Here is a 72,089-nt window from a genome sequence, read left to right on the forward strand (position 1 = left end):
CCACTTAAATGTCAATTCCAATTATTTAATAACTAAAAATTAGTTATTAAATAATATTGTCATTTAATATATTTATTAATTAGACTTAATAAAGTCTTTTAATTAATAAATAAGACCTAGAATCTCTTTTCTTCACATTTAAGCCCTTGATTAGTGAAAAATTCATAAATTACACATAGTCTAATTTTAGAATTATAATTGATTAACTAAAATCAATTAACCGAGTCTTACAAGCAGTATGGTCTCAACTAGTATGGGGACTATGGGCCTATATAACCGAGCTTCCAATAAGCTGATCTAGAATTTACCAAGTAAATCCACTAACTTATTAATTCCTCATTGCCTCCACTCATAGAACTCGGAATTGTACTCTCAGTGATAGAATGCTCTATATGTTCCACGATATATATACGCTATTAATTATCCATTGTTATAATTCCAATAATCAATGATCATCTATAAATGATCTACATTGCATAGGGATAAAATTACTGTTACACCCTTTCAATGTATTTTATCCTTAAAACACTTGGCCACCTATAAATAATATTATAGTGAACTAATATAGTCACTAAAATGAGCGCTCTATCATTTATCTCTATTTAGCAAGCTCGAAGGAAATCATCGTTTCACTTCTAAATATCTATAGAAGCTATAGATTCCATATCTATGATTAGCGCTCCCACTCAATTGCACTACCATGTTCCCAAAATGTACGTATCACCCTGACCAAAAAGTAGGCTTAACTAACAAATCAAAGAACATGAATAACACTCTTGAGATCGAACCTAATCATGTCAGGATTAAGATCATTTGATCTAGGATCAACTAGGTGATATTGAATTGAATAAATATTACGGTAAATTTATCATGTCTAATCAAAGTTCAATATCGGTCCCTTCCAATGTATACTCCATACATCCGATACTGGTAAACTTTGCCAATGCCCTGAAAAAGACATAACACTTATCCAAGGTGTAAGTATACATATTGCTGATTATTATGCCAGTCTAAATCCAGTGAACTAACAAATCAGGGAAATAAACTTTTGAACATATAATTATGATTATATTTCACTGTGCTGACAACACTATATTTATGAACAAATACATATGTTCTGGACCTAATAGAATTTATAATCATGAAATAAATCATGTGAACTATGCAACATAGAATGTGATTTCTGATCTTTATTAATTAGTAAATATGATTATATTGAAATGGGTTTTATTTAGGGCACAAAACCCAACAAACTCCCACTTGCACTAATATAAAACAAAAAGTGCATTTCAAATAATCTCAACACCTTGATATTTAAATCAAGTGTAGTTTGTAGTATACTCTCTGTAATAGGATCTGATAGGTTGTATTTAATACAACCTTTCCTCCACCATTACATTTTCTTAATCACAAAATTCGAGATATTGTGAAATTCCTCTCTATATGTCTACTCCTTTAGGGAAAGTGGATTCTTTACTTTTTGGCAACTACTTTTGCATTAGTCAGGAAGTAACACTAGTAGTTAATAAATGTTGGAACAATGCCAAAAATGTATAGAACTTTCCTTAGACTGAATAAATGTCTTTCCTGCAACTTTAACATCCAGTCTCTCTTGTAGAGTTAGAGAATTCCAATAGGTTTTTACACTTCTCCAAATCACTACTCTGGTTCTTCACAAAACTAAGGGAAACATTTGGAGATAGAGAAGGTACGCTGTCGAAAAAACTGGTTTCCTTTCATCTAAATTCAATCTAAAAATTTAACTTCATTTTCTTACAAATTACAAACAGAAAAGATATTAAATACTTGTTATGCCATAACAATAAAAAAAATAAAAAAAATCTAGAAACTGGTTTCCACAATAAAAAAAATGATTACGCTTCCCAAAAAAACAAAAAAAAAATATTTATGCTTCCAACACATACCTACTGATCTCGTAAAAACTGGTTTCCGTGAACAAGTTTGACAATAATATCAAACAGGCATAAAAGTATAGAGAATGCGGTGAGTAATGTCTACCCAAACCACTTCCACGGAGCATGCATCTTCCACCTGCTAAACAACATCGAAACAAACTTTGGAGTGCATGGAGACGATCTGACAATAAACTTTGTAAAGGCAGCAAAGACTTACAAGCTAACCTCATCCGAGCCCTACATGGCAGAAATAGATAGAATTGACAAACGAATAAGACCATACTTTGAGAAAATTGGACATGATGTTTGGACCAGGAACCACTGCCCTACAAGAAGGTACACAATAATGACTTCAAACATAGCATAATCAATAAATTCGGCGATCCTAGCTGCAAGATCATTACCTATTACAACAACGATTGAGTGCTTTAGAAGCCTTATCCAAAAATGGGTGTGGAAAAATAGCAATGAAGCACATGGAATATTTACCGAAGTAGCATCAAATGCTGAAAAACTACTGAAAGACAATTTGCTTAAGGCAATGAAATACCAAGTACAAAAACTAAATCATAGAAAATAACAGTTATTAAAAAACTTGTTTCTTTATCATGATGCAAAACCAGTTTCTAACACTTAATTTATATTTCAAAAAAAAAAAAATAGGTCATCGCAATCACAACAATCCAATACCAAGTAAAGGTGCAAGAAAAAGGGGATTTCACAATCAACATACTGGAAAGAACATGCAGCTGCAGAAGGTTCCAACTAGATGAGATACCATGTGTTGGGTTTTATGCCCTAAATAAAACTCCATTTCAATGTAATCTTTATTCTTTAAATATCAATAAAGAAACAGAAGTATTTTTCACTCATTTGTGTGTTATTTGGTTCATGTTATCATTTACTTGTTTATTTGATTTATAAATTCATCCAAACCCTTATCACATTTATGTTCTTGTTTATTGTTCATGTTATCAAGATTATGTGATTAAAGATATATTCCTAGATTTATCAGTACACAGGGTTTAACTAATATGGCAATCTACAACATAGTTTACTTGCACCTTGGATAAGTGCTATGATCTTTCCAGAGCATTAGTTAAAGTAAAGCTTGGGTTGGATGCATGGAGTATGCATCGGAAGGGATCAATATTGAACTTTGATTCAGATATATTAAACTTACCGTAATATCTATTCAATTCAATATCACCTAGTTGATCCTAGATCAAATGATCTTAATCCTGATATGGTTAGGTTCAATCTCAGGAGTATTACACATGTTCTTTGATTTGTTAGTTAAGCCTACTTTTGGGTCAGGGTGTTACGTACATTTTGGAAACATGGTATTGCAATTGAGTGGGAGCGCTAAACATAGATATGGAATCTATAGCTTCTATCTAGCAAATAGAAGTGCAATGATGATTTCCTTCGTGCTTGGCTAAACAGAGATAAATGGTTTAGTACTCATTTCACTTCGCTGAAATATCATTTTACGGGGCTAAGTGTTTTATGGATAAAATACATTGAAGGGTGTAACAGTAATTTAATCCCTATACAATGTAAATCATCTATAGAGGATCATTGATCAAATTGGGATTATAACAATGGATAATTAATAGCGTATCTATATGGTGGAACATATAGAGCGTTCTATATAACTGAGAGTGCAATTTGGAGTTCTATGCGTGGATGCAACGAGGAATTAATAAGTCAGTGAATTTACTTGGTAAGTTCTTGGTCTGCTTATTAGAAGCTCGGATATATAGGCCCATGGTCCCCATACTAGTTGAGATAATACTACTTGTAAGACTCAGTTAATTGATTTTGATTAATCAATTATAATTCTAAAATTAGACTATGTCTAGTTTGTGAATTTTTCACTAAGCAAGGGCAAAATTGTGAAGAAAGAGTTTCTAGGGTACATTTGTTAATTAAGAGACTTTGGCTAGTCTGATTAATAAATATATTAAATGACAATATTATTTAATAATTAAATGATTGAAATGGGCATTTAAATGGTTGAATTGGAAAATTGGCGTTTTTGAGAAAATGAGATGTAGAATGATAAAACAGCAAAATTGCAAAAGTGGGGCCCAATATCCAATGCTATGGCCGGCCACTATTGTAGGCTTTTATCTTTTATTTTTTTCATTATTTTAATGCCAAATAATTCTAACCTAACCCTAGGTGGCATACTATAAATAGGTAGTGATGGCTTCAGGAAAAAGATGATGCATCTTATTCCTTCAGAGAAAAACCTGAGTGCCTTCTACCTTAAACCTAGCCGCCACTCTTCCTCTCTCTTCTTCACTATTGAAACCGAACCCCTTGAGTGATAGAGTGAGTGCCCACACACAGCAAGTGGTACCTCAATCATAGTGTGGAAGATCGTGAAGAATCCAAATTCAACAGAAGGACATTCGGGCTCAGATCTTGGTGATACTCTGCGATAGAAAGGATACAAGAGTTAGAGATCTGAGTGGAATGAGACATCATATTCCGCTGCAACCACTGTAAGGTTTATCATACTTTATGTGTTTATTTATTATCGTTTTAGAAGTTCATATTTAGGTGTTAAACAACATACTTGTTAGTAAATCTAAGATCCTGGTAAAATATTTCCAACACCATGCTCACATGCAATAGCTGTATTTGCAAAAAGAGGATTAAAAGCTTATGACTATGTTGCCGAATACCACAAAACAGTAACAATGAAGGCAACATATGAAAGAATTGTACATCCTCTACCAAATGAAAGAGAATGGACTATACGTGAGAGCATGGAACGAATAGTGTGGCCACCAAAATCAAGAAAACCAGTTGGAAGGCCTAGAAAGAAAAGAATAAGATCAAAAGGAGAACCAAAAGTTGTCTTGAAATGCACAAGGTGCGGAAAAGTTGGTCACAATCGAAGAACTGCAATAATCCACAGCTTTCCACATCTCCAAAATAGAATGACAAAAGCAAGGAGTCAAAGAAGAAGGATTGATCAGCTACAAGATAAATAGATAGTGATTGACAGTTTTATAAAAACTGGTTTCTCAGCATTGAGTAAAGTTGAACAGAATATAATTTTTTCAATAAGATACACACTACAACATTTTGAGTTTTGAATTTTATCTGTTTAAATAATCATTGTTTTAAATATTTTTTCTTAATATCATAGATTATTTCAAAAAGGTACATGAAAAAGAATAAATTTTACATAACAAGAAATCAGTTATTGACAAAACTAGACTTAAAAAAAAACCAATTCCCACTTACCAATAAATAAAAGCACATACAATGACCACTGAAAAAATATCATCACAATCTGCCATTGTTATTACATACAAAAAAAAAACAAAAATCAGTTAACTGTAGATTCAAAGAAACCAAAAAGAAATTAATAGAAAAAAGAAACCAGTTTAAAAAAAAAAAAAAAAAAACTCAGCATCAACTAACAACTTATAATACAAAGTGGCATTCATTCAAACATCCAGTCTTTACAAAAAAAATACAACTACTTTAACTAAGTAACAAGTCTTTAAAAAAAATACTAATAAACTATATAACATCGTCTTTATATATCAAATACAAAAAAAAAAAAAAAAAAAAAAAAAAACCAGTTTCCTGTAAACATAGAAACATAAATAAAAAAAAATGTAATTATTATAAACATCTATCAATTCATCTGAAGTCATTTCTCTTTGCCCTTTCCCTTTGCAATATCCTTCGCTTTGACCTTTGCCTTATCACTTGCATTATCTTTTGATTTTTTCACTTTTTTCAACACTTCATCATCAGTTATATAACCACCAATTTGTTTCCTCCTAGCATGAATAAACAAACTGACAGCAAGATCATCTCTATATACTGCTACCAAATCTGACATCTTAGATGGAATGTCATCAATTTTTCCATGAATGAAAAAGTCAGCAAACTTGATGAAAAACACACCATAGTCAATGCAAGAAAACAAAAAATGAATTCATATCAAAAACTGATTTTTGTGCAAACAAAACAAAAATTGACAAAATATATAAACAAAACAAAACATAAAACTAGTTTCAATTAAAAAATATATGATCAAAAAATGAAAAATTTCCTATTGACCTGACTTGGAAGCTCATCAATGAACTTGAAATTCAAAGGTTCTCTTTTCCCAACAGAATATGGACCTTCAATCAAATTAGGATCCGATCTAGAAGAATAAACATCAAGATACTCCAAATAATACGGCAGCATAGTACAATAAGCTTTGACATGATCAAAGGCGCGTTTCTTGTTGAGAGCACCAGACATGGAGTTATATACGTTCAACATCCTCTCCTTGATATCAAAATGGACCAATATCCAATATTTTTGCTTTTGAATATTGACATATATAAGAACATGGTCAGTAAGCACCCAAGGAGTATTGCAAAATAAATACTCACCAACAATGTATCTAGGAATGACATTATCAAAGTCAATCTTAGAAGGATTAGAACCCGATTTCAAGAACTGATTGTATGAAATCCATATGACTTGATCAAACAAACAATCAGTAGTGGTAATCCTTTGGTTCAAAGTATCGTCTTGCTCAATCTTCTTCCTAAGGTAATAGAATACCACATCTAAATGCTACAAAACAGCAAAAAAAATATGTATGAGAAACCGGTTTTGCAAAAAACCGAGAAGAGAATTATAAGCTACACAAACATCAAACACATAAAAATTAATCAAAAACAACTAGTTTCTTACACTGTCACACAAAAATTCACCACAAGCATGAAGCTTGTAGAACCACATCTTCTCGGAAATTTTAATGAAAGAAAAATCCATAGGTGGCGATAACATATTGTCCGCATCGGAGTACTTCTTCACACTGCCCAACACAAACAACAACAAACACAAAAAAAAAAAAAGAGTCAATCACATATAAAAAAGACATAAAAAGAAATGTAAAAAATATAAATATATATACAAAATATACTAACCCCTTATTCATGATTATGTTCTCATCAATAATATTAGAAAACTTAACGCACTGCTCAGGACCAATATTATAACCAATTTCATCTTTAAATGGATTGATTCCATGCACATAAATTTATCATCTTGCATAATCCTCACTAAGTCTTCCTTTGAAGATGAAGAAGACCCAAAGTCCACAACATATGGCGACAAAACAATAGAGCTTAATTTTGGCTCCTCTTCTGAATCTCCGGAGACAAATATGATTCATCGTACAAAACCAAACTCGGCTTATCACTATCATCATGAAACGAAACATCATCTGTCTTCAAAGCACTATTAACAGTGCTATCAACCACACCCTTAAGAAAATCAGGATCGATAAACATATTTTCAAAATTCAAAGTGTCATTTTCCTCCTAAAAAATTGAAGGAAAAATAGTTAGAAAAAACAATAAAATTTGAACAAGCGAAAAATAAATGTAAAAAGCTTGTACCTCAGCTTGACCAGTATGTACGGACAACTGTAACCCACCACCATCATCCGATATATCCTGATAGTATGCCTGAACAATAAATTAATTGAAAACCAATTTTTAAACATAAATATAGAAACTGGTTTAATACAGAAAATAACACAACAACAGATACCTAAAACCCAAACCAGAAACCAATTTCAAGAAATTGAAAAAAAAATGTATCTCAACCCAACCCAATACAGATTCCAGTTTCAACTAACTGTCAAAAATCATACAATCACACATCCAATACAGAAACTTGTTTCAACAAATTGATAAAAATAAACTATAATAACACCAAAAATAACAAACCTATAATCAAATAACACAAAACAAACAAACTAGTTACCTCTCTTATAGGGGATGAAAAACATTCAGAATCCTTAGAACTGCCATCACTCTTATTCTTCAATTCATTGAGAATTTATCCTAATTTAGAATACTCACCCAAAAACCCAATCCTCAAACTAAAAATACCATCCTTAATATGTTGTTGACACTCTTTGATAGAATCAGTTCAATACAAATCTGGTCCAACTTTTCATGAGAATCCTAAATATTAGACAAAAAAACATGAAAGTAAGTAATGATATACATATAATTACCAAAATACACAAACAAAATAAAATAAGAAACCGGTTTTTAATACCTTGACCTCATCATTAACTTCATCAGAACACACAACATCACCAACCCTCTTGGGAATGTATTGGGGATCAAACTTACATTTAGAAAAAATACTTTGGGACTTTTCACCACTCAAAGCAACAAAATCCTTTATAACAATCTGGAAAGATAAAAAAAAAAAAAACTAAACAATTTAAAATAACCAAAGAAACATAAAACAAACAAAAACCAAAACGATGAAATTTGAATAAAAAAATTACCTTCGGATTATTAAACACATCCTGAATCAACTTACTAAATTCTGATGTAGGGCTATACTCCCAATTCAGAACACGAGGACTCTTGTTGCCGATTCTTTTGCAAAACCGAGGTGACAAAGACAGAATGATCTCGTACAGCCAAATAAGAAACGCAATAGGAAATCCTTTAAGCTTGTAACCCTTCTCAATCATCCTTTTCTTAGGAAGCTGTTCAAAAGTATCGTTTCCATCCTTCAATGCAATCTTCAAGTGATAAAATGTATTTTTCCACAATAACTTTCCCCACCAAACCGATTAAACACTTCAATAAAATCATCCCCATCAACCATAGCAAATATAAATGTCAATCTTTTTGCCTTGAGGATAACCATACAAATACCCAGAAAAGAAGTATACAAGAGCTATCTTCACATAATCTTCATCATCTTTCAATGCACCGCTGAAGAAAACACTTGCAACTTTCCTCACAGTAACCTTCTCAGTAAGCCCATGCATACAAAAAATATCCTCCTTGTAACCAAGTAACTTCTTTGATTTGAACAGATCAACATCATAGGATTTCTTACAATCCAAACCGGTTATTAGGGAAAATTCTTCAATTCTAAAATGCACAACCTTGTTTCCCAATTTGAACCAGAGCTCAACATCATCCCTTTCAGTGTGAATCTGCCGCAAAAGAACGAGATAAATGAGTTGTATTTGATAGTTGAAGTTACTCACATCAAGAAATTAGCCAAAAGGAGACTTTCGAAACAACTCCTTCTTAAAGATTCTCATTGATATCATGGATGACATTGTAAGGATTGTAAAGTTGAGGTTTCCCAGCAAACCTCTTCTTAACATCAATTTTAAAATAATATTCCTGTGAGAGAAAAAAGAATATAAACAATAGAAATTAAAATTACACAACAAAAAAAATAAAATATTGAAAAACTGGTTAACCAAAACAAAAAGAAAAACTAAAAACTTAAAATAAAAACATAGAGATTATAGAAACCAGATTCAAATAAAACTGTAAACAGAAAACCTGAAAATAAGGAAAATAATAGAGCAAGAAACCGATTTCTTTAGAAAATAAAAATTACCAATGGAGCATCAACAGCAGGAGTCTCGCTCTTCTTCTTGCCATGGGATTTGAAAACTGGTTTCTTTTTAACTTTCTTAGCAACATTAGCCAGTTTCTCATCATCAGCAACATTAGATTCACACACTTTATCCTAAAAAACATAAAACACAATACAATTAAAGGAAAATGAAAAAAAAACTATTAAAATAAACAAATAGATAATATATATATACAACTAAAAAATAAACATTTGTTCAACAAATACAATACACAAAACAACCAAAAATTATAAGAAAAAAAGAAGACATACCAAATTAGATTCCTCCACCGTGTCCTTAGTTTTACTTTTTTTGACGTACTAGCGTCATCACTAACAGCCTTCCTTTTCTTGGTTGAAACAACTTCCGCCACAACCTTCTGAGTATGAAAATCATCATCACAGTCTGCTTGAAGGACATTAGTAGCCTTCTTAGTGACTTTGTTACTACGGTGTTTGTGAGAAACAGAATCTGCAACATCACCTTTAACTTCTTGATTATCAACCTGAAAAAATAAACAAAAACAAAAACAAAACAAATTAAAAAAAACACAAACAAACAAAAAAAACCGGTTTTATATAACATACTCAAATCCAAGAACTAACATATAAAAGATAAAAACTAATTTTCGAGGAACAAATACTTGGAAATTTTTAAACACAATAAAATTACCAAACAACAATGAAACATAAAATAAATGCAAAACCGGATTCAGTAAAATTTAATACATACTTTAAGTTTCTGGGGAGATCTTCTTGTTGGAGCTTTCAAGGGAATATCCTCCACAACATTACCATCCTTAAACAAAACAACCAAAAAATCAGTTTCATCAAAAAAAAAAAAATATAATAAACAAAAAGATGAATAAACAACAAAAAAAACATATTCAAAAAAAAAAAAAAACATAGAGCATACTTTGGATTTACGGGGAGATTTCCTCGTTTCAACTTCAACAGGTTTTTCTTCTTCGGCAGAAGGATCTTAATAAAAAAAAAAAAATAAAACCAGTTTCATAAAAAAACAATAAAAAAACAACAAACACAATTATTAAAAACCGGTTTCAATACAAACATAAAACACACTTTAGCTTTACGTGAAGTTTTTTTTGGTCGGCCTTTAGCCTTCGTAGCAGGCTCAACCTTTTCAACAACAGATGGGACTTTCAATTCTGATTCACTCACAAAATAAACATTAGACACAAACAACATATCAATCATGATAATTAACATGAAAACCAGTTTCACACAAAATCAAAACAAAGCAACAAAAAAACATAACGACAATTTCTGCATCAGTAAATAACTAAACATTAAAACTAATAGTCCAGCCAGAAGGAGTCCCACTCAAAGATCCAAGCATTTTGCAACCTCAACCTTAAAACCACCCACACACTCAATATCACAGAATGCACAAATAACACATATCTAGAAAATAAATCAAACTCCAGATTTTGGTTTTTGACATGTTTCGAAATTAGGTATGATCAAAAAGGTTTTTAAAAAGGTATGATAAAGTTGAAAAAATAGATTTTCAAAATGTGCATTATTTTGCAACCTGAACATTAAAACCCCTCACACACCCAATATCTGAGGATCCCAAACAACCCCTGCATCATTTCTAACCCATTTTTAAAACTGTTACCAAGATCTAAAAACTGGTTTTTCAAATGAGATTTATTTTGCAACCTCAAACCTCAAATCCACTCACACACCCAAAAAAGGCCATAATGAATCATCATCACTGATAACACCACCATAAACAACAAAACCTCAACCATGACAACTATTAAAACCAATTTCAAAAACAACAAAAAAAAAAAAATACGAACTATGTGCTAAAGAGGAAAACTTAAAATAAAGAGTACATATGAAACTTTAATAACAATTTTTTTGTAAAAAAAAAAACACAGAATGAAATGTCCAATAATAAACCAACAATGAACTCACGAAAACCCTAAAAATCAAAACTACTAAAATCAACAAATAAAACACACACCAAAAACCAATTTCTATAAATTAAACAAAATTTATAACTGCTCAAACACAACAACAATTTCTTCATGCAAAATAAAAACCCTACAAGCAAACTGCTCCCTGCATGCAACTGATACAATATTTTCATCAATAACTACATAGCTTTTCAGATTACACAAGAAACCCAAAAATTATTACAGCACATTGACTCTAAAACCCGAAATTACTAAAATTATCAAATAAAACATATCCAAAAACCAGATTCTAAAAATGAAAGAAGATTTATAACTAAAACCAACATGAATCATACCCAAAAACAAACAAAATTTAAAAAAATACACAACAACAACACCGATTGACAACAAAAATTAAAAAGATAAAACAAAACAACCAAATACTAAAGCATAAAACAAAACCCAAAACAAAAAATACTCAAATAATCCAATATGAACACACTATTCACTTCAGTTTATGCATTTTTTAAAAAAGAAGAACAACTAAAAACTAAAACATTAAAATGGTAATCAGTAAAGAAAAAAAAAAAAAGAATAAATGAAGCTCCATTAACAACAAAATATACTTCAACAAACCCATTAATCAAAATAAAAAAAACCCTAAAATCTGAATAATGATGAAATGGAAAGAAAGCATGAATACCTTGAAGATTAGCCGAGCAATGCAAACTCCAAGTTGTAAACCCAGCAATGCCGTCCTCGTCCAAAATCGCTAGCCAAAAAAAAAAAAAAAAAAAAGAAGAGGAAAACCAGAGACGAAACGAAGAAGAAAAGAAGACAGAGGGAAATGAAAAATGAGAGGGAGAGAGATAATGATATATGCGGTTTAGAGTTTATAGGGATGAATTGAAAATTGCAAAAGTAAGTTATAATGGGGAAGCAACCATCAAATCGTGATAATTACATGCAAAACCCCTCTAAAATAAACGGTTATGTTAAAAAAAAAACTGAACCAAAAATTTAAACACCTAAAATTACTAAAATAACCTAAAGAAACTACCATACACATAATATGGGCTTTTGACAAATATATTCCAGAGGAAATTACATGGTATACCCATTTTACTTTACTTGTTTTAATTTTTACCTCAATTTTTATATCCTTTAAGATATACCCACTTTTATAGATGATGTCTCCATTAAACCCCTTAAGTTAATGTAAATTATATGCTAGACTTAAGTAGAGAGTGAGGGTACATTGGACAATTCACTCAAAAAAGTGGGTATATTTTAATAAAATATAATACGAGGGTATTTTTGATTAATGAATACAAAAAAGTAGTATTTTTCAACTTATCAGCTGTATGGGCTTTAAAATCCCATAGATTATGTCCAAACTTTAAAAAAGCCATATAAAGTGTCCATAGTCAATTATGCCATATTTATTATAAAAGGTTTAAAAAACCCATACTCCATGTAAATTCTACAAAAATCATTCCATTACATGAGAAAAATTGCATTGTATACCTACTTTACTTTATTTGTTTTAATATTTACCTTTATTTCCATATTCTTTAAGATATACTCACTTTTATAAATGACGTGCCTATTATACTCTTTACATAAAATGTAAATTATGTACTACACTTAAGTAAAAGGTAAGCATATATTAGACAATTCACTCATAAAAGTGGGACAGATTTTAATTAAATAAAATATGAAAGTATTTTTGATTAATTGATAAAAAAAAAATATTCCTCAACTTATCCCAAAAATTTAATTTGAAGGCCCAAATTAATTTGCAATCAGCATTCTCTTCCCTTCCTTACCCCTTTCCTCCCTACCAAACACATAGAGGTAAGGATTAAGTAACTCAATCCAGATTTTAATCTATCCCTTCTCTAATACTTCTTACCAAACAAAGTGTTAATGACACGGTGTTACGATAGTTGAGAATGACAAATCCTAGGGCACAATCGTCAGCTAAGATTGAGTTACACGGGCAGAAAGGGCACGGAGAGAGATCTCGTCTGCGCGCGTCTTTAAATAAACCCTCACTTTCTACTGGTGAAAAAAGCTTCACGAACTCGATTCTCTCTCTCTCTCTCTCTCTCTCTCTCTCTATATATATATATTTATGTGTATTCTCTACTTTTGCTGTATTCCCTAATGGCGAAGCCTCGCAAACCGAAGAATGAAGACGCTAGCAACAAGCCTGAAAACTCTGGGCCTGTTGTTCGTCACCAGAAGCTTTGCCTTTCCATTGACCTCGACAAGCGTCACGTCTATGGGTTCGTCTCATATCTTTTTCGTCTTCTTTCCATGTCTTCCTTTGACCTTTATTCTTCGTGCATTTCTATTGGTTTTCTTCGAAACATGCCAGATTGCGAAAATAAGGGTTTCTTGAACTTCTTGGTTTTCAAAATGGTGGTAATTGAGTTTGACTATGCTTACTTGTTAATTCTTTTCTCGGGCTTAGGTACACTGAACTGGAAATTGTGGTTCCGGAGATTGGGATTGTAGGATTACACGCAGAGAATTTAGGGATTGATAATGTTTATGTGGATGGTGAGCCTGCGGAATTCGAATATTACCCCCATAATTATCAATTTACGGAGAATGAGAGCAGGTGGTGCTACGTTACATCTCCGATCACTGCTGCGGATGCTGCTGGCTCGGCTTACATATCTGCTTTGGAAAGAGAATTGGTACCGAATTTGTTGATTAATTGCTACAAGTCATTCAAGACGGGAGGTGAACAGCAAGAGCAGCCAGTTTTGGAGAACGGGGTGCAACAAGCCTCTGGAGAAATTAAGCAGGTTAGGCTGCTATATATGCATTTTTATAAAGTTGACCCAGTGTGTAAGACATTTGTATTGTTTTCGTTTTATGGTTGATGATATGGTGGCAGGATAATGCCCTTTATATGACTTTGATCATTTAGATTTCAGCTACCAATGTCATGTGCTTGTACTCTTTTATGTGTTTGCAATTTCTTATATGGTGGTTTCCCGGCTGATAGTTTGTATCAATTGATATAAATAACAGTAACATGTTACTTCATAATATGTCTTCTTTCTACGTGGTTTCTCATGGATATTGATATTGGATGCAGAATGTGAGATTGGTCCGCGTTAATTATTGGGTAGAGAAAGCAGAGACAGGGATTCACTTTGATGGCAACGTGTTTCATACAGATAACCAGATAAGACGTGCTCGCTGCTGGTTCCCTTGTATAGACGACACATTGCAGCGCTGCTGGTAAAGTTATCTATTTCTTAGTATCCGGTTCTTGCTTTGAGTATATGCAATTTTTGAAGTATTTATTGTGGTTATCACGTTATTGGAACAGCTATGATCTAGAGTTTACTGTTGCACAAAATCTTGTGGCTGTTAGTTCGGGAAATTTGCTATACCAGGTGAGATATGTGACAACTTACATTAACGTTCTTCAACAATGAATCTTGCCCATGGAAGAGGAACTTGTTATAGTCATTTAAAATATACATACGTTATCTTTTTCAAAAATGCATTATTGTACATGATAAAAAGATTATTGGTCTGCAACTCATTGTCATATTTTTTCAACAATATGACCATTCAATTTGATCAGTTTAATTCTTTGTTGGAGTCTAGCTGGCACTAAATTTGAATGTTTCCACCTGGTTAGATTTGTGTAGGTCTTGATTGGCTGGTTAATGGAATCTCTTATGACTTTTCATCATCAACAAATGTTTGTGTAATTCTTTTGGGGTTATTCTTTTCTATTAGAAGAAATATCAAAGGGGAAGGAAAACTTAGTTCTTTGTGAATAAGAAGAGAGTCAACTGTTAGTTGTTACTTGGTACTAACGGAAAGGATGTATGATAAATGTAGCATTATATTATGATTGTAGGAAAAGAGGTACGAAGACAGTACACATTAAGAAATAAAAAAATGTTTTATATTTATATTTAATGGTAAGTTTGAGATGGAAGAAGCAGCCTTATAATATTAAAATGCTGACATAAAAAATAGATGAAATGAAAGTAATGAATGTTGAGAATGGAAAATGCAAAACTATTGTTAGAGATATTAGCAAGCTAGAGAACATTTGACGTTTTTTGTTGTTGCGTAGAATTTGTTCTAAAAAAATGCGATTGCCATAACATATTACTATACAAGGAACTAATTGTGGATATCTCAAGCTTTATAAACTCATATATTCTAAGGGCATGTTTGGTAAGATGTAAGGACAAGAGGTAGGATGGATAGGTTAGGAAGGATAGAGAGAGTAGGAATGGAAATGAGATGATATACCACTTGGGTATAATTTACTCCCAAAAGCTAGCCTAAGAGAGGAGGGTGCCCAAGTAGTTATATCCTATGAACCAATTCCGTACTTGGTTAATGTAGGATCCCAACAATATACTCTCCTTTGGAGTCGACGTCCACAACAACACACTCTGGTGGCCTACTTTGGGTCTAATTCACAGGTCGTCCCTTTCGCGACGTCAATCCTAGTTCCCACTCGAGGGTTCATGGTTATGATATCATTTGATACAACTACTTGGGTAGAATTTACTCCAAAAGCTAGCCTTAAAGAGGAGTGTGCCCAAGTAGTTGTATTTTTGTTTGCAAGACCAAGTAGCTATATACTACTAAGCAATCCCATTCTTATCAATGTGGGATCCTAACAAGAGAGTGGTACTTCTTTATGTTGTTTGAAAAGTTAGGAAGGAAAGAAGATGATTTTCTATCATTTTGTTAGGTATTTAAAGGAATATTGTAGTAGGAAGATTGTAATTAATAATTATGAATTTACTATATTACCTATTATGTAAATGTTTATATTTTTATTTTTAAATTTTTAGTTATTACACTAGTACATACTAACATATTCTTATTTCAGTTATTTTATTATGAGGTGATAATTGTGTTAGTAATATATATTTTTTTAAAAATGTCATTCTCTTTTTTTAGTTAAAGAAGGAATAAATCAAATTCCAAAATTAGTAGTATAATTTTGAACAATTTATACAAAACTAGGTATAGAATATCCTAACTAGACAAGTTTATCCTACAAGCAAAAAACAAGTTGTTTATCCATCCAAAAAATATTTCTTAATCTTTGATTAAGTGTATATATGTAAATTTGATAAGAAAACTTATTTCTCTTCCTCCAATCCCTCCATCCTTGGAAGGATTAGTATTTGTTTTGAATTTGGATGGATTTACTCCTCCACATCCTCTAATCCACTACTCTCCCTCCACACCTCTATATATAAATCTTCCCCACCAAACATATGGTAAGATATTGGTTGTAAGGAATCTTATTTAATACTTCATTGCATGTAGTCCAATGAGGATGCTGTTTTTAGTTTTAATGTTTTATCACCAATTTTGCTTTATTTTGTGCCTTTTATAAGTTTTTTGGTTCTGCATTACTGTAGTTGCTCGTGGCTTAGTCAAGCATCAACCATAAGAATTCAATGGAAAAGCAAGTACCTAGTCTTATCTGGACATTGTTATTTTATTTGATGTGGCATATTTCCCTTGAGATATCATATCTCTGGCCTCAACTAATTTACTTACATTGTGACCTAGTAAAGCCTTATTTTTAAAGCAATTCCACTATAAGTTTGAAGTTTTGTTTTTCCCTTTATGACACATACCAGGGTATGATTGCTGGTTGTGCATAATTTGCGGGGATAGCTCAGTTGGGAGAGCGTCAGAGTTGATCTGAAAGGCGCGTGTTCGATTCACGCTCACCGCACGCATCCTTTTGATCCATTTCAGTGAGAGTATTGAGTTTGATGGTTATTAACTTTTTTAGTGTTAATTTCTCAACAAAAAACAACAATTGCATTTACCTTTGGCAAAGTAGAAACAACCAATTGAATTTAAAAGGGATAATTTGTGAACCACTTCCCCCTCATAGTTTAAGTGTCTTTTTCTACCGATTGTTCCTTTCTTATAGTGTTGCTTGATGCCTTTGCATGCATAGGTATTGTTTATGCAACCTGCTTAGTAAATAATAACATTGTCCCTACTGGTGTTCATAAAATACTCAATCCAATTTAATAGGAGTGGAAAATCTAAAATCTGTACTTGTGCTGATTAGATGTTGATTGACATGTAAAAGTAACTAATCTGATCCAAGCCAATCTACACATATTTATATATTTAAAAAAAATTATAGATATAATTAATATTTGAATGTAAAAAATACTAATTTAAAATGCAATACAAATCATGAAACAAATATATTTCAAACCTTAATAGATCAAACATATATTCCATTCTTTTTTATAAAGAAAATAGAGTCTAAAACAAAATTAAATATTTCTTTATGTATACAATTTTTTCTTCTTTTAAATTGTTACTTTTTTATTTTATTTATTTTAATTTGTTGTTGTAGACATAAAACAATGATACTTTGTTTTATTTTGTTGTTTATTATGTGAAATAAAAATATTTTTGATAAATATTAAATAAGTCAAAATATTAAAAAGTAACAAATCCAAAATGACCAATCTAATTCGCACTTTTGTGATTGAATTTGAGTTATTAAGCGGATTAGATTGGATTCAAAATATGAAATCCGTACTTAGTTTAAATTGGATGCACTAAGTGTAGATTGGATTGAATTAGCTGAACACCCCTAAGTGTCCCCATCTGGATGACTCTTGGCAGTTAAGACTTGTCATGAATGTTATTGATAGAATGATTGTGGTATATTTCTTTATTATGCATGTAATTAGGGGCGATATATTCCTCCCCCTCCTCAAAATTGAAGCCGCTAACCAAAAAAAAAGTCAAAAATATTACAAAGATATGGTTGTACGGAATTTTAGATACATATATATATATATTAAATATGGACTGTGTTTTCATGTTGTTTTCTAGTTATTTGTATTTTGTTTTTATGTTGTGTTGTTGCTCTTTTTACAAGACACCGTAAAATTGTAATTAAAAAAAGAAAAAACCGTATAATTGAAAACAAAGATTCTGTTAGTAAAAGAAATTATTTGACCATATAAATGTTAAAATTTGCCAAAAATGGTACTTTGGGTAATTTTTCTTTATTTTTTCCAATGTAATAGTTATTAAGGACTCACAATGGGTATTGATTCATCTCCAGTATGATTGTCCTTGTGATGTGGCATTTCATTTACCATTTGGCACCATTTATTAAGGTTGTTCCTCCATTTATTTGGCACCTTTTGTAAATGTCTACTTTGTTCCATTTCATTATAAAGCTTGTGAATTGTGATATTTGAGGGTGCTAAATCTCTATCATGTTTGTTCTTGGTTAGTAATCTGTCCTATTCTTTCAACATGAGGCAGTTATATCTATATTCAATTGAAGAATTCTATTTCAGGTTACACTGTAGGATTAAAGAGCTCATGAATGGTGTAACTTGTTGTGGCACTTTATATATATGTTTTATATGTGTCCTTGTTACTGCTCGCTGCAGGTTTTGAGCAAGGATGATCCTCCTCGCAAAACATATGTCTATAAACTAGATGTTGCAGTTAGTGCTCAGTGGATATCTCTAGTAGTTGGACCTTTTGAAGTTTTTCCTGATCACCAATCTTGTGTAATATCACATATGTGCTTACCTGTTCATTTATCAAAGCTTCGAAGTACTGTGGAATTTTTTCATAGTGCGTTCAGGTTTGTCCTCGTTGCTTGCATGATTGGTTCAACATTCAGTAACTGCTATTGACTTTTTAATCTTATTTTCCCTTCAACAGTTGTTATAAGGACTATTTATCAGTAAACTTCCCATTTGGGTCATACAAACAAGTTTTTATAGAACCAGAGATGGCAGTGTGCTCACTAGGCTTGGGAGCCTCCATGAGCATTTTTAGCTCTCAAATATTATTCGATGAGAAGATCATTGATCAGGTTTGATTACTTTTTCAGACTCCTCTTTTGTGTTCTCAGTGGCTTTGAAGTTCTGCATTCATCTGTGATCTTGAGTATCTAAATCAATACCATACAAAATTGCTTCATCTGCATAATTATTTTTATATGTTGAAACTACTCAAACATGAATGATGCACGTACAACATGGAATTTGGTTGTGGTTGAATTATCAATGGAATATGTCTGGCTTTGCTGGGAAATCAAAACCTCAAAATTAAGATTTCTAGCACAAAGAAAAAAAAAAAAAAGATTTCTAGCTAATGATATACCTGATTGCATGGTATGGCATGATTGGTTTCAATTCTTCTTAAGTGGTTTTACTGCACCTTTGGGGTTGTGCATACACTGTAGTGAAGTATAGAAATATGAGTACAATTTTTTATTTTTTTTCACTTGAATTGAAGATTAAAAGATTGTGGGTGGTATTCTTATGGATATGCTTGGCTTTATACTTATTTTGCCTGTTTTTCATTATCAATGTCTTGTGTTAAGATTACACTCTTGTTTTGTTGATGGCCTCTTTAATCATGTATACTGCTCTCGGTGGACATAAACAGACTTGCAAGATAACACTCTAGCGAAAGATAGATGGTACCCAGCAAACATAAACTAATAAAGAGCAAAACTGATTAGCTTACACTACAGAACATCACAAAGAGAAAAGCTAAAACAATTCGACTAGCCAAGGAGGGTAAGTTTTCATGTAGTTGTTGAACAGCTGCAAATCGAACTCCCTCCAGCTCACTTCACTTCTAAGCCTGAGGTTTTGAGTATGCTTAGCTACATTATGAGTCGTGAAAATCACATTACGAGGCACTTTAACAATATCCCAACAAAGCAAAAGAGAGTAGGGTATTTATGAAATTTACAGTCTGGCTTCCTTTTGACCATTTTTTTAACTTTGATCCATAGGACTGTGTGTGGTCCAACTCTTAAGATAATGTGTGGTTGAAGTGTTGGAGCAGTGTAATGGAACGGAAAAGGAAACTGTTCCCTTCGTTGGTTTGAAGTTGGAAGGTGACAAATACTACAATAGCAGCTAGGTTTTAGGATTAGCTTTATCTTGTTCCACATTGCACTGCTCTTAAATCTAGAAGGGGGTAATTATTCATTTATTTTAAAAGCCGACAACAGTCTATTTTTATTTTTATTTTGAAAAAAAAGAGAGTATTAATTGATTATTTGGATCTTCATTTATTGAGCGGCAAAGAGATGTGGATTGGTGATGTGATGGGATTAATTTATTAGTCATCTCTACGTGGCTTTTTCCTCTAGTGTAATAACTTGGCACGACAGACAGAGAGTAGCAGTGACTTTTGTTTCAACATTTTCCCGAGCTTTCCACTCTGAAACTCTGATAAGTGACAAGATTGAAAGATCGAAACTGGAGAAAGGGTTAATCTAAAATTGGTAAATAAAATTTGAGAAGGGCAGATATGAGAAAATTAAGTAATTAACTATTGAATGGTATGGGAATTCATCCTGGCATGCATGAACTTCTTACATGCAAATCTTCACCAGACAAAGACTGGGCCCTTTTATTCCATCCTGTTACTTTCCACCAACCAAACACTACCTAGGTCTCTTTGAAAGTGACTGGGCGTTCAGCATGAACTGTATATTTATGGGCTTATGACAGCCGAAAAGCTACTTCCTATGACCAACACAGTTTGTTGGTATCTTTTGCACCAATCCTTACATGAATTCCCATGATTTTCTGATTTCACGAATCCTTTTATAGTTTCAAATAATGACAATTTTGGTATAATTAACAAGTTAAATTTTCTGTTCCTTATGCGATATTGTTATTACTGTGCGTGCTCTTGCTGCCTTTAGTTATTTTGACATATGAATTGTTCTGTGACAGACAATAGACACTAGGATTAAACTTGCCTGTGCCCTTGCTCAACAGTGGTTTGGTGTTTATATCACTCCCGAGACACCAAATGATGGTATGCTGGTTTGAACATGGTTGTTACTACTTATGGGTGCTCAAGATGTACTGATTTTTATATGGTTTGATAATTTGTACTTATGATTAGAGTATTATTATATTCAGAATGGCTTCTCGACGGTCTTGCTGGTTTTATGGCGGATTTTTTTATCAAAAGGTGTTTAGGAAATAATGAGGCACGCTACAGGAGATACAAGGTTTGCTTCCACATTTGGATTTCTAAATTTGATAAACCTTAGAATAAAAGATATATATTTGTGATGTGGGGCTAATTATGCTGGTAGTTTTCTTTTCTACCATTGAGGATATGTTTGCCTTTTTGTTGCCTAGAAGATATTTCAGTCTGAATGGTTTTATAGGCAAAACAAAGGAAAAAAAGAACAAATTTCTTTGCAGTGTCTTTGTAACAGCTTAGTGCCCTGCCATTTTAAGTGTTCCAGTAATCTTTCCACACTTAAAACCTCTCTTCATAGTCTCTTAGTTTGTGTTTGATGTTAGAATTCAAGAAAGAAAGAAAAATGCATCATGTCATCTCTTATATTGTCAAATTCAGAAGAAAAGTATTTGTGCAGGCAAATTGTGCCGTATGCAAAGCAGATGATAACGGTGCTACATCTTTGAGCTCCTCTGCTTCTTCTAAGGATTTGTATGGCACTCAATCCATTGGTCTATACAAAAAAATAAGATCATGGAAATCTGTGAGTTAGTTGAAATTTTGTTTCTTTTGTTTGGAATAACATCATTTTTGTTTCATTTATTTGTTATTATTTCTTATTTGCTAATTGTCCTCTTCTTTGCAATTTTGTATTTGAAGGTGGCAATCCTTCAAATGTTGGAAAAGCAAATGGGACCTGAGTCCTTCCGAAAAGTACAGATTCTTGCAGATTTTTTTATCTCAAGTTTTTTTTCCTTGTGTGTGTGTCTATTATTTTATTGATTATGCTACAAACTTTTATTACAAGAATTATACATGTAAATATATCCTTCATTCCGCGAAGCTTTTGTGTGATTTCATGTGGGATTATGTTATAATTAAACTACATTTTTGGATTGAGAAATTGTTTTAGACAAGGAGAATACTTTGTTGCAACGGTTTTTGTTTTATATTTTTAAAGTCTAATACTATTGTAAAATTTTAATTGCAGGTTTTATTTATGCTGTATTTAGCTAAGATCTTATCAATTCTTTTCTTTGATCATTATTATATTTTTAGTAGAAAAAAAAAAGCAATAGCCCAGCCCATAATCAGACAGCCAGCTCATTGGATTATTAAATTATAATTTGCTTATTTAAGTGTGCAAGGACGTTTTGAACACATGCTATGAATTAATTTTGTTGATAAGAAGATTGCCTTATCTTCTTCCATTTCAATTATTATTTTTGTTACAGATTCTGCAGACTATAGTTTCTCGGGCGCAGGATAAGACTCGTTCAATGAGGTCTCTCAGTACAAAGGAGGTAAGGATATTTTCTGGTGGGATCATTTTGAAATACTCTTGTCACTCTGGATATTGCTTTTCGTCTTTACTTAGAGAAAGATGATAGGAATTTGCTGCACAACTAGCTAGAACTGAAAGATACTAGAAAATAGAGTAAACGGAGAAGAGAAAGTAGCTAGAAAATAATAGGCAAATCTGTTATTGGATAATAGGTGAAGAAAATGTTAAAGAGAACAATAGAACCTGAGTTATTCGAGAGACCTCCGCCCTCCCAAGGGCCAAAGCTCAATCCCATACAATTTCCATGATCCCTCCCATTCAATCCCATCTCCTATACACTACCTACACAGCCCCACCACTCATTACAATTACTCATTTACCCTCTTTATTTATGAAAGTTCACAATACCATACTGGTAAGGCCTAACAAAAGGCTCACTATATTGATGGCACTTGCGGTGTTTAACTCTTTCTTTTCATTTTCTTTTAAGTTTCTTTTTCAGCTCTTTTATTTATTTGGGCAAGTTTTTTCTCTTCTTTTGCTGTAGGTGACGGATAATATGTTGTTATGTCTACTTTTATTTTTGAACTTGGAAGTACTCATACTATAAGCTGTTGTATGCAGTTTCGGCATTTCGCTAACAAGGTTGGAAATCTTGAACGTCCATTTCTTAAGGAATTTTTTCCTCGTTGGGTGGAATCATGTGGCTCACCACTGCTAAGGTATAAAATATTAGAGCTTCATGTAGCTTTCTTTTCAACCATGTTTACTTATGTCAATTGTTATTCCGTTTTTCTTTGTTAAGGATGGGGTTCTCCTATAACAAGCGAAAGAACATGATTGAATTAGCCGTATTACGTGGATGTACTGCTGTTCCAGATTCAAGTGCATCTGTTGTTAATGGTAGGCCTGAATCTGAAAACCGAGATAGTGAGGTTGGATGGCCTGGGATGATGAGTATTAGGGCTCACGAACTTGATGGGACATTTGACCACCCAGTTCTGCCAATGGCTGGAGAAACATGGCAGTTAGTGGAAATACAGTGCCATTCAAAGCTTGCCACTAGACGCTTTCAGAAACCTAAAAAGGGTACAAAACTTGATGGATCTGATGACAATGGAGATGGTACTCTTCCTCTAGATATGCGCTCCAGGTAGGTTCATTTCTTTAAGCTCTGTTAAAGTTTATTTGGATAGGAGGATCTAATTATTATTTTCTTGTGTCTTTGCATGCGTGTGTCAAACTTTTCTTTTCACAGTATGGACTCGCCCTTGTTATGGATGCGAGCAGATCCAGAAATGGAGTACCTTGCTGAAATTCATTTTAATCAACCTATACAGATGTGGGTAAGAATGGCAGTTATTATTCCATTAGTCTTCTGAACAATTATCATTGACGGGGCACTGCATGCCCTCAAGTGATTGGGTATATGTGTGTGGGAGGGGGGGACTAAATCCCCATTGTATCTGAAAATAATGAAGGGGAAATTTATTATTTTTGGTGTCCCTTAGTGTGTAAATTGGTGTCATGTTTATGGATAACTTGCTAGAATTATTTTCAGCATGGTTGAAATAGATTTGCAGATTGTATGTAGTGTATAATTTAAATATATAATCGTACATAAAGTCTCACAATATGTTCATGTCCACATGTGTCATTGTCAGGGTGACATTGTCTTATTTCTATTGTCTTTTCTTACAACATAGGCTATAAATTATAAAACCATTATTTTCAAAGGTGTGTGAGGTACATGCCTGTTATACCAGCAATGTGTCTAATATCCTAGGCACAAAAACTAATAACCAAAAACTGATCCGGACTTAGTCTAATATGAATGTTAGTTATCGTAGTCATTAAGCTCTATTAATTGTAGTGGCTGATCCGGACTTAGTCTAATACGAATTTTATTTCTATTGTATTTTCTTACAACATAGGCTAAAAATTATGAAACCATTATTTTCAAAGGTGTGTGAGGTACATGCCTGTTATACCAGCAATGTGTCTAACATATCCTAGGCACAAAAACTAATAACGAAAAACTGATCCGGACTTAGTCTAATACGATTGTTAGTTATCGTAGTCATTAAGCTCTATTAATTCTAGTGGCTGTACTTTTATGTTAGTCATTTTTGTCAGCCTGACTATTCATTGTAAATAGAACCTAGCCTAGATGGAAATGTTCATCAATTTTTTTTTGTAAAAGTTGAGTTATTCTCTTGTTGAGATAGTCAAGTGTCTCGAAAACTTGGAAACACTTTGTAATTTTTGCTCTCTTAATCAGTAAAAGATCCATTCAGATTTTCATAATACTTGAGTGTATCAAATTGGTACATGAGCACTGAGTTTCCTATATGGCCGACTGCATGAAAATGGTCACAAGGCAGGATATGGTGGAGGAAATGGTAGAGGGAAAAGCTCATCTTAACTTTTGAAAAGCGCATAAAACCTTGAAAAGTTCTTGTTGTAGATATTGTTTAATGGGTTCTTGAGTTTTGAGTTTTGTGATTTACAGCATAGCTCTCATTGAATGTAGGATCTGCTTTACTATCTCTCATTTTGTTTCTCTTGTTGAGATTTAAGTAGTAGTGTCAGTTGAGGGAACCAAATGGTTATTCTTGTGATCTATAAAGAATACCAGTTCATGAAGTTGTCTGCCCACTCCGTTTCTACATTGCAACCTGTCACCCAAGCCTAGCAATTCAAAGTCTTGACCACTTTCATTATGACCCATAAGTTGTCTTTGAATTTGAATAAGTCATGTAAGAAAACATTTAATTATAAAATGCGTAATATGTAAACCTTGGGATTAAACATTTATTGGTTTACATGTTTTAATTTAATAACTTTATAAGTAATCCTTTTGATTTAAACATTTAACTATTTGATAGCATGTTTTAATAATGCTATGCTAGAAAATTGTTTGTGTCTGCTTATTTGTTTCACAAGTGTTGATAACAACTTCCATGCCATTTTTTTCCTCTGGTTAGAACCACGTTGCCTTTAGTTTGAGCTTGCCTTTGTTCATGCCAGTCACACTTACACCTTGCTATTTGCCATGAGTTTTTTTATTACTTTATTACTTAAATTAAATTATTTGATTGTTCCACAGATTAATCAGTTAGAGAAGGACAGAGATGTTATTGCTCAGGCGCAAGCAATAGCAATGCTAGAGACATCACCACAGCTATCATTTAACATTGTTACTGCTCTCAATAATTTTCTCACTGACTCGAAGGTTTTGCCACTAGCAGAGTTGAATTTTTATATGAAGAATGTGTTTGGAGTCTGGTAATTTTAGATTTCATTTTTTTTTCTTTTATTTTTTTTATTTTTTTGAAGGCCTTTTGGAGAGTTCGAATTGAGGCAGCATTTGCATTAGCTAATACAGCATCTGAGGTACTATTTATATTATTACTTGCCATAAACTTTCCACTTCATTTAGATAAAAAAAAAAATATTTCCACTTCATTGTGAAATTTCTCCTTCAAAGATATGTGAGTATTCTGAAAGTTGATTTCTGTATCAAATCTTGGTAAAATTACGTGTAAGAGGTAGTAAAAACTTCAAACTAGATTGGAATCACTGTTAGTCTTCATTCTGTACTTTCTATTTAGATGATAACCTTTCAATGCTTGTTCCTTCTGGAGTTTTACTTTTTTATTTTTGTTTTTTGGTTCCTTCTGGAGAATGACATCATATAGAAGTGTTGATGGTTTTTTTTTTTTTTTTTCATTATTTTTTTTGTTTCATAACTCACGGCCCTTAAAAATATATTTTGGCCACAGAAGCTGCTTCTAGTGCTAATAAGTTGTAGAACCTTTAATTTTTTAAGAAAGCTTGATGCCTGAGCCAGTTGATGTGGTGTTGTATTATATAATAAATGGGGAACATAATAAAAGAATTTCTCCCCTGTTAACTTACTGGGAGATATGCCTCCTTTTATAAATTTCAAGTGCTAGTTGTTGGACTTGTACTGTTTCTTTAGTGCTCTGATATAACTTGAAAATTATATGGCGGTTTTGTTTCAGGAAACTGATTGGGCAGGTTTACTTCACTTGGTGAAATTCTACAAGGGTCGGCGGTTTGATGCAGATATTGGACTTCCCAAGTGAGATGCTTTAACAGAAACATTTTGACATTTTATATGCTTACAAAATTTATACATGTTACAACCCCATTTTTGTAATTATTTTGTGATTCTTTATATTGTTGCAGGCCAAATGACTTCCATGACTTTGCTGAATACTTTGTTCTTGAGGTAATGCAATGAGGTAGGATATGTAATACGTTATCAATGCTGTAATCGGTTTGGTTCATAATTTTTCATTTATAAGTTCAAAGAAGTGGTTTGTTATTAGCTTGTCCATAATTTGAAGAATTTGTTGTACATCTTATAGATGTATTAATATCCCTGTCTTATTTGATGGGTCTGAAGTTTCTCTCTATATTCTTCTGCAGCTTTCTGGGACTCTGAAATTGATTTCTCTAATTTCGTTTTACTCATGAAAATTTAATATTTCTTAATATCTAATTAGATTTTTGGAGTACTTTAATATATCATCATAAGGATTGAAGTTGTCTCACTCTAGCCAAATATCAAATTAGCCTTTCTATCTTGTAGGCCATTCCACATGCAGTAGCTATGGTTAGAACAGCAGATAGGAAAAGCCCAAGAGAGGCAGTTGAATTTGTTTTACAGCTGTTGAAGGTAATTATTATTCTAACGTTATAAGCAGCAAGAGCAGGAAGACTGCTTCTCCTTCATCATGAGAGTGTATATAAATCTTTTTTTAACTCTACCATTAAAATTTTTTACTTGAGATCTGTGATACATAAAAAAAATGGGGGATAGACTTTATTTTCTCCTTGTTTGTGCATTCTTAGCCTTATAAAAAGTCTGATTTCATGTTTCCTGTTGCCTTGCCTGCATACCAAACAGTATAATGACAATAATGGAAATCCTTACTCTGATGTTTATTGGCTCGCTGCATTGATTCAGTCAGTTGGCGAACTTGAATTTGGACAACAGGTTTGATATAATTTCTATTTTGACTCTTGCTTCATCCATTCAATTTTTTGAGCACTAAACCAGTTTATTCTTCCCGATTTGTGGTAGTGGTTTCCTAGAATGTTGGCCTGTGAGTTTTTCAATTCCAGTTTTCCTCTGAATTTTCCACTCTTGTTCTTCCAAGTAAAGAATAAAAGATGCTTTTCTGTTGCTGCTATTGTTGTAAAAAAATAAAAATAAAATCGTTACCTCACCATTATACCCTGAGCTTGATTTGTTACAAATTTTATGTACGGCAGAGTATTCTTCTTCTATCGTCCCTTCTCAAGCGCATTGACCAGCTTCTGCAATTTGACAGGTGCGTGACTTGCTTCATATGGATGACCAGTTATTATTTTAGATAATTGTAAATCTAACTTTTATCGTGTATTTGGAAATGCCATATATTACCAGGCTGATGCCAAGTTATAACGGGATATTGACAGTTAGCTGCATTAGGACTTTAACTCAGATTGCGCTGAAGCTTTCTGGTTTCGTCCCTCTCGTGAGTTTTTCTTAACCTACTGTAGACTGCATTTCAATTATTTGGGGTATTAATTATATGGTGTTTTTGGGCAGGACCGCATTGTTGATCTCTTGAAACCGTATAGGGATTTAAAGGCAATCTGGCCAGTTCGCATTGAAGCTAGTAGGGCTTTACTTGATCTAGAGTTTCACTGTGGAGGCATTGATGCAGCTTTGTCTTTGTTCATCAAATATATAGAGGAAGAGCCGTCTTTGAGAGGTTGGCATCACTAACATTAGTGAAATAGTCACGATTCTATAGGATCTACCTAGTCTTATACGAATATTTTCTTTTTTCCGTTTTTGTTCTTTAATTTCTATGCGGCATGCACACTTAATATGCATTCACAATTTCAGGGCAGGAGAAATTGGGCGTGCATGCTATGAGATTGTGTCAGATAAGAGTTGGATCTAATTCTAATGATGACATAAGAAGCCATACTCTTGTGAATATGCTCCATCTACTTGAGGGACGGATTTCATTCAACAATATCTTTCTTCGTCACCACCTGTTCTGTATCTTACAAATCCTTGGGGGAAGGTGCTATCCTTTTCCTTTTCTACCCTTATTGATATGGATAATTTCTCCTGCATTGTCGCAGTGTAGCATTCTTATGTTGAGAAGTAATAACCTTTCTCTGTGTGTGTGTATTTACCAAGTATATATAATTTAAATCTTAACCTGTGCCCATTTTTACTTGATAATTATTAGGCCACCGACACTTTATGGGGTTCCAAGGGATCATAGGCCATTTCATATGGGTGATGTAGAAGCCTGGCACGAGCAGAAAAACATGTTCAGCTCTTTTCTTCCAGAAATCAAACTACCATCTGAACCTCAGAACCTTCCACACAACACTTTTGTCTTGTCAGAAGCTTCTGATGCAATGTTTTCTGTCCCAGAAGCTTCTAAGAATGGTTTGGCTGTTCTACAAGATCCTGGCGATGGCTTAGCTGTTTCAGAAGCTCACAAGGATGTTTCATCTGTTTCAGAAGCTTTCAAGGAAGATTTTTCTGGTCGGGATGCTTTCAAGGATGGTGTTCTCTATGTTTCAGAAGCCTTCAAAGAGGATTTTTCTGTACAGGAGTCTTCCAAGGATGGTTTGTCTGTTGTGGAAGCTCCCAATGATGGTTTGTCCGTTGTGGAAGCTCCCAAGGATGGTTTGTCCGTTGTGGAAGCTCCCAAGGATGGTTTGTCCGTTGTGGAAGCTCCCAAGGATGGTTTGTTTGTCGTGGAAGCTCCGAAGGATGATTTTTCTGTCGTGGAAGCTTCAAGGGATTTGGTGGCTGTTCCTGAAACCTCCAATGATGGTTTGGCTGCTCCAGAATCTTCCAAAGGTGGCTTGTCTGCTCCAGAGCCTTTGAAAGATGGATTGGCTGCTCCAGAGCCTTTGAAAGATGGATTGGCTGCTCCAGAGCCTTTGAAAGATGGATCTGCGGCTCCAGAACCTTCCAGGGATGTTTCTGAAGCTTCCAAGGATGGTTTGGCAATTCCCGAGCTTTCTAAGGAAGCTGATACAATTTCTACGAGTCATGGACGGAAGAGGCCAGTTGTTAAAATCAGAATGAAAAGATCTACTGCTACAAGTAGAGCAACAGAGTTTGATAATCTTAATCTTGAAAGATCCCAGGGCGGACATTACGAAATTGATCGCGGGGCCAGCAGTTCAATGTCTGTTGATGCGCCCCACAGAACTTTTGCAGAAGCTGTGAGTATTAGTACTCAAAATCTTGAAGAAGTCAACTCATGCTATGATCGTGGGTCCAGGATGACTGCTAGTATAGGCAGTGCGAAACTTGTGAGTGATGCTGATGATGTGGGCAAGGAACTCCAATGCACAGCTGATTCAAGCAAGGTTTCCGGGCTAGGTCAACCAGATGACCCATCATCATCTAGCTTCATCCAGGACAATAATGTAGATGCCGGTGCACAAAAGTTTGCAAGTCTTCAAGCTCTGTCAGATTCAAGGCATGGTCATGGAAAAGAAAAGGAGAAAAAGAAGAAGAAAGACAAAGACAAGAAACGGAAGCGGGAAGACCATAAAGGGCACAAGGACGATCCTGAGTATTTGGAAAAGAAGCGGCTGAAAAAGGAGAAGAAGAAGAAGGAAAAGGAGATGGCCAAGTCCTCTTCTTTGCACGACCAGGCCAAGGTATCCTCTGTAGTAGAACAGATAAATAAGAAAGAGGAACTTAAGATCAAATCATCAACTGTTGAAGCAAAACCAATTGTATCTAGTGGATCCAAATTAGTTATCCCAGCAGCAGTAAGGGTTGAGAATAAGCCTGACGCCTCAACACAAGGCACTACTTCTGTTGCTCCCAAAATTCGAATAAAAATAAAAAGCAGAACGATCAACAAATCATAGCTTATGTATGTTTCCCTGTAATATCAAAAAGTGGCTGGATTCTGAATTTCCCTAGATGTTTTTGATTCATCTCCGGCAACGTTTAAGTACATAGTACTAGTAAAGCAAGTTTAGTAGCTGACCCTGGAATGTATTTTTGTAAACTGTATTGGTTACGACAATCTGAGTATTTGAGATTCATACGGCCTTGTTCTATGATCTTTGACTTGTATGAATGTATTTTCAGTTTGAAATTTAATTCACTAAATACAGTATTTACCTTATTACTAAAACTTTATTATAGGGTGACAACAGATTTTCTGATTTTGATATAGGTGTATGATATAAAAATTTGAGAAACATTTCCATCTTTTTGCACAATTCAAGTATGTTTGATAATTTTTTAAGACATGCTGCAGACATGTGGTTGACGAAGTTTTCCATGGTAATAAAGTGAACTGTTATCTTATTAATAGCATAGAACTTTTATTTATTTATTTATTTTTTTTCATGTTACTAAATCCAATGATGTAATAATCTTCTCTATTCCAAATGAAAAGAGATTACCTACGGTTAAAGGTTAGCTATTTAAGATGGCTAAATTGATCCTTGGAAGGTTTTAATGACAGTGAATACCAGATTTCACTGTCATTTGTCATTTTATCAGGTAAGTGTACTATTGTATCTTGTCACATGATGTGATCCTAAATGGTTCAAAAATTTGAACCCGAACAAGAATAATGAGTCCTGAAACTAATTTTAGAAGTTTTTGGCTCCTAAATTTTCTTAATTATTGTTTCACTTGCACTTAACTCTTTAAGTTCAAATTTTTGTAGTAAAATCTTTCAACTACTGATCTATCATCAAATTTAAGGTGTTATCCAGTTTATAGCCACTATGGACTGTTTACGTGTACTCTTGTACATGTGATGCGTTTATATTGGTACACTTAATATTTTTATTTTAAAATTTATTTTAAATTAAATAAAATTATAAAAATAAAAAATATTATAAATATTTTTTATAATTTTGAAATTAAAATATTAGGCGTATTAATATAAACGTGCCATGTGTTCAAGAGTGTACACATAAGCAGTCTATGTTGGCAGTTAACTGTGAAAAATAAATGACACTTGAAATTTGCTAGCAGTTCAGTAGTTTAGAGGATTTTACTGCTAAAATTTGAGCTTGAAGGGTTAAGTGCAAGTGGAATAATAGTTGAGAGGGTTTAATCGCAATTTTTTTGAGAATAAGGATGCCTTAGATCGTTCCAAAATCAGATTCTATAAAACAAGGACCATCACCCACTATCTATTAATAAATAAAAAACAAAGGTATAAGAAAGATATAAAATATTGCACTCAAAAAATAAAAGAAGGATTGAGAGTGATAAGTCAAGGATTTGAACGCCACAAGAAAGATCTTGATAAGCTGTAATAAGTTCTTTAAAGAACCAAAGAGAAAACATTCTCTAAATGTATTAGGATTTGATTTGTTTGTGATTCAAAAATTGTGTTTTTTAAAAATGTTTTTTGGAAACAAAAATTTATTGTGAGTGAAAAATTGTTTCTAAATATGTGATTGGTTGTAGTGTGATTTAATGTTTTTGAGTTTTAAAAAATTGAATATGTGATTGGTTGAGAATCTCAAAATAAAAAAGTAAGAAAATAATTGGAAAGTTTTTGGATTCCATGATTTGAAAACATAAAAAATATCAAAATGATATTTTCATTTTTTAGCCTAAAACTCAAAATAATATTCAAATTTTATTTTTGAAAACACTCAACCAATTAAGAATTTTTAGGTAGACTCCCACCATTTTAATTTTCAAAAACATAAAATAGTTTTCAATTTCCAATCTGATTTGAAAACTTGTATCTTTCCCAATTTATACTTTGAACAACCCTCCAAATATAAGAAAAAACTATATTTAAAGTATTAAATTGATACATACATTACTAAGGATCTAAACCCTTCAATTCTATACTATTAGACTTCTAAAAAGTAGCTAAATGACTATATACAAAAAAATCTAAATGAAACCAATCAAAATATAACTAAATGACATTTATAAAAGGGAATTTTGTGGCATAAATACTCTTTTTATTTGTTTTGTTGCTAATAAGTACCTAATTTCTGAAAATAGCGGTAAAAATCATCAAATTATATTTTTCCGTTACTCCCGTTAGTACCCACTTAACAGCCTCTTTAATAGCTCAAAAAGAATGCCACATGTTGATTCATAATTGGTCTAATTCATACTTTTTATTAAATAAATTTAAAATAAAAACTAATTAAATAAAATTTTAAATAATATATATTAATTATTCTTCTTCTCAGAACGACTCATGACTCCATGAACCAACCCCATGAAATATTTCATGTATTTGAAGTAAAACGAATCTTGGCAGCCATATCTATGCCACTCAGCTACACACACCCATAAATTTTTGGTTTTCTTTTATAAAAATTCATTAACTTTTCAATTTTCACAAAGAAGATTAATAAATCATCTTATAAATTTAATGCCCAACTAATGTTTATACAATACCCAGTAACAAATCTCCATTTACAACCCAAGTCGTCAACTCCACTAAGCTTCTATCTTCGTTGAAGGGTAATCTTACCAGCTTTTGATCTCTGCGACGATAAAGATTGGTTGCTAAGCGAGATTTCACGGCGAGGAGGATGGGCGCGGAGTTGGACAAGCCTAGGTTAGGAGGTGCAGAGATCGGGAGCGAGTTTAGGCAGATCGAAAATCAGAGGTGCAAATGGAGCAAGAACAGAGAACTCCAGTTCATCAAAAAAAAAAAAAACCAAGCGGAGAAGTCCATTGCAGGGAAAGAAGAAAAAGAAGAAAATGATTTTTAATTTATTAGTTTTTTATTTTAAATTTATTTAAATAATTTTAATTAAAATTATGAATTAAACCAATTATGAATCAACAAGTGGTATTCTTTTTGAGCCATTAAAGGAGCCGTTAAGTGAGTACTAACGGCACTAATGGAAATACATAATTTGAGTATTTTTGCCTTTATTTTTAAAATTTGAGTACTTATTAGCAACAAAACAAAGAAAGTGAGTATTTATGCCGCAAATTTCCCTTTATAAAAACATAAAATATATGCCTATAACTCCTCCAAACTGAAATGCCATGTTTTGGGAAGTGACCAACCATTTTAAATTGGCTCAATAACATGGACTAGACATTGATCTCCATTTTGGGTAATTTTTGACTTTATCTTCCTATAATAAGTCAATATTTCTTGGATTAGCTCATTAAATGTTTCTTTGAACCATCTATATCTTGTTCTCGTAATTGGCCCAATTAAAACCTGTAATGACTCTTTTAGTATTGCTCTTTTATTCTCATCATTCCCTTCCTCTTGAAAATAATTTGTCCTCAGATCTTCATCTATATCAAAAAAGAGACAAATCAGAAACGTTAAAACTTGCACTCACATTATACTTACCTTGAAGGGCTAATTTATAAGCATTGTCATTGATCTTTTCCAACACTTGAAATGACCAATCACCCCTTCAAAGAAGTTTAGATTGTCTTTGAACAAGAAATCATTCCTTCCTCATATGCACCCAATCGTCAAGTTCAAATAAAACTTTATTTCGCCATTTGCTGGCTTGGGCTGCATATTGTTCAATCCTTTTCTCAATGTTTCATAAAACTTTCTCATGAATATGTATAACAAAACCAGCTTTCCCTTTTCCATCTAAGTTAACACGCTCAGTCAAAGACAACGGAATTAAATCCAAAGGAGTTAATGAATTAAAACCATATACAATTTCAAAAGGTGAAAACTTAGTTGCATAATGCACACTCCTATGATATGCAAACTTTACATGTGGCAAGTAATCTTCTCATATTTTCATTGTTAGGGTTTATGCCCTATATCAAGCATTCAATGGATAATATACTATACAATATATGAAATACAATTATAAGACAAATAAATATGTTAATTATAAAAGTATAATTAATAAATATTTGAAAATTCTATACGCACATATAAAGATGGTATGATTTTGTAAGGTAGTACAAGAGAATTAAGATCATACAATATGAATAAAATAAGTCAATAGAGTATTAAAGTATGAAATCTTTAATATGAAATTACCAAGTACGGTTTGCTATGCACCATACTCTAGTGCGTGTGATTTTGATTCAAATCACATATATGGATAGACATGTGGTAAATGTAATGTGTATAATTTGATTATACATGGGTGGACCGATATATAAGAACATATTTCATCAATAAACCATTTATCATGAAAGAGCTATTCATATCACAATGATGATCATTAGTAGATCAATCTCAATCTTGAATATACATGTAATGCTCTATCCCACAGGGACGTCACATGTGTGATTTTATAAACTAGTTTAATACTAATAGATTAATTAATTATTAAAAACCGTGATGATGTTAAAAACTTGACTAAAATAAAATACTAAAAATAAACATCATATCGACATTAAAAACGTGTTCCGGAGATCCCTGTTATAAAAAGTTTACAAAAGACTATATACGACAATAATTCAAAATACAAAATTAAAATACACAGCAGATACAGCGCAAAACAACTCATGGCAACTCGGCACACAGGCCAGTGGGGTCAATATGTACATTGTTGGAGAAGATTGTCATCTCATGGCTGCTCTAACTTTTCCTTGCCCTTACCTACACCACAGAGCACTCGCGAGTCACATAGACTCATCAAGAAAAGTAATAAGGAAGAATACATTAAATAATTAATTATACATTTTATTATTATAAAATGATTAAACAATAACATTCAATAGTAGATAATATAACCAGCCATAGAAATAGACATGCTCATATATTGCATTGCCTAATAAGGCAAGCCTGTGTCATAATTTAATATCATATATAATATCATTGCACCACCTAATCAGGTGAGCCCATGTTACAACCTGACACTAATATATCGCATCGCCTAATCAGATAAGCCTGTACCATAGCTGGCATTCTCATGTCATTGCTGCCCGTACCTAATAATGTACGTCACTAGTATATCGCATTACCTAATTAGGTGAGCCCGTATATCTCATCCATGGTGTCATCACATTGTCATTGTCTAATCAGACAATCGAAAATTATAGAACCTGTCGCTGCGACTCTAATATGAACCCTAAAAGTCAACATTCAAATTCTTTTGTAATATGGCATGCATCAAAGAAAATAATGTTTTATAAACAACTTCACTTTGATCATTATTTTGTGGGTGAAAAGTAGTAGAAAACAAAAGCTTAGTATCTAGCTCTCCCCACAAAGTCTTCTAAAATAGCTCAAAAAATGCTTTTGGACATGCCATGCAATTTTACAATTTTCTTGAAAAACAAATCAGCAATATGTGATGCATCATAAGTTTTTTGGCATGGAATGAAATGTGCCATTTTTGAAAACCTATCTACAACCACAGATATAGAATCCCTACTCTTTATAGACTTAGGTAAACCCAAAACAAAGTCCATAGATATGTCAATTCAAGGTTCACTAGGAATAGGCAAAGGAGTATACATGAGACTTGACCTGAGACTTATCTTTTCTACATGTAATACATTTCTCACAAACTTTTTCAACATCTCTAGAATTCATGCAAGATTTCTAATTAGATACACCAAAATGCCCCATCAAATCACTCCATAAGATTCTTTAACAAGCAAGTCATGCAATGAACTTTTAGGCACACATAACTTATTTTCTCTAAACAAAAAACCATCATGCCTACAGAATTTTCTAAAAGCTTCTTTTTTACACGCATTGAATACATTAGAAAAGTCATAATCATCCACATACAAATCTTTAATGTATTCAAAACTAAGAAATTTTGCATCTATGGTAGAGAGTAAGACATACCTTTGAGATAAAGCATCACCCATAATGTTTTCCTTACATTGCTTGTACATGATGACATAAGAAAACGTTTAATGAACTCAATCCACTTGTCATGTCTTCTATTTAGCTTTTGTTGACTTTTTAAATGTTTTAAAGATTCATGATCAGTGTGAATCACAAACTCTTTTAGTTATTGCCATATTTCTAAAGCCCGAACCAACACATACATCTCTTTGTCATAGGTTGGATAGTTTAAGACTACTCCACTTAATTTTGCACCAAAGTATGCAATACGATGAATCTCTTGCAATAGAAAAGTTCCAATACCTATCCCTGAGGCATCACACTCAACCTCAAAAGTTTTAGTGAAGTTAGGTAAACCATGCAAAGGCGCATTAGTCAATTTTTTTTAATTAAATTAAATGCCTTCTCTTGGTCATCATCCCACTTAAAACCAACATCCTTCTTAATAACTTCAGTCAAAGGTATGGCTAAGCTACTTGTTTACCAAATTTTTTGAAAAACTAATTATTTAATATTAGAGCTAAAGAAAATACAATGAAAAGATCAATAAATCAAAAAGATACTCAGAGTTTTTACATGGTTGGGATGTTAATAAGCCTTAGTATATGAGTCAGTATAATTATAAGATAAGCTAGAAAAGCCTAAGGAATTACAATGAGTATGAGTACTCTATTTTCTTCTGGAGCAAGTAAGTCAAGATATCTCAACCCTTTGCATGAAGGGTTCGGTATGTATTTATAGAGTAACAAAAGTCATACTTAGTTACCCTTTTCCTCTAATGGGGAATTTGCAATTAATACATAGATTTGGGCTTATCTAATGAAGCCTATGTTGGAACTTATATGAAATTTTTTTAAAAAAAGGATAAAATAATGGCTTAAAATCTCCTTAAGTGGCCGACTTCCTATGTGGACCTCAATAGTTTCAATTTTACCTTTTTATTTAACAACTTATCTTATCTTTCACAAATACCATATTTTAATTTCAATCCTATAAATGTAAAATATATTGATTTATTAATTTATAATTAATTATCAAATAAAATTTCCATTTCACTTATTTAATTAGACCTTACAAAGTCTCTTAATTGACAAATAAACCTTAAAACCTCTTGTCTCTCAATTAAGCCTTTGCTTAGTGAAAATTCATAAATAAGACATAGTATAATTGATTAATTAAAACTAATTAATTGAGTCTACAAGCCAATATTATCTCAACTAATGCAGAGACCATAGGCCTATATAATCAAGTTTCCAGTAAGTAGTTCAAGAATTTACTAAGTAAACTCTCTATCTTATTAATTCTTCTTGACTCCACTATAGATTTGGAATTGCACTCTTGATTATATAGAACACTCTATATGTTCCAAATATAGATACACTATTAGTTATTTATTGTTTTAATCCAAATAATCAATGATCCTCTAGAGATGATATACATTGAGTAGGGATAAATTTACCATTCTACCCTTCAATGTATTTTATCCTTAAAACACTTAGCTCCTTGTAAATAATATTTTAGTAAAATAATATAATTATTAAAATGAGTACTCTACCATTTAATCTCATTTAGCCAAGCTCGAAGGAAATCATCGTTTCACATCTATGCATTTACAGAAGTTATAGATTCTGTTTCTATGATTAGCGCTCCTACTCAATTGTACTACAATGTTCCCAAGATGTAAGTATTGGGAAGATCGAATTGGTGAACTTTAATGAATAACTCAAAGAACACAAATAATACAATTGAACCAGAACCTAACCATCTCACAATTGAGATCAAATATCTAAGATCAACTAAGTGATAGTTACTTAGAAAGATATTACAGTAAGTTTAAGATACCTTTTCTATGTGAATATCAGTCCAGTCCGATGTATAACAATACATCCAATACATGTTTACTTTACCAATGCCCTAGAAAAGATATACCACTATCCAAGTGTAAGTAAACTATATTGTTGTTATCATATTAGTGGAAATTTCGTGTATTGATAAATCGTGAGACTAATATTTAATCGCATAATCTTGATTACTTTCTGTTGGGATTTTATGCCCTAATATGGTTCTCTCAAACTGTCCATCTGTCTATGCATGATTGGTAGTACTCAAGTAAAGTTCAGATCCTAAGGCTTGTTGCAAAGCCTTCCAAAACCTTGATGTAAATTGAGGATCTTTATCAGACACAATGCTTGAAGGCACTCCATGTAGTCAAACTATATTGTCTACAAAAATTTGAGCTAGCCAGGTAAGCTTGTAATCCTTTCTAATTGGAATGAAATGAGCAGGCTTAGTCAAACGATCAACAATCACCCAAACTGTGTCATGCTTCAAAGTTGTCAATGGAAACCCAGTAAAAAAGTCCATTGTAATCTTGTCCCACTTCCATTTTGGTATAGGCAAAGATTGAAGTAAACCTGAAGGTCTTTGATGCTTAGCCTTAACTTGCTACAAACTATACACTTAGCTCCAAAGCTAGCAACATCTCTTTTCATACCTTCCCACCAATATTGTCTTTTCAAATCTTGGTACATCTTTGTACTTCCAGGATGTACAAAAAACTTGGATTTATGGGCCTCAATCGAAATGGACTCCTTAAGATCAGGGATATCTGCAACAACTAGTCTTCCCATATGGTATAGGTACCCTTCACCATTAACTGTCCACCTATCTAGTTTCTCACCATCTTGGAATTGATTCCAAATAAGTTTTAGTTTTTCATCTTGCCACCGATGTTGCTTAACTTGTTGAAGTAGTACTGGTGTAGCCACTATGCTAGATACAAGCTACTTTTTCCCCTTCATAGAATTGCAACTTATAATCACCCATTGTGATTGTCCTTTTCCAGTCCTCAAGAGCCAAACATGCCAAAGTACCATAAGGCTTTCTACTTAGTGCATCAGGTACTACATTAGCTTTCTCGGGGTGGTATTGTAAAGTGAAATCATAGTCCTCCATATACTCAACCCATCTTCTTTGCCTCAAGTTCAAGTCCCTTTGGGTAAAAAGATACTTCAAGCTCTTATGATCTGGGTATAACTCAAACTTAATGCCATACAAATATCATCTCCAAATTTTCAAGATAAAGACTACAACGACAAGTTCTAGGTCATGTGTAGGGTAATTCTTCTCATGTGGTTTCAATTATCGAGAAGCATAGGCAACCACCTTGCCATTTTGCATGAGTGCACCTCCTAAGCCAGTACCTGAAGCATCAGTGAATACCACATAATGGTTCCTCACTATTAGGAATAGTGAGAACAGACACGAAGTTAATCTTTCCTTTAATTCTCTGAAAGCTTCTTCACAACTATCACTCCACACAAACTTTACTTCCTTTCTTATTAACTTTGTCAAAGGCATAGCAATCCAAGAAATTTTTTTCAGAAGGCGATCATAGTAGCCTGCTAACCCAAGAAAACTTCAAACTTCAGTAATATTCTTTGGTCTTTCCCACTGTAGAATAGAATCTATCTTCAGAAGATCAATAGTGATACCATCTTAAGAAATTACATGGTATAAGAATTTGACTTCAGCCATCCAAAAGTCACACTTCTCTTTCTTAGCATATAATCGATGATCTCTCAATGTTTGTAATAGTATTGTCAACCGTTCAACATGATCCTCACGTTTCTTAAAAACACCAAGATATCATTAATGAATACCACCACAAATGTAACACCCTAATATGCCACGTGTGTGATTTTATAAACTAGTTTATTACTAATAAAATAATTAATTATTAAGAAACATGATAATATTATAAAATTGACAAAAATAAAATACTAAAAACGAACATTATAACGACATAAAAAGCGTGTTCTAGGGATCCTTGTTATAAAAAGGTTTACTAAAGAAATATATACGACAATCATTTAAACACAAAATCAAAATGGACAGCAGATACAACCAGCCCAAAACAACTCCTGTCAACTCAGCACGCATGCCGATGAGGTCAATATATACATTTCAAGAGAAGGTAGTCACCTCATGGCAGCTCTAACTTTTCCTTGCCCTTACCTGCACCACATAGCACCTGTGAGTCACAAGGACTCAGGAAGAAAAGCAATAATAATAATAATCATATAGTTTATTATTCGAATATTATCATTTATACACAATCAGAATCAAACCGTTACGCATTGTTGATAAGATAAAATCCAAATCACTACTGGCATCTGCCATGAATAAGCATCAATATACATATATCTGGTAATACAAAATTATTATACCAAAAATATGAATCATATTCATTTAAAAATACAAATTATATATATATGTTTATGTTATCTCATAAAGTAACCATTTTCATTACATCACATTGCCTAATCAGGCAAGTCGATGCTTTAATCTGATAATCTTGTATTACATTGCCTAATCAAGCAAGCCCGTGCCATAGCGTGGCACTCATGTATCTCATAACTGCACCATGTAATCAGGTGAGCCCATGCCGAAAACATGCACCTATATATCATATAATTGCATCACCTAATTAGGTGAGCCCGTGCCATAACCTAGTACTAATATGTCGCATCACCTAATTAGACGAGCCCGTACCTACGTCCGGTACATAATTACATCACCTGATCAGGTGAGCCCGTGCCTCACCAAGCACCAATATATTGCATCATCTAATTAGACGAGCCCGTACCTACCCTCGGTACATAATTGCATCACTTAATTAGGTGAGCCCGTGCCACAACTTGGCACCAATATATCGCATCGTCTAATCAGATGAGCCCATATCTACGCCTGGTACTTATCATATGTCACTGACGCCAGTACCTACGCCCAATACTTCACCAGGATGAAACCCAACAATGGTTTCGATCTTGGCAAGCACATGGTTGGTCAGACCCTGGCAGGCACATGGCCGGCCAGACCCTGGCAGGAGCATGGCCAGCCAGACCTCAACCTGTAGACATTGTATGGTCGGCCAGTCTGCATCCTGCAGGTGCATAGCCAACCATCTTTTCCATGGTAGGAGATTGATGTGCAGCCCTCATTCATGGACAACAAGTCAAGCAACGGACAACACCTTAACAACCCACAAAAATAGAGGGAGAATATCTATTTTCAAAGGGTAATTTAGTCATTTGTATTTATTAATCAAACATGTAAATAACAACTTTATTTTACCTTTTTCTAAGGATATTAGGCATGTAAACTCTACTATATAAAGAGTATTAGCCTATCTCTACAACCCTAAGTCATAAGCTCTCAACTCTAAGTTTGAAACCCCAATCTTCTCTTTTCCCTTTCTGCTACATGCCCAAAGGGCTCTCTCCCTCTCTCTCACATGCCTCCAAGAAGGCTCTATCTCTCTCTCTCATGACACTTGCTTACTGATCATATATTGTAATCTTAAGAGAGCCACTTTAGATCCCATCACTATAGTGATCTAAGTAGTATTATCTCTCGATATCAATACAACTAAAGAGGAGTAGATCATTACCCACTAACTAAGGGGGCCAAATTTCTATAAAATCATGTGGCTATTTACTTTTCTTATCTAAATGTGTAACATGTGGAAAGTATCAGCATTACATTTGACTCCGCTGTCGGTTGGTAAATTTCTAAGGTCAACACACTCGATGGCGTACATCCCATAATCACTACTGCAAACAATAAAATAATACATTTTAGTTACTAGTAAAACTAATGAATTACTAATAATTGAAATAAAGAAAGAAGGAGGTAGGTACTTACTTCTTTTTACCCTAGGAGATGACCTCACATGGCATGCATTTCCAAAGCATCATTCGTAATTGGCTACTATCCTCTAATGTAATGTTAGGGATGCAATTGTTGAGTTCGAAATAACTAGTTGACGAAAATAAGTGTGATAACAGGTCCAACCAGGGTTTGATAATGACTTCCAAATCTTTCTTGCTGGTATAAGAAAGATCATTATCGTACATCTGAAGTCACCACTCTTCAAAATGTCCACCTCTACAGCCACTCAATATTTTTGAGCCTTAAGGTTTAGTGTAATGTAAAGAAAGTCGTGGTCCTTCCAACATGGTAGGAACTAGGGGTGTTCATTAGATCACATCCAATATTTTTAGACCTATCTAGATCTAATACAATTATATATTAGATGTTAGATTTTACCATCTGATCCGATTCAATTAATTTCAGTCATCCAATCAATCCAATATCCACTTGATGTTGGATAAGATCAGTTTTATCCATTAGATGTATTTCAAATATATTTATTAGTTTAATCTAATTTTATCCCATATTTTAGAACTAGTATTTTTTTGGATAGGATTGGATCTATCTAATATTTTAGGTCCAGTATGTATTGAATTTGATTGGATCCATCCAATCGAAGAAAAAATATTAAAATTTCAATGTTAATTTTCATATATACATGCATATTTTATGTATAACATTATAAAATCTAATTACTCATCCAAATTAAATAAAAATACTAATTAGTTCGATAGGATGTTAGATGTCTTAGATTTTTAGACACCCCATCCAACATCTGATGTGATCCAATTGTATATTTAAAATTACATCTAATTTGATCTGAGCAGAATTGGATATCCAATGTTTGACAGTCAGTTGTAATTGAATCAGTCAGTTGTCATTGGATTAGATTGATTTATGCACACCCCTAGTAAGAACCGATCATCCCTACCCTTATACCAACAAAAATTTATGGAGCTAAAGTGTGTAGAATGACACCTATTTAAGGGTACAAGTTGTGAAAAGATGTTATCTCCTCTTCATCAAGTACAAATAGGCATCTATATGCTGTATAAAATTAAAAAACTAACAATTTTAATATTTATAATACATTTTCAAAGTAATGGTAAAGAAAAAGTAACATTGAAATACTCACACTATCGTCATATATCGGTAACCAAATTGCTACACATCGATAAATGTTTATGTTTTGGTCTAAAAGCATTGATATCATTTTATATCGCCAAAAATTTTTCTAAACATCGCTAAGTAATATTACTAATAATCTATTCCCTTTTCTCTAGGCGTTTATGCTAGTAATATCACAAAACATTAATAACTATAGAAAAACCCAAAAAATGAATAACTAGCCACAAAAATTGAACCCAAACATAAAAAATATCCAACATTTACTTTCTCTTAATCGAAAAAATGAAAAAAAAACAATCCTTACTTGGGTCGACTTCGGTGGTGGTTTGGTGCCTTGCTGGTCATTGTGTGATTCGTGGTTGCTCGGTGGTACTTTGGTGGTCACTGGGTGGTTTTCATCTGTGAATCGCCCAACCAGAGAGAGTGATAGAGAATGGGAAGGAGGGGTGAGCTCATGAGAATAGGAAAGAAATAATGAGTCTGGATTTCAGTTGTGGTGGGGTCTCTTGTGTGAGGGAACAAAATAACAAACAAATGCAACAAAACAATTGATTCTCTTTGATTGAATATAGAGTAGATACAACCTTTTATACACGAAAACAATAAACAAAGATAAACGACAAAACTACCCTTGAACCCAACTAACATAACAGAAAAACAGAAACTGCTGATTATGAAATACAGTTATGAAGTACGATTCTTAACACTCCCCCTCAAACTCAGTGTGGAGAGAGACTCAACTCTGAGTTTGGCTCGAAGCAACTCGAAGCTGGTGTTGGACAGGGCTTTGGTAAGAATATCTACTGTCTGATTATAGGCAGGAGTGTGTTTAACAATGAGAGTTTTTGCAAGGACTTTTTCTCTCACAAAATATAGGTCCAGTTCTATATGTTTGGTCCTTGCATGAAGTATAGGATTAGCTGCCATTATAACTGTGTTGAGGTTATCACACCAGACAGTTGGTGATCGAGGGATAGAGACTTTGAGTTTAGAAAGTAGTGATTGGATCCAAGTAATTTCTGCAGTAACACTAGCTAAACTTCTGTACTCGGCTTTAGTGCTTGATTGATACATAGTTTGTTGCTTTTTAGATGTCCAGCTCACCAGATTTGGGTCAACATAAACACAAAATCATGTAGTAGATCTTTTTTCATCAATGTCTGTAACACCCCGATTTTCCGAAACGTCACACTAGCTAGTCCGTTTAAAATCATTTAAGATAAAGACAATAAAAAACTTCTTTAATGAAAATAACTAAGCATGAGATCTCATTATTTTTAAAACAAAACATTTATTTATTCATAACCTTAAAATATAAAGCTTTACAAAAACTTATTGAATCATAATCTTTAATGAAATATTTTTAAACCAAAACATCGTGACAATCCCCTAACATGTAATCCACGCCTCGAGCTCGCCATCCTCACTGTTTAGTTTTGTCTTTATCTGCACACAGAGTACCCGTGAGCTAACGCCCAGTAAGAAGAGCTATGTAGGACATAACCCCCCCCCCCCAACTAGATAACATAGTCATAAGTATAACAATATCACAACATCAAATCAATTCATGCCATACTTGCATACATATAACATGTCATATCACATATTTTTCTCACATATAATGTAACATCATATCACAGTGTAATCTTAATGCATGCTATACTCACACACATAACACATAGTATCTTATCGCACATTGTCCTCACATGCGATAATCTACTCCCACTCATGTTGATCAGACATGAAGTGTAACTTGCCCTGCCTTGTGCTGTTCTCACACTCGGCATCCAATAGGGCAATCCCTTATCACAAGTTGTACTCACCCATGATAGGATAACCTGCAAGTAAACCCATACAAGCAGCCAAAAATATATCCTGCAGTGCTATGCTCACACCAACAGCAGAAAACCTATCCTATAAGTGCTATTCTCACACAAACAGTCAAAAGCCTTTTCACTATCACACACTAATAACATTAGCATAAAACAACAATCTACCATAGAATAAAACATGTAAATACAAACCCATAATACAGTTGTATGTTTCAACATACACCCTGTGCATAGATGTCCACTCTTCTTACCTCAGTTGCTGCGAATACCTTTTTGCTACTTCAAGCACCTCAATGAATTTCCTTATTGAGAACAAGATCCTAAACATTCATTAACACAACAATACACTCAAAATACATTCAAGTATGAATCTTTGTATTCATACAAAAACTTACGTAAAAATACGTAACACATAAATCAATTTCAATACATAAAGAATTTAAATTTATGGAGATAAACTCATACAAAACTATCTAATTTCCTTATCTCAAATCCCATTGCTTAAGACTTGTTATCTCATCACTACTACGTATAATAAGACATGGGTCAAGGCCCTAATATTAAAAATTCGTATTCTTACAGTACAGCAGAAATATCACTATTTTTGACCAACAACTATACTAATTCAGTAAAAGTTGTCTTCATAAAAATTATAGAAAATTTCATTATCTTTCCAATGATATAAAGATCATTAAAAATGGATTAAAACTGAGGGAGTTATGATCATTTTACTGAAACTATTTCTGAGAAGGAATATGGAGTAACGAATTACACGACTTAGCACAAATACAACTTTTGACATTGAATAGTTCAGAACTAGAAGATAACATCTTCATCAAAGTTTTAGTAAATTAAATTCCCTTTCCAATGATACCAAAATATCTGAAATTGGAATTATATTCAAAGAGATATTATAATTTTACCGAAACAGTTTTGCAAGAACAAGATTGAAGAAACGAATCACATGATATTGAAGAAAACTAACTTTTTGACATAGTATAACTTCGAATTAACAAAACGTTTCTTCATATAACTTATGGGAAATCTAATAATCTTTAAAACCATATATAGATCATTAAAAATGGATGAGAATTGAGAGAGTTATTGTATTTTAAGTGAAAGTACTTTTTCTGGAAATATAAAGAAAACGAATTACAACAATAGCAGAAAGATAATAACTTTCGACATAGAAGAACACCGAATTGGTCAATAGTTTCTCGATAAAAATTTTAGATCATCGAATAAGCTTTCCAACGATACAAAAATCTCTAAAAATGGATCAATATCAAGAGAGATATCATCACTTTACTGAAACTTATTTTTTTTCTAAAAACGAAAAATATAATAGGTCCGAACCCTAGATAACATTTAACATTATTGAGCAAGAAAATATTTCATACATCTTCACAACTTTCTATTTGATGTCTCAAGCCTGCAAGCCTTGATTATAAATCCAAAACTTTAAGAATGAAGATAGAAAATTAGAAGAAGTGTGGAAGGTTTGAGAGGAGCAACCATGAAGAAGAATGAGGCTTTGACTAATTGGTTTGGAGAGGAAAAATAAAACGTTTAGGGTTTGATAAAAAGATTATGAGATATCGTATTCTGATAGGTTTAGGTTAACTAAAAATAATAATATATAATAAAATGCTAAAATATTATTAAATCAACAAATATCTAATTTTTAAAATTTAAAAGTAAGCCCTTTATCTCGTAACTTTAGGCTCAGTTTTCACCTAGAAAACTTCCGAATTATGATATAACTATTTCCATAAAATTTATAGATCTTTGAATTATCTTTCCAACGCCACTGGAATCACCTCAATCGGAGCTCTAAAACTCTAGATATGATCTTTTTACTAAAACAGTTTTTAATCCTGCGAATTTATCCAAACCTACGAATTTTTTTAACATTGATTCCATTATAATGTTATTTAATGCATTCATACAATAAATTAAACCCACTAAATAATTTATAAAACTCTAATAGAATTTCATATTGGGCTTTAATCGGGTAATTATCCTAATTCGTAAAAATACCATAATTTTACCTTGACACTTACTATAATTTCAACTATGTTTAGAAATCTGTCAATACTATTCTAAGCAATTATCTCTATTCAGCATTAGTAGAAATAAATAAAATACTTATTCTCAAGCAAATTTTATAACAAATAAAATTTAAAATATATGTATATTTTTACCAGGTATTACAATGTCTGAGGCCCAATCTGCATCATAGAACCCAACAATGTTGAGAGAGGTAGATTGTTGAAGTGTGAGACCATAATCAAGTGTGCCATTCAAGTATCTCAGACTGCATTTAACAGTTTTCCAGTGTGACTCTAGAGGAGAATGCATGAATTGAGATACTTTGTTCACAGAATAGGAGATCTTTGGTCTTGTTATGGTCGCATATTGAAGAGCGCCAACAAGGCTTCTGTAATGGTAGGGATCTTTGACAGGATCACTTCCAATGGTAGAGAGCTTTTCCCCCCAGACATTGGAGTGGGAAAGCTATTGGCAAACTAGAACTTGGCCCTGCATAGAACATCAATGAGATACTTGGTTTGGGAGAGGTGTAAACCAAAAGCTGTGTGAGTCACTTGGATGCCAAGAAAATAGTTGATGTCACCCAAGTCTTTAAGAGAAAAAAAATAGAATCCAGTTGAGAGATGAGGCTGGATATTTCAATTGAGTCACTTCTTATAATAAGAATATCGTCCACATAGACCAAAATGATTGTAGTGTGATGGGGAAGGAATCTAACAAAGAGAGAGGTGTCTGTTCTAGAATTCTGAAAACCAAAGTGATGCAGCGTCTGCTTGAGTTGATCAAACGAAGCTCGAGGGGCTTGCTTGAGGCCATAGAGAGCTTTATGAAGCTTGAAAACCAGGGATTTATCTACATCTTTAAAGCCAGGGGGCTGCTGCATGTAGACTTCTTCATGTAGGGTGCCATTTAAAAAGGTATTGTTGATGTCAAGTTGTTTTATTGGCCACTGGTGTGAGAGAGAAATAGTAAGAATAATTCTTATTTTTGGAGACTTGACAACAGGGTTGAATGTTTCCTGAAAGTTCAGGCCATATTGCTGATGAAAACCCTTAGCCACGAACCTTGCCTTTAGCTTAGAAACTGGTCCATCTGTATTTTCTTTAATGTTGAGGACCCATCTACAATCAATGACTTTCCTACCAGGGGGCAGCCTAACAAGAGTCCATGTTCTGTTCTTTTTCAGTGCTACAACTTTAGTATCCATAGCAGCATGCCATTTGGGATTAACAAGAGTGAGAGGTACTTTGGAACTGATGTAAACTTTTGGTTTGTATATGCCAGCTTTGGCTCTTGTAGTCATAGGGTGAACATTGGTAGAGGAGGTAGGGGCTGTGGGAATAGTGGAAGCAGTGGGAGTGGATGATTCAGGGCATTGAAGATGAAGTAGATGGATCAATGTGAAATGGAGGTAAAGAGGATAGGTTAGGTGCTGAAGGGTGAAAAAAAATAGGTGATGTAGATGTGACATGGACAGGAATAGTGGTGTTGGAGTGAGAAATAGGAATAGTAGGGAGTTGAGATTGGGTGGTTTTTGTTGGAAATTTATTTTACCAGGATCTTAGATCTACTCACAAGTATGTTGTTTAACACCCTAAATATGAACTTTCTAAAACGATAATTAAACACATATAAAGTTCAGAAAAACTTACATTGGTTGCAGCGGAATAATGTCTCCTTCCACTCAGATCTCTAACCCTTGTATCCTTTCTGTCACAGAGTATTATCAAGATCTGAGCCCGAATGTCCTTCTCTTTGAATGTGATCCTTCACAGTCTTCCAATCTATGATTGAGGTACCACTTGCTGTGTGTGGGCACTACTCAATCACTAGGGGGTTCCAAATTGTGAAGAGGAAAAGAGAGAGAGTTAGGGTCGGCTATAGAGAGAAAGTGGAAGGCTCAGTTTTTCTGAAAAGACAATCTTTGATTTTCTAACAAAAGGCTTGAAAAACTTATTATTTGACTGAGCCATCACTTTCTATTTATAGGCAACTACTAGGTTTAGGTTAGCAATTATTTGACATTAAAATAATAAAAATATTAATTGGAAAAAGCTTCTCAAGTGGCCGGCCACAGGTGTTATTGGGCCTTACTTGGATTTTGCAGTTTTCATAATTTTTATTTGTATTTTCTCAAAAACGCCAATTCTCCAATTCTAACCATTTAAATGCCAAAACTAATTATTTAATAACTACAATAGATTATTAAATAATATTGTCATTTAATATAATTATTAATTAGACATATAGAGTCTCTTAATTAATAAATATAGAATCTCTTTTCTTTACAATTTCACCCCTGCTTAGTGAAAATTTATTAATTATACATAGTCTAACTTTAGAATTATAATTGATTAATTGCAAATCAATTATTGAGTCTTACAAGCAGTATGGTCTCAACTAGAATGGAAACCATGGATCTATATGGTGAGCTTCCAATAAGTGAACCGAATTTACTAAGTAAATCCCTACTTATTAATTCCTTGTTGAATCCACTCTTAGAACTTAGAATTGCACTCTCAGACTTATATAGAGCATTCTATATGTTTCACGATATAGATATGCTATCTGATTTAACCATTGTTATAATCTTAATGTGATCAAAGATCCTCTATATAGATGATTTACATCGAGATGGGATAAGTTTACCGTTTTCACCCCTCAATGTATTTGGCCCCTTAAAACACTTAGCTACCTGTAAATGATGTTTTAGTGATATAAGAAATAGTCACTGAAACAAGAGCTCATCCATTTACTTCTATTTAACTAAGCTCGAAGGGAATTATGACTTGACTTCTATACACCAGTAGAAGCTATAGATTCCATATTTATGTTCAGCGCTCCCACTCAATCATACTATCATGTTCCCAAAATATACGTATCACCCTGACCCAAAAGTAGGCTTAACTAATAAATCAAAGAACATGAATAGCACTCCTGAGTCGAGCCTAAGCATATCAGGATTTAGATTCTTTTAATCTAAGATCAACTACTGATATTGACTTGGAAAGATACAACGGTAAGTTTATAATATCTTAACTAAGTTCAATATCGGTCCAGTCCAATGTATACTCCATACATTCAAAACCAGCATACTTTACCAATGTCCTGGAAAGAACATAACACTTACTCCAAGTGTAAGTACACATCATGGCTGATTATCACATCAGTTTAAATCTAAAACACTGATGAAACAGGGACTTAGTCTTTTGAATCATATAATCACAATCACATTCCACTGTGTTGACAATATTATAATTGTGAATAAATATATGTTCTGGACTTAACAAATTTTGTGCATATATATAATAAACATATTAAACCATAAGCATGTAAAATTCATGCAAACATAAATCACTTCAAATTTCTTAGATTGATAACTAATCAGATTGTAATGGGTTTTATTTAGGGCACAAAAACCAACAAACTCCCACTTGCACTAACATAATACAAACTGTGCATTTCAATCAATCTGTTGTCTTGATCTTCAGATCAAGTGTAGTATATTTGAATCCACCCAAACTTCTGGAAACAAGTTCATAAAAAAAACATTATGAAACATCCTTTACTATAAACTTTACTCATCAAGGGATACTGAAATCCTTACTGCTTATTAAGTGCATCTGAATAAACAGAAGACATATCTCTCATATTTTAAAAATTTGGAATTGAGATAATACAGTGTAGAATTTTCTTCAGTAAAATAACTTTATGGTAATTTCGAATTTACAAAGTTATGAATCTTCTCTGGTAGAGCTTGAATTATTATAGAATAATTCCTCCACCTCCAGAGTAACGACCATCTCGAAATATTAAATAAGTTGGGGTAGATATAAGGATAACTGGTATACAGTTCCTTAATATCTAACATATAGATCACTTTCATAAATCTTTCTTGAGTATCTTTAAACGTTCCTTATTTGATTACATCTCAGATAGCTCTCACTCAATAGTAGATGTCTGGTTAAATAATACTTTTAACCTCTTATTGATTGGAGGGTTATCTAGTTGAGACTTATTGTATTAGTCTGAAACTATAAGTTTCTTTTAAGACTAAATCATCAACATAGCAGACTAGTATTTGAAGTGTAAAATACTTGCCAGAGATTAAGTAATCAAATTAAGATACCATAAAATGTTATGAGGATTAGAAATCTTGGCTCAAGTCATTCGAATAGACTATGCAAGAATTCTTTTATCTTATTCTCATAATTGTGATAAGTTATTTCTATCCACATGAATGGTTAGATTTACTTTTCAGTAGTGTTCTTAAGTTCCTATCAGAAGTGTCAACCAAATGAAGATAGGTAAGGAATTTTAAAATTCTAACACTCAATTAAAGTAATGTGATACATTATCAAAGAACTTTTATAGGTATCATTATTTGTACAACAGTAAAACTAAACTGGAACATATAATTGTTGGGTTTTGTGCCCTAAATAAAACCCATTTCAATATAATCAGATTTACTTATTAATAAAGATCAGAAATAACATTTAATGTTGCATGGTTCACCTGATTTATTTCATGATTATATATACATAATGTATGAATTCTATTTAAGTCTAGAACCTATGAATTTGTTAATGATTATAGTGTTGTCAGCACAGTGGAATATAATCTTAATTATATGTTCGAAAGTTTATTCCCTGATTTGTCAGTTCACTGGATTTAGACTGGCATGATATAGTCAGGGATAGGTATTCTTACACCTTGGATAAGTGTTATGTCCTTTCCAGGGCATTGGCAAAGTTTACCAGTATCGGATGTATGGAGTATACATCGGAAGGGACCGATATTGAACTTTGATTAGATATATTAAAATTTACCGTAATATCTATTCAATTCAATATCACCCGTTGATCCTAGATCAAATGATCTTAATCCTGATATGATTAGGTTCGATCTCAGGAGTATTATACATGTTCTTTAATTTGTTAGTTAAGCCTACTTTTGGGTCAGGGTGAGACGTACATTTTGGGAACATGATAGTATAATTGAGTGGGAGTGCTAACATAAATATGGAGTCTATAACTTCTATAAGAATTTAGAAGTGAAACGATGATATCCTTCGAGCTTGGCTAAACAGAGATAAATGGTGGAGATCTCATTTCACTTCGCTGAAATATCATTTATACGGAGCTAAGTGTTTTAAGGATAAAATACATTGAAGGTGTAACGGTAACTTAGTACCTATTCAATGTAGATCATCTATTAGAGGGTCATTGATCAAATTAGGATTATAACAATGGATAACTAATGACATATCTATATCGTGGAACATATAGAGCGTTCTATATGACTGAGAGTGCAATTTCAAGTTCTAAGTGTGGATTCAATAAGGAATTAATAAGTTAGGGAATTTACTTGGTAAATACGGTTCGGCTTATTGGAAGCTCGGTTATATAGGCCCATGGTCCCCATACTAGTTGAGACCATACTGCTTGTAAGACTCAGTTAATTGATTTTGATTAATCAATTATAATTCTAAAGTTAGACTATGTCTAGTTTATGAATTTTCACTATGTTATGGCTTGATTGTGAGGAAATAGTGTTTTGGGGTTTATTTGTTAATTAAGAGACTTTATGGAGTCTAATTAATAAATATTATAAATGACAATTTTATTTGATAGTTATTTTAATTATTAAATAAATAGTTTGGCATTTATAAGGTTGAATTGGAAAATATGGTATTATTGAAAAGAAGAATAAGTGGTTGAAATAAAGTGGCAAAATTGTAACTAGAGATTGATCCACTTATTGTATACGGCCAAGAGGTATTTTTGCCCAATATTTTATTCTTTTTTAATCCATTTAATTCAACCCTAGCCCTATTGAAGAATAGTATAAAAGGAAGGTTATGGTCTCATTATCCAACTAATGCCTCCAAAGCTAATAACCTAGCTTTTGATGAGACCTCTTCCTTCTTCTTTCTTCTTTAATTTCGAAAACACTATAGCCTATCTTCACAAATATTTTTTCAGCCATTAGTGATAGAGTAGTGCCCACACACATCAAGTGGTATCTCAAATAGTGTGTAAGACTGTAGGAGATTCCAAACAACAAGAAGGAGAATCAGTATCAAAGGAAGGAGAGAAAGAGATCCAGGTTCAGATCTTGATTATGTTCTGCTACAGAATGGAATTAAGGGCTAGAGATCTGAACGGAAGGAGTCATTATATTCCGCTGCAGCCAATGTAAGGTTTACTAAACTTTATATGTGTTTATTTCATTGTTTTAGAATACTTATTAGGATGTTAATAAAACATACATGGTAGTAAATCTAGATCCTGGTAAAATATTTTCAACAATAATCAAGATCAAGGATTTATAATGATAATAGCTAATGCATTATATTAAATATGTGTTACATAGGGTACTGTGGATTAAAGTCCACCCCTAAGTATATAGAATTATGATCCACCCCTAAGGTTATAGAGATCATGATTCTCTAAGTGTTATAGAGATTATGTGGAGTTGAATATAATCCAGAGTTCATTAGATATAAAAGATCGTTGAACTGCATAGTTTTCTTAACTTTTCTCCACCCCTATCAGATCCAAATATCCTTTTATTAAAAAAATTATTAATAATTGTATTAGAATTAACAATTATTTATAAACATTGAAATAATTTCTAGTATTTATGTAATATAACTCTATGAAGAGTTTTAAATATTATAGAATTTGTACCAATAATAAAAACACTTACACAAACGAACATATAAATATAATTGGTAATTGTGGTGTAAGATAAAGTAAGTGAAGCTCAATCTCATAAATTGCAATTTATTTGTAATAGAAAATAAAATATTATTAATAATCAAAAAAATGTATTGCAACATTATGAGAAAAACAGGGAATTAAATTCCCAAGCTAAAATTCAAAATCCAAATTGTTTTTAAACTAAAACAATTAATTCAAAAATAAATAAATGAGCTTCATTTTTATCTTGGACGATCTTCACCCTCTGTCCAGCTTTGCGATCCAACTCACTAAGATAGCATCTGAGTTCAAGCAGCTTGGGCTATAATAAGAAGAAAAACAAATAAACAAAGTTAGTCCATAATCAAAAATCCAATTGGATAATAATTCACTAAAACTCATCAAGTTTATAGAAAGAAATACCTTTTTTCTTTGCAAGAAGTTTAGGACATTGGGGTTTCCAATGGCCTTTCTCATTGCAGTAGAAACACTTTCCTTTTAGTGCATCACCAGTAGCAGCAGCCTTTTTGTTTTGAACTATTTTTACAGCTTTGGCTTGCTTCTTGGTATTTTTCCACTTCTTCTTTGTCTTGGGTCTTGAAGTAGAGGCTACATGTGCCTCAGGTTTAATCGTCCCATTACCATTTTCAGAATTGTGAGGTTTACTCCCATTCTTCTTGGGTCTTCCAATCAAATATTCATATGTCTGAAGGTCATTGACTAACTCATGAAAGTCTATTTCCTTTTTATTCATGACATAATTTGATGTATAGGGCAAAAAAGCTGGAGTCAGACTATTGAAGATAAGGCTTACTTGAGTAGTGTGATCCATTTCAGCACCATGATTCTGGGCTTCCTGGAAATAACTTGACATTAGGAGAACATGATCACGCACATTCTGATGGGGTTCCATTCGTGCATTGATGAACTTCTTAGTCGCGTCAAAGCGAGACTGAATAGATGCCATACCAAATAGCTCAGTTAACTACGTCATAATTTCTGCAGCTGTGTCGGTTTTTGCAAACCTTGTTTTAAGGGTGTCAACCATGCTGGAAAGCATGAAGTATCGAGCTTTATTGTTAGCATTCTGCCAACGCTCAAACTTCTCTTTAACAGCTTTGGTTGCATTATCACCCAGCTGTTCAGGAGACGGCTCAGTTAACACAAACAAGGCACTTTCTCCTATGCGAGCAATATTAATGTTCTCATTCCATTTTGGAAAGTTAGATCCACTTAGCTTATTTTCAGTCAAGAGCGATAAAATGGGATTTGATATGGCTATACAGGATACTACAAAATAATAAATAGAAATCAATAATGGTTTATCACAAAATCCAATTCAGAAATTATAAGCACATAGCAAGTAGGAATGATAAGAGAAAATACTAAAAAAATACAATCCTAAATAATTTCCAAGGTTTTCAACAAACTGATATCAGTGTCCCGTTTAGGCGAGAGTCAAAGCTACCATCCATTGAATAGAGTTGTCAGCTCATCTAAAAATAATGAATATTCAAGCAACCTTTTATTCGATGAAGATTGGAATCCAGCGTTGTCCCGTTTAGGCGAGAGTCAAGGCTATTCTATCTTATGAGCTTCTACCATTGTTTCATATTTTGTAAGTCAAATACAGTCGCCACCATTAGGGTGATCAATACCATATAAAACACTTACAAAGCTACTTATCTTTCAAGATTAAACGGTGCTAACTTGCTAATGAATGTTCCTCCATTAGGGAGGATTACTCACTAAAACAAAAGCTTTGTAAAACCAACAATGGAGATCGAATATCTTAACAATAATAAAGCTCATTATTTAAAATGTATTTTCTTTATTATTTATAATATATATTCATTAAATATCAAATTTAGAATAAAACTCTAAATAGAATTTAATTTAATATTTATAAAATTATACTTAGATGGTTATGAAAATAAATTGAATTATTTCCATCTTAGTATTAATTTTCCAATAAATATTAAGAAAATTATTTAATTTAAGTTGTATTAATTAAATTAATTTGCAACTCAAATTTAAATTTTCATAAGAATATATTTATTGTATTTTGAAAAAGAAAGTATAATACTATACTATTTTCGAAATACTTAAATAATAATTACATGAAAAATACTTCAAGCAAAAATATTATCTATCTAGATTTTCTTTTTGACTAAATAATTCAATTTCTAATAATATATTTTAGTTCATATATTTTAAATTAATCATTTAATGAAAAAATCATTGATTTAAGTTGGTTCAAAAATTAATTAAAATAAATAATTAATTTACATCTTTAATCTATTTTTCATGATAAATTCGTAATCATCTTGCATAATTAAATGCAATTTCGAAATTGATTAATAAATAAATAAAATATATTTTGAAAATTATTCAAATTTAAGTTGTAAAAATAAATTTCAACTTAAAATAATTTTCTATTTAATTAACTGTCATGAAAAAAAAATATTTAAGTATCATGATGAAAATCAACTTAGATATTTAATTTTGAATTTAATTAAATGTATTCAATTCAAGAAATAAATAATTAAGTGTAGAGAAGGCTTAATTATTAATCTCTAGTTAATACTAAAAAAAATTATTCTTAACTTGAATTCTACCAAAATTAATTATTTAAATAATTAATTTCACAATGTATAATATTTTCCTATTTAATATTAGAAATAATAAGTAGTCTAGAAATAAATATCTAGAAAATATCTCATTTCAACTAAGTATCTTTTCAAAAAAAATTTGAAAAATATCTAATTTAAGTTGTTATAGAAAGAATCTAACACTTAAATATTTTCAAATTCGAATTCAATTAAATATCAAAAATTAAGTTGTAATCACTTAATTTGAAAAATATTCCATTTTAAGTTTAAAACTAACTTAAAAAATATCTCAAGAATCTTCAATAACTAATTCCTAGAATTCCTCAACTTAATTTTAAATTCAAAAAAATATTCAAATTTAAGTTAGATAAGAAAAATCAGTTAAAATAACTAATTTATAACTTAAATAGGAATATTTAATAAATAAGCTTCAGAAAGAATCTAGTTAGTTAAAATTCTTTATTTAATTAAATACAAGAAAAATACAAATAGTTTGTCTAGAAATAATATCCAAAAACTAAGAGTATTTTTCTTAAAATTACCTTTAAAATATTAAAATGAAAATAAATTTCATATATTTTAAAAGTTAATTGTTGCTAATCAATTTTAATAGGTTAAAGTAATTTAATTAACCTAGCAGCAAATGGGCCTTTACAATTGGGTTAGTTCATGTGAGGGGGAGCTGGGTTCAGTATGTCGTACCCACTTCTATTGGCCCCCAACTCTCACACAAGGCTCAAAAGAGAGGAATTTAACCTTAAAATAAATAACTGTTATTAATTGAATAGGCCCAAAAACTAAATGGACATAAATAAAATCTATCAGGGTGTGACATTTTATTTAGCAACAACCTATATGCATCTATAATAAGATAAACATATAGGCTCACACAGGCACACAGATTTGGATGGACCCTATCATGTTACTAGGTCATACACAGATGAAAGAAGAATGTAAAATTTACCTGTTACAAATTATTTACTTGAAGTATTGACAATTGAACCATGGGTTAAAATCAGATCATTGGATTTGTCAACAAGTTAACCATGGAAATTTAGATCAAGCAATAATAGGCTTTATAAGACTTACACATAAGCTAAAACACATACTCCTGCAACAAGATGAACTGGATAGTTGGATGTAGGATTTATTTAATTTTAAATGATTAAATTTCGAAAATAATAAATAATTAAAAAAATATTTTTGGTTATTAAATTAAAATAAAATAATATTTAAAATTAAACCTACAATTTTGAAAAATTAAGTTTCAACTAACCTAAATATCGTTTCAAAAATTTGCTGACCACTTTTTAAAAATTTATGTTATTTTATAAATTAAATATTCAATAAAAAATAAAAAAAAAATAAATTAATATCTTTTTCTGATTTTATAATTTAATTTAAAAAAAAAATAACAAAATTTAAAAGTTAGCAAAATATCTTATTTCTAGTCAAAATATCACGATTATAGTAATCTTATTTTAAATTTAATTAAGGTCAAATTATTTAAAAAAATATTTAATTTTAAAAATTTAATATCTGACCTTAAATTTAAAAAATAAGATAAAATAATAAAATTTAAAAGTAAGATAAAAAATTAAGCAAAAAGATAGATTTTTACCATTTTTCAGATTCAAATTACACTAATATCTAAAATTAATTTTGAAAATTCAAATTAATTTATTTCTGATAAATAGATTTGAAAATTGAAAAGTAAAAATCAAAATACAAAACTACACAAAAAATTGGAAGTTAATTACATGAAATAGCATGAAAAATCAAAGAAAACGAAAAAAAATCTGCAAGTGGTATGGACAGTATGCATTGCATACTGTCCACGCACGTGTGCTTGGGTGCTTGATGTTGGGTTTTATGCCCTAAATAAAACTCATTTCAATATAATCAGATTTACTTATTAATGTAGATCAGAAATAACATTTAATGTTGCATGGTTCACATGATTTATTTCATGATTATATGTACATAATGTATAAATTCATCTGAAACCCTTTTCACATACTTGATCCTGTTTATTATGCTGTCAACACATTGGAAAGTAAACATGACTATGTGAATAAAGTTTCCTAGATTTATAGACATAGGGTTAACTGATATGATAATCTACAACAGAGTTTACTTGCATTTGGAGAAGTGCTATGTTCTTTCCAGAGCATTGGTTAAAGTAAAGCTCAGGTTGGATGCATGGAGTATGCATCGGAAGGGACCGATATTGAACTTTGACTTAGATTTATAAAACTTACCGTAATATCTATTCAAGTCAATATCGCCTAGTTGATCCTAGATCAAATGATCTTAATCCTGATATGATTAGGCTCAATCTCGAGAGGCTATTCGTGTTCTTTGATTTGTTAGTTAAGCCTACTTTTAGGTCAGGGTGATACGTACATTTTGGGAACACGGTAGTGCAATTGAGTGGGAGCGCTATCATAAACATGGAATCTATAACTTCTATCTGGAAAATAGTAAGTAAAGGATGATCTCCTTCGAGCTTGACCAAACGAAAATAAATGGTGGAGTACTCATTTCACATAAGCTAAAATATCATTTAAGTGTTTTAAGGATTAAATACATTGTAGGGTGTAACGGTAATCTAATCCCTTTATAGTGTAGATCATTCATATAGAGGATCATTAATCAAATTAGGATTATAACAATGGATAACTAATGATGTGTCTATATGGTGGAACATATAGAGCATTCTATATAACTGAGAGTGCAATTCTAAGTTCTATGCGTGGATTCAACGAAGAATTAATAAGTTAGTGAATTTTAGTGCTAAATTCTTGATCTACTTATTGGAAGCTCGGTTATATAGACCCATGGTCCCCGCACTAGCTGAGATAATATTGCTTGTAAGACTCATATAATTGGTTTTGATTAATCAATTATAATTCTCAAATTAGACTATGTCTATTTGTGAATTTTTCACTAAGTAAGGGCGAAATTGTAAAGAAAGAGTTTTAGGGGCATATTTATTAATTATGATACTTTGTATGGTTCAATTACTAAATATGATAAATGACAATATTATTTAATAATTATTTATAGTTATTAAATAGTTAGAATTGGCATTTAAATGTTTTAATTTGAAAATTGGCATTTTTGAGAAAATCAGATGCAGAATTGAGAAAACTGAAAAATCCAAGTAAGGCCCATTACTGTACATGGCCGGCCACTTGGTTTGAATTTTTAAACTGATATTTTCATTATTTTAATGCCAAATAATTCAAACCTAACCCTAGTGGAATGCTATAAATAGATAGTGAAGGCTTCAGAAAAATTACACTTTTCTTCTGACACTTCTGATTCAGAAAAACCTGAGCCTTCTCTCTCCCTATCTTTGGCCGAACCCACTCTCTCTCTCTTCCTCATTGAGTTTTTAAAATTCTTAGTGTAAGAGTAGTGCCCACACACAGCAAGTGATACCTCAATCATAGTGAGGAAGATCGTGAAGAAAGACTTTCAGCGAGAATGAGTTTCAGCATCAAAGATTCAGAGAAAGAGATCCAGGTTCAGATATTGATAATGCTCTGCTACAGAAAGGAATCAAGGGCTAGATATTTGAACGGAAGGAGTCATTATATTCCGCTGCACCCAATGTAAGGTTTCCTAAACTTTATATGTGTTCATTTCATCGTTTTACAAAGTTCATATTTAGGCTGTTAATCAACATACTTGTGAGTAGATCTAAGATCCTGGTAAAATAAATATCCAACAACTGGTATCAGATTCATGGTAATTGATTTACTTGCAAGAAATTTGGACTTTAAAACGATTGTTTGTTTGTTTTTGGATGGTATCATGTTGTATTGAGTGTTATTTGATGATTGATTGGTGTTTGTGAATTTTCGTTAAAATTAATTGAATATCTGTTTTTGGAATTATTTTTATTGGATAGTATGGAAAAAATTAAGCAAGTTACTTTTTTACAGAACTCAATTTCGATTTAATTTGAATTAGTTATGATTTTTTGAAGATTCGAAAAAATCGGAGTTATGCTGAAATTCTCATGCGCGCGCGAGAACTGTCCGTACAGCTCACAATTTTTTTCGTTTTTCTTCGTTTTTTCATGCTTTTTCATGGAATTAACTTCCGATTTTTTGTGTAGTTCTGTATTTATACTATTACTATTCCTAATTCAATTTTAATTATCATTATGAATTAATTTAATATTTTTTAAATTTAATTCAAGATATTAGTGTAATTTGAATTTAAAAATAGTTAGTATCTATCTTTTTTGCTTAATTGTCTATCTTATTTTTAAATTTGATTATATCTTATCTTATTTTTAAATTTAAGATCAGATTTTAAATTTTTAAATTAATTTTTTTTTAAATAATTTGACCTTATTTAAATTTAAATTAAGATAACTATAATCATGTAATTTTAAAAAGATGTAACATATTTTGCTAACTTTTAAATTTTGGTATTTTATTTATTTAAATTACATTTAAAATCTGAAAAAGATATTCATTTATCTTTTTTAATTTTTTATTTAATTTTTATTTATAAAATAACATTTAAATTTTAAAAGTAGTTAGCAAATTTTGAAATGATATTTAGGTTGGTTGAAACCTAATTTTTCAAAATTGTAGGTTGAATTTTAAATTTAATTTTTTTTTTAAATTTTCGAATTTTTCAAATTTTTATTTAAATTTTCGAAAATATTTTTTTATTTAATTATTTATTTCGAAATTAATTATTTAATTTAAAATTAAATAAATCCTACATCCAACTATCCAGCTAACCTTGTTGCAAGAGTATGTGTTTTAGCTTGTGTGAAATTTTTCAAAACCTATTATTACTTGATTGCAAATAGCCATGGTTACTTTTTGCCAGATCTAATGATCTGATGACCTTAGTCAAGTAAATAATTTGTAACAGGTATATTTACAATCTTCTTTCATCTGTGTATGACCTAGCAACATGATAGGACTCATCCAAAGTGTGCATGTGTGAGCCTATGTGTTTAATTTCATTATAGATGCATATAGGTTGTTGTTGCTAAATAAATTATCATAGTTCTTGATAGATTTTATTTAGGCCCATTTAGTTTTTGGGCCTATTCAATTAATAACAGTTGTTCATTTTAAGGTTAAATTCCTCTCTTTTGGGCCTTGTGTGAGAGTTGGGAGCCATAGTAGTGGGTACGACATACTGAACCCAGCACCCCCTCACATAAACCACCCCAATTGTGAAGGTCCATTTGCCTGATTTGAATGACTGTACTAGGTTAATGAAACTAGTTTAACCTAATAAAATTGATTAGCAACATAATTAATTTCATTTATTTTGAAATTAATTTAAGAAAATTATAGTTTAAAGAATTCTTTATTCTAAGCTAAACTATATGTATTTTCTTGTATTTAATTAAATATAAAATTATAACCATCTAGATTCTTTCTGAAGCTTAATTTAAATTTTTCATTAAATATTCCTATTTAAGTTGATATTTAGTTATCTACAACTAACCAACTTAAATCTGAATATCTTTTGGATTTAAAATTTCAAAATTAAGTTGAAGAATTTTAGGCATTGGTTATTAAGATTCTTTAGATATTTTTTAAGTTAATATCTTTTCGAATATTAACTTAAAATGGAATATTTTAGATATTTTTTTAAGTTAATATCTTTTCGAATATTAACTTAAAATGGAATATTTTTTAAATTAAGTTGTTACAACTTAATTTTTGATATTTAATTAAATTTAAATTTGAAAATATTTAAGTTATAGATTTTTTCTAAGGCAACTTAAATTAGATATTTTTTTTCAAATTTTGTGGAAAAGATACTTAGTCAAATAAGATATTTTCTAGATAGTTATTTCTAGACTACTTATTATTTCTAATATTAGATAGGAAAATATTATACATTGTGAAATTAATTATTTATATAATTAATTTTGATACAATTTATTTTAAGTATATTTTTCCTAGTATTAAACTAGAGATTAATAATTAAGCCTTTTCTACACTTAATTATTTATTTCTTGAATTTAATACATTTAATTAATTTGAAAATTAAATATCTAAGTTGATTTTCATCATCATACTTAAATATTTATTTTTCATGACACTTAATTAAATAGAAAGTTATTTTTAGTTGAAATTTATTTTTTCAACTAAATTTTAATAATTTTCAAAGTATATATTTTTTCTTTATTTTATTAATCAAATTTCGAAATTGCATTTCTTAAATGCTGGAATTTCGAATTTTATCTTGAAAAATAGATTAAGTTGTAAATTAATTATTTATTTTAATTAATTCTTGGATCAACTTAAATCAATGATTTTTTTCATTTATTGATTAATTTAAAATAAATTGAATTAAAGTATATTATTAGAAATTGAATTAATTAGTCAAAGGAAAATCTAGATAGATGATATTTTTGCCTGAAGTATTTTTCTAGTGTATTTAATTAAATAGAAAATTAATATTTAAGGTTATTTTCATCATCATACTTAAATATTCGAAATTTTCTTATATATTTAATTAAATAGGAAAATTATATTTTTTGTTGTAAATTAATTTTATTAATTAATTTTGGGCCAACAATAAATTAGAATAATTTTTCCACGATTAAGTTTTTATTTTAACATGCATTTTCGAAAATTGTATCCTAGAATACTTTAATTTTTCGAAATGCAATATATATTTATAGAAAATTAAATTTGAGTATTTAGGATTGTAACAACTTAAATTGAATATTTTTCTAAATATTTATTGGAAATTATTACTAAGATGGAAATAATTCATGTTATTTTCATATCCATCTAAGTAAAATTTATAAATATTAAATTAAATTTTATATTTAGAATTTTTCATTCTAAATTGGAAATTTTAATTAAATAAATATATATTTAAAATAAACAGAATAAATAAAGAGAATCAAAGAAAATACAACTCTTTTTTAAATAATGAGCTTTTAATTAAAAGACATTCGATCTCCATTATGGGTTTTACACCGTGTTTGTTTTAGTGAGTAATCCTCCCTAATGGAGGAACGTTCATTAGCAATTTCGCACCGTTTAATCTCGAATGATAAGTAGTTTGTAAGTGTTTTGTATGGTATAGATCACCCTAATGGTGGCGACCATACTTGACTTGCAAATTATGAAACAATGGTAGAAGCTCATAAGATAGAATTGCCTTGACTCTTGCCTAAACGGGACAACGCAGAATTCCAATCTTGATCGAATAAAAGGTTGCTAGAATGGTTATCATTTTAGATGAGCTGACAACTCTATTCAATGGATGATGCTTTGACTCTCGCCTAAACGGGACACTGTATCAGTTTGTTGAAAAACCTTGGAAATTATTTAGGATTGTAAGTTTTAGTATTTTCACTTGTCATTCCTACTTGCTATATGTTTATAATTTCTGAATTGTGTATGAATTTATATTGAACCATGTTATTTTCTGTTATTAAGTTGTAGTTTAATTTCGAATCTTCATTGTTGGTCTAACTTGGCTTGTTTATCTAATGAGATAAATCCCTAGTGGATTTTCACCATTAGACATACATAATAGTGTTGGATCTTGAAAGATAAATATTGTATATGCGACATCTAGCTGTTCATCAATTGTTGACACCTTAGACTAGTATTTTTACGATATGAAACAAGAAGATTGTATAAATACGATTACTTTGACTTTCGCTAATCGAAGCATCGTTGGATTCTTATTTTATACGAAATTGTCCTAATTCCTCTTAGCTTATTCATTTCGAATTAGCTCAATAACATATCATTGGATGAATGGTCTATAAATCATTTCATGTCATTATATTTTCTCTTAAGAAATTAAATGACGCATATGATTATAATCCCGAAATTCTATTCCCAAATGATATAAATCCTCAATCAAAGAAATCTTCTACTTGTATGGGCAAATCTGACTTAGAGTTTGTATTAATAGTGCTGGTCCAAGATAGAATTACTCATTATATTTGGTATAAATTTAAGTCTTTGACTTTAATTTTAGATTCCAAACAGAAATTTTCTTATATTTCTAATTCCAGAATACAATACAGTTACACTTTCTCAAGTGTTTAACATCCATCTTCTATTAATGGATTAAAACTGTATGGAATATGAGTTAGGTATTCTGTGACCAGGATCCACTTGCAGTATTCTAAGAACTCTTTGATGTAACTAAACCTATGTCATCAAAAGACTCTACCACATTTTTTTTAATCTATGGCCATTCCATGTTGATCATTAAAAGATCTTGTGAGTTGCTTTTGTTTTGTTAACAGAGTGTACATTTGATGGAATTTGAGCATTACTATAATAATCTCATCAACCATTCACTCTATGGATTGATAAAATAATGATCCTAAAACTAGTAAGGATGTATGGTTATTCTTGGGCGAGTTCATTTATTTTGTTGAATGAATAATAGTTTAGTTCTTCTGTTTCGTGTTGAACAGTTTGTTTTGCGACCTCATAGTAAGCACGGATTGGATAAATCTTGCGTACCAAGTTTGTTGGTACCCACAGAAATCATCGACGAATTACATTCTGAGATTCCAGATATTGTGTACCAAGTAGTCATTGCCTAATTCCTTCCATGGTAATACAATTTCAGAATGATGTAATGGTTGTGTACTTAATGTAAATCATTACTAGATTCATGGATGACCTAATCAAAATCTTAAGAAAAGCTAGAACTGTTAACCATGGTTTGTTAGCTATTCTAAGTGATTAGGGGTGGACCATCCCATAGTCAATAGATAAGAAAGTGTTTGTTCAAACAAATACTAATTTTCTAAGATAATGACTAAGTCTGAAAATAAAGTAGCAAATAAAGGAGATATTTAATTCTTGATTCCAAAAGTGTTCTATCATCTTATTTGACATATAATGATCCCACTGCCTCTGTTGTCTTGTCACAACCAAAGAGGTTAATATTATTTAGTTTTCTTAGACATAACTCACGATACCTTGTCGTAGTGGGAGAGTTTCTAGGAACTCACCTACTTATGACTTGGGAGACACTAGTGATTAAAATCCATTGTGAGTTTAAACAAGTAATGGATTGTCAAGATAAGAAACTAAGAAGAAAGCCAATAGAACTATGGTTTAATCCATTCACATGGAATAACCTAAAGTTTTCTATTACAAGGACATAAAAGGAAATTTTTGTTTATAAGTCCATTCAATGGACTTAACAAAACTTCCTGTTCCTAGTATTATAGGTTTGAGTTTATCTAAACCTATGGCTTGTGGTATACCTGGTAATTACTTACTCTAATGCAAGCAACTTACTTTAGTAAGATGCTGAAACATTTTTTTTCTAATGGCAATCTATAGAAGCTTCACAACTTCTTAGGTATGGATTTTATTTATCTAAGGAAAAGTCTTAACTATTCCAGAAAAGATAAAGCCATGAAAGAATTTCTTATATCAATAGTGAGAGGTCTTAGATATGCCTTTGTATGCCTTAGACCAGACACCTACTGTTGAGTGGGAGTAATGAGTAGGTATCAGATTAATCCAGGAGAAGAACATTGGAAGACAATCAAGTAAATCCTAAGATTAAGAAGAGGAACTATATGTTAGTCTATAACGGTGTGTTTAAAACTCTTAGACTACACCACATCAGATTTCGAAATTTACCTTTGTGCTAGTAAATCTTTCTGATAAGATGGTGATTACTCTGGGGGTGGAATAGTGATTTTGGAGAAGTGTAAAAACCTATCTGAAGTCTCTAGGTCTACCAGGAAGGGACTGAATGTTAAAGTTGCAGGAAAGGTACTTATTCAGTCTAAGGAAAGTTCTATACATTTTTGGCATCATTCCAAATTGCCTTAACTACTAGTGTTAATTTCCTCATTAACCCAAAAGTAGTTGCCAAAGATATAGAATCCAGTATCCTAAGAGAGTAGACATATAGAGAGGAATTTCAAATGATCAATGATTTTGTGATTAAGGAAGAGTAATGGTGGAGAAAAGGTTGTGGTTAATTCAACCTTTCAGATCCTATTACGAGGAGTTTACTACTACTACACTTGATTTGTATATCAAGGTGTTGAGATTATTTGAAACACACTTTTTGTTTTATATTAGTGCAAGTGGGAGTTTGTTGGGTTTTATGCCCTAAATAAAACTCATTTCAATATAATCAGATTTACTTATTAATATAGATCAGAAATAACATTTAGTGTTGCATGGTTCACATGATTTATTTCATGATTATATGTACATAATGTATAAATTCATCTGAAACCCTTTTCACATACTTGATCCTGTTTATTGTGCTGTCAACACATTGGAAAGTAAACATGACTATGTGAATAAAGTTTCCTAGATTTATCAGACACAGGGTTTTACTGATATGATAATCTACAACAAGAGTTTACTTGCATTTGGAGAAGTGCTATGTTCTTTCCAGAGCATTGGTTAAAGTAAAGCTCAGGTTGGATGCATGGAGTATGCATCGGAAGGGACCGATATTGAACTTTGAATTATTAAACTTACCGTAATATCTATTCAAGTCAATATCGCCTAGTTGATCCTAGATCAAATGATCTTAATCCTGGTATGATTAGGCTCAATCTCGAGAGGCTATTCGTGTTCTTTGATTTGTTAGTTAAGCCTACTTTTAGGTCAGGGTGATACATACATTTTGGGAACACGGTAGTGCAATTGAGTGGGAGCGCTATCATAAACATGGAATCTATAGCTTCTATCTGGCGAATAGTAAGTAAAGGATGATCTCCTTCGAGCTTGACCAAACGAAAAATAAATGGTGGAGTACTCATTTCACATAAGCTGAAATATCATTTATATGGGGTTAAGTGTTTTAAGGATTAAATACATTGTAGGGTGTAACGGTAATCTAATCCCTTTACAGTGTAGATCATTTATATAGAGGATCATTAATCAAATTAGGATTATAACAATGGATAACTAATGATGTGTCTATATGGTGGAACATATAGAGCATTCTATATAACTGAGAGTGCAATTCTAAGTTCTATGCGTGGATTCAACAAAGAATTAATAAGTTAGTGAATTTTAGTGCTAAATTCTTGATCTACTTATTGGAAGCTCGGTTATATAGACCCATGGTCCACGCACTAGTTGAGATAATATTGCTTGTAAGACTCATATAATTGGTTTTGATTAATCAATTATAATTCTCAAATTAGACTATGTCTATTTGTGAATTTTTCACTAAGTAAGGGCGAAATTGTAAAGAAAGAGTTTTAGGGGCATATTTGTTAATTATGATACTTTGTATGGTTCAATTAATAAATATGATAAATGACAATATTATTTAATAATTATTTATAGTTATTAAATAGTTAGAATTGGCATTTAAATGGTTGAATTTGAAAATTGGCGTTTTTGAGAGAATCAGATGCAGAATTGAGAAAACTGCAAAATCCAAGTAAGGCCCATTACTGTACATGGCCGGCCACTTGGTTTGAATTTTTAAACTGATATTTTCATTATTTTAATGTCAAATAATTCAAACCTAACCCTAGTAGAATGCTATAAATAGATAGTGAAGGCTTCAGGAAAATTACACTTTTCTTCTGACACTTCTGATTCAGAAAAACCTGAGCCTTCTCTCTCCCTATCTTTGGCCGAACCCACTCTCTCTCTCTTCCTCATTGAGATTTCGAAATTCTTAGTGTAAGAGTAGTGCCCACACACAGCAAGTGATACCTCAATCATAGTGAGGAAGATCGTAAAGAAAGACTTTTAGCAAGAAGGAGTTTCAGCATCAAAGATTCAGAGAAAGAGATCCAGGTTCAGATATTTATAATGCTCTGCTACAGAAAGGAATCAAGGGCTAGATATCCGAACGGAAGGAGTCATTATATTCCCCTGCACCCAATGTAAGGTTTCCTAAACTTTATATGTGTTTATTTCATCGTTTTAGAAAGTTCATATTTAGGGTTTTAATCAACATACTTGTGAGTAGATCTAAGATCCTGGTAAAATAAATATCCAACACTTGACCGAGAAACCTCGGCGCAGGAGGCTACATGCAGCCTCTCCGCGCGCGCAAGGCTCGGTTTCAGACAAAAATCGTGTCTGAGCGTGTTCTGTCCAAGGGATGCCCCTCATCCGCGCGCGTAGGTCAGTTGCACCACCCCGATATTTTTTCGATTTTCAAAAATTCAGAACTAATTCCAATAAAATCGAAATTGAGTTCTGTAAAAAAGTAAATTGCTTAATTTTTTTCAAAACTATCCAATAAAAATAATTCCAGAAACAGAATTTCAATTATTTTTCATGAAAATTCACAAACATCAATCAATCATCATATAACACACAAAACAACATGAAACCATCCAAATCACATACAAATCGTTTTAAGTCCAAATTTCTTGCAAACAAATCAATTACCATGGCTCTGAGGCCAGTTGTTGGAAATTTATTTTACCAGGATCTTAGATCTACTCACAAGTATGTTGTTTAACACCCTAAATATGAACTTTCTAAAACGATAATTAAACACATATAAAGTTAACAAAACCTTACATTGGTTGCAGCGGAATAATGTCTCCTTCCACTCAGATCTCTAACCCTTGTATCCTTTTTGTCGCAGAGTATGATCAAGTTCTGAGCCCGAATGTCCTTCTCTTTGAATGTGATCCTTCACAGTCTTCCAATCTATGATTGAGGTACCACTTGCTGTGTGTGGGCACTACTCAATCACTAGGGGGCTCTGATAACTCTAAGATTTAGAGTTATTATCATATCTTTAAGCTTGAATTTAATGTGAATTGTGGAGAAATTAATGTTTATATTGTGTAATTGTGTCTAGTTTGTTGTGTCTTTGTAATAAATGAAAGTGTGTGTGTTAGTAAGTGTTAAATAGACTTATGTTATTGTTTTTATGTGTTTTAAGCAAAAAAAATACAAGAATAGGTATTTGAAAATGTTTGGGACAAGGAGAAAAAGGAGCAGGAAAATGATTATTGCTGACTGGCATTGCTGTAGCAATCATCGCGTAGCAATTTGTCAGCCCAGTAAGTTTATTTTGGCAGATAGTCCAGCTGGCTTTAATGAAAAGAAAAACGAGCTGAGGTGGCGGAATTTGGCTATTGACTCAACAAACATGTGGAAAATGAAGGATAAGTGGGTGATGACTTGGATTTTCAATGAGGGTAAACTTTGGTACCCTAATTGGGGAGCAAAAAGAAAGAGAGGGGAGAATAAAAAAAGGATGGTGGCTGCACTTGAATACCAGTACGAAAAATACAGCAGAGAAAAAGAAGGTTTCTAAGTACAAAGAAGGAAGAAGAGTACAAAGAAGAAGAAGATTGAGAAGAAGGAGAAGAAGGCAACATTCAAAGAAGGATTTGAGCTCAACACTCATCTCTCTTGCTCTCCACTTCGTTTTGTATCATTTTCTTCACTTTAAGCTTTTCTTTAACTTCATGAACAACATACTTTCTGGTTTTGAGTTTCAAATTTCAGCTATGAACTAAACTTTTTTGAGATTTGGGTGGTTATAAACCCTTGTATGGACTAGTGTTTTGATTTTGCAATGATGAAGTAATCTTGGCTTAGTTCAATTAGTTGTGATGAAATGTTGAATGAATGTTAATTTTTGGCCATCTTTAACATTTAGCAAGCTAGATCTTACTTGGAAAAGTAAGACCTAGTTGAACCCCTCTAATTGATGCATGATTTTTACCTTTTCTTTTAGGTATTAATTAGTAGTGAAATAGGAATATTTTGCTACCATGTATAACTAAGGATTTGATGCTTTATTGGGCTATTTGTGATCTAAACTGATGTAGGAATGCATTGTGAGATTATGAATGGTTTATTGCAAGTTTTGGAAAAAGCTTGCTGGTTTTTTTTGAAATTTGTTAACTCTGCCAGGATTGCTGAGTCATTGCTGGGTCATTGCTATATCAACTGGGACATACAAGTGGAAATTAATCACCCAAGTCTATTTTCCTAATCTGAAATTACCACCATTTTAATCACTTTTAGTTTCTTATTTTTAGTTTATTTAGTTTAAAAAATTAGTTCTCAAGTTTAGATTCAAGGCTATAAATTTTTCTCGTGAATTAATGTGTGACTTTATTTTATTTTTATTTGAAATTCTTGGAATTACTTTTAGTTGATTTAACATTATTTAGTAAAAAGTCCCTGTGGAGACGAACTTTGATTTACTTATCATTGTATTACTTGTTTGTGATTGTGTACACTTGCGCAATTATAAAGCAATATAATTTTCACAACAAGTTTTTGGCGCCGTTGCCGGGGACTTTAAGTTCTAAATTTTGTTTTATCAACTAATTGACATTCTAAGACTTTTTGTGCTTTTAATCTTGCTGGTTTGTCTTTGAAATCTCAGGTATCTATAGTGTATGAACCAACAAGAGGACTTTGAACTTGCTCCTATTGACCCCGAGATTGAACGTACATTTCGAAGAAGGAGAAGGGTTCAAAAGGCTAAGGGCCGAGACATCATGGCTGGGAATTTTGATGATGATGGGGTTGCTCCACAAATTGTTAATCCCATCATATTGGCAGATGATCGAGCAAGGGCTATACGAGAGTATGCAGCCCCCATGTTTAATGAGCTCAATCCAGGCATTGTGAGGCCTGAAATACAAGCACCGCAGTTTGAGCTCAAGCCAGTGATGTTTCAAATGCTCCAAACCGTGGGGCAATTCAGCGGGATGCCAACTGAGGATCCTCACCTCCATCTCCGTTCATTTTTGGAGGTGAGTGATTCTTTCAAGATCCAAGGAGTGAGTGAAGAGGTGTTAAGGTTGAAGCTATTCCCATTCTCACTACGAGACCGAGCTAGATCATGGCTCAACACTTTGCCTCCTGATTCTGTGACCAATTGGAATGACCTTGCTGAGAAGTTTCTGAGGAAATACTTTCCTCCTACTAGAAATGCAAAATTCAGAAGTGAGATCATGTCTTTTCAGCAACTTGAAGATGAGTCCACAAGTGATGCATGGGAGAGGTTTAAGGAACTTTTGCGAAAGTGTCCACATCATGGCATTCCACATTGTATTCAGATGGAGACTTTTTATAATGGCTTGAATGCAGCTTCTCGAATGGTGTTAGATGCATCGGCCAATGGTGCTATTTTGTCGAAGTCTTACAATGAAGCATTTGAGATTTTGGAGACCATTGCAAGTAACAACTACCAATGGTCCAACACTAGAGCTCCAACAAGTAGAAAAGTGGCGGGAGTCCTTGAGGTGGATGCAATAACAGCTTTGACAGCTCAAATGGCTTCCATGACGAATGTTTTGAAGAATTTGAGTATTGGGAACGCTAAAAATATTCAACCAGCTGCTGCCATTCAAAGTGATGATGTCTCATGTGTGTTTTGTGGAGAAGGGCATGTGTTTGAGAAGTGTCCATCTAATCCGGAGTCCGTTTGTTACATGGGAAATCAGAATTTTAACAGAAACAATGGGGCATTCTCAAACTCTTACAATCAATCTTGGAAGAATCATCCTAATTTGTCTTGGGGAGGTCAAGGAGCAAGCTCAAGTACCGCACCAGCCCAAGGAAGACAAGCATATCCACCGGGTTTTTCACAACAACCCCGACATTCACAACATGCTCAAAATGCCCAACCAAGCTCTTTGGAGAGTCTA

The 72,089-nt window shown here is 32.1% G+C and overlaps 1 protein-coding gene and 1 non-coding gene across 3 annotated transcripts; one reads left to right on the plus strand and one right to left on the minus strand.

Annotated features, from left to right (window-relative positions):
* The first annotated feature begins 13,227 nt into the window (after positions 1-13,227).
* On the plus strand, positions 13,228-30,811 carry LOC115709819 (transcription initiation factor TFIID subunit 2). Of its 2 annotated transcripts, none has more exons than XM_061112282.1 (25): positions 13,228-13,581; positions 13,770-14,109; positions 14,406-14,551; positions 14,643-14,709; positions 18,751-18,950; positions 19,031-19,184; positions 21,073-21,157; positions 21,265-21,356; positions 21,732-21,857; positions 21,974-22,027; positions 22,549-22,617; positions 23,223-23,320; positions 23,404-23,751; positions 23,857-23,944; positions 25,708-25,833; positions 25,938-25,994; positions 26,627-26,706; positions 26,814-26,856; positions 27,220-27,306; positions 27,538-27,627; positions 27,906-27,964; positions 28,060-28,150; positions 28,225-28,390; positions 28,528-28,794; positions 28,883-30,811. In XM_061112282.1, exons 1-25 carry the CDS (start codon positions 13,460-13,462, stop codon positions 28,939-28,941), a joined length of 3,114 nt encoding a protein of 1,037 aa, XP_060968265.1. In that variant the 5' UTR covers positions 13,228-13,459; the 3' UTR covers positions 28,942-30,811. The 2 variants fall into 2 exon arrangements, with proteins under 2 accessions (XP_060968265.1, XP_030493910.2); XM_030638050.2 differs by having other exon boundaries at positions 28,528-28,711.
* Positions 30,812-71,375: 40,564 nt separating this feature from the next.
* On the minus strand, positions 71,376-71,482 carry LOC133036405 (small nucleolar RNA R71). Its single transcript, XR_009687062.1, has one exon. It is a non-coding gene; the product is annotated as a small nucleolar RNA R71 (small nucleolar RNA).
* Between the last annotated feature and the right edge of the window lie 607 nt (positions 71,483-72,089).

This window comes from Cannabis sativa, chromosome 3 (genome assembly GCF_029168945.1).
Source record: "Cannabis sativa cultivar Pink pepper isolate KNU-18-1 chromosome 3, ASM2916894v1, whole genome shotgun sequence".
In the NCBI taxonomy this organism is placed as follows: Eukaryota; Viridiplantae; Streptophyta; class Magnoliopsida; order Rosales; family Cannabaceae; genus Cannabis; species Cannabis sativa.

Excerpts from the sequence above, each read along its gene's own strand:
- LOC115709819 (XM_030638050.2), top strand. The coding sequence starts at position 13,460 with ATGGCGAAGCCTCGCAAACCGAAGAATGAAGACGCTAGCAACAAGCCT. Across the intron at positions 18,951-19,030 it reads TTTTTTCATAGTGCGTTCAG|TTGTTATAAGGACTATTTAT; the intron begins GTTTGTCCTCGT and ends TCCCTTCAACAG. Across the intron at positions 22,618-23,222 it reads GGTCTCTCAGTACAAAGGAG|TTTCGGCATTTCGCTAACAA; the intron begins GTAAGGATATTT and ends TGTTGTATGCAG.